General features: G+C 47.8%; 1 protein-coding gene and 1 long non-coding RNA gene across 2 annotated transcripts in view; both read right to left on the bottom strand.

Moving 5' to 3' along the window:
* Positions 1-12,976, bottom strand: part of PHB1 (prohibitin 1) — a 16,755-nt gene extending 3,779 nt beyond the window's left edge. Inside the window, exons 1-5 of the mRNA XM_084804813.1 lie at positions 12,920-12,976; positions 11,445-11,578; positions 7,958-8,119; positions 5,600-5,742; positions 1,524-1,640 (exon numbers count right to left, since the gene is read on the bottom strand). Of these exons, the coding sequence (XP_084660939.1) occupies positions 1,524-1,640; positions 5,600-5,742; positions 7,958-8,119; positions 11,445-11,532 (510 nt within the window). The 5' untranslated portion in view covers positions 11,533-11,578; positions 12,920-12,976. The remainder of the gene's footprint in view (positions 1-1,523; positions 1,641-5,599; positions 5,743-7,957; positions 8,120-11,444; positions 11,579-12,919) is intronic.
* Positions 12,977-30,919: 17,943 nt separating this feature from the next.
* On the bottom strand, positions 30,920-53,780 carry LOC146341126 (uncharacterized). The gene is made up of 3 exons (XR_014783839.1): positions 53,669-53,780; positions 46,163-46,229; positions 30,920-31,897 (listed from the first exon to the last, which is right to left on the bottom strand). It is a non-coding gene; the product is annotated as an uncharacterized LOC146341126 (long non-coding RNA).
* Between the last annotated feature and the right edge of the window lie 18,309 nt (positions 53,781-72,089).

Genomic DNA, 72,089 nt, shown 5'->3' with positions numbered 1-72,089 from the left:
CCTGGGAGCTGTAGTTTTACGAGTATGCCAAACATTCTTTGAGAGCGATTCCTAGTCTTGCATGGTTCCCTGCAGGGTGACAGTCATGACAGTTAAACTGGTTTATCTGTAATAAAGACTGGTATCCATCCAGCAACCCATTTTATTCTCAGCACAATCAGGCAACAAACAACTAAAGTCTTGAAATACATATGAATTTTAAAAAATCCACCCTATTTTATTATACTAAGCAACTATCCAGAACCACCATGCATCACCCAAAAGCTTGCTGGATATTTTCAGAAAGATATCATCCATTCAGTGAAAAAAGTAAGCATTTTATACTTCTATAGGGACTGGGTCCAAATTAATTTAGTTGAACTCAGTGCTACATTCTGAAGAATTCCTTTAGGATGCAACCAAAGATCAACATTTCTGTGGTGCAATCTTTGGGTTGGATGCAGACTAAGTTAGTTTTAGTGACTAAGGGTGCAATCCTAGGCATGTTTAGACAAAAAAAAGTCCTACAACTCCCAGCATTCCCTGGCTGGGGAATGCTGGGAATTGTAGGACTTTTTTTCTGCATAGGATTGTGTCCTTAATGTCATATTCCGGACTTTAGAACAACCAGTGAACTGCTGTACTTCTTCTCCATGATGGAAACAGAAATGAAAACAACAACCCAGCATTCAAGTGTCCAGCTCCCCCCCACCCCCACTGATGTTGTCGACTCTGGAGCTCTGACAAAGGTGTCACCTACAGATTTGAGAATTGTGTGCAGCCTTAGATGGAACCTTAATCTCCACCCAAACATTTCACTGTAACCAGCAGAGGGAGCCCTTGAGCTTACTCACCCCTGCCAATTGTATCTGAAGTGTCCCTTCAAAAAAAAAATAATAATCACAATCTCAGTAGAGATCAGCTTTCCCCAACTTAGCACCCTCCAGATGTGTTGGACTGCAATTCCCACAATTCCATAATAGGAATTGCAGTCCAACACATTTAGAGGGTGCTAGGTTGGGGAAGGCTGGTATAGATCATGCAGGCTGACAACAATGCCCAACTGCATTCAAGAGTTAAAATCCTACTACTACGTTTGCAGCGGGAAGAGCTCTTTGAAAGCTTCCCACGACCTTAAGCTTTGCACTTTCGGTAGATTAAAAGACAAAACATTCACCTTATTAATTGTTTGGGGGAAAATAAAACAGGAATCTGTCAGCTTCTGAATTGAGACACGGAGCCTTTCCAGCACTAAAGTATTCCTGATACAGATCTTCTTGCTGTACCTGGACTCTCTCACTGAAGACCTCTGGGTGCTGGGTGTGAAACTTAAGGGCCCCTTTCCTCTAGCCCTGGAGTGGGCAACCTGTGACCCTCCACATGTTGTGGGACTCCAATACTCATCAGCCCCAGCCAGCCATGATGTGGGATGGTGGGAGGTGTAGTCCAACAACAACTGGGGGGCCACAGATTCTCCCTACCCCTGGTTTAGACCCGAATCCATCTTCTATCGGCAAAGCTTCTGGACACAGAAGGTCTCTTACCAAGGAAACATCGTCTAGGATGAGTCCAAATGTCGCTGCTCTTTCTGTGAGGTCTTCGCTCACTTGCCTGGAAACCAGCTCTCTCTGCGTGATCAACTCGCCAGCATCAAAACGAGCCTGAAACAAGATGTGCAAAAGGCTTGAAGTACAGCTGCAAGCCCAAGCGCTCCTGCAAGTTTGCCTGCAAGGGCTGCTGTTGGAGCAGGACAAAGGGTCACCTAGTCCATATCCTCCAATGTTGGCTATGGGTGTTGGCCTCTGAAAGTCACTTTTTCACATTAGCATTCTTTTTTCCTCCCATTTGGGAAAGTGGAAGAGTTCAGCCCCATTTGCATGGATAAGATTGAGCTCTGTAGTACCACCTCCTTGCCCTCCTGCCCCAGTCATACACCTGATCCTTCCCAGCTGGATACCAACTGGCCTGTGTATGGCCTGGTGGTGGGGGGGCAGAATCCAGTCCTCCACTGAAAATATATTCTGCACCCCTGATCTAGTCACTAGACCACATGGAACTTCAGTTCAATCCAGCAGGGTTCTTATGTTAATTGGAATTGTTGTGCCAAACTAACAGCCTGCTTTTCTGGACCAAGGCAACGCCATGTCTTTCGGTATTCTACAGGACTTTGCAACTGAACCTGTATTGTTTTTTTACTTGCACCTTTGCAGAAAACCCCCAGGACTGATTTTTATTTTCTTTTATTACTTAAATTTCTTAGACGCCTTGCTCAAAAAACAAAACCCACATCAAAGTGGCTCACAATAGAATTAAAACACGCAAAATTTAAAACAGCTACAACAGTTATCCATTAAAATACAACACTAGCTTTTAAGTAAAAGAGTTTATGGATGAGAAGTCAAATACTATTCAGCTTTTACAGCCAATTTCTTTGCCTATTTCCTCCCTACCAAAAAAACAATACAATGTATTTCATATTCTGGTATTTTTCCAATAGTGAACATTATTGGCTTCATGGCACTTCAGCCAAATGCTGTAATGGCCGGGGGGGGGGGGGGGGAGCTACGCAAACCAAGAGGAAAATGACCATATGGGTAAGCTGAAACTTGGAAGTTGCTTCCTTCTTTCCCAATGGATTTCTCATCGAATAAGGATTAAAAAACTGACAGATGAGGAGGTCCCCCATGCACCAGTGATAAAAAACAGGATGGAAGGCACCCCACTGATTCTGGGGCCTGAAACGGCGGCAGGGGGGGGGAGATGCTTCAGCAGATCAAAGTTGACAGCAATGAGAAATGCTCCCCCAGTTCGCACAATGCCCAGAGTAGCGTGGGTGGATTGTGCACAGTGAAACGCAGCCTTCCCCACCCTGATGCCCTCCAGATGTGTTGGGCTGCCTGAACTGCAGGGGGAAAAGCAGATTTGCTCCTCCTTGCTGTTGGTTCTTGCCCCAAGGGGCCCTTGGCTCTATCTTACCCCACTGGTTCCAGGAGAACACAGCTGCTGATCAGCAACACAGCTGCTGGGATGCTTAGGAGGCTGGGGAAGAGGACTTGCCTTCCTCACTTTTCCCCAGCTCTTCCCTTTTACTGCTGCCAGCCTCCTCTGGAGGAGAGATCAGTGACCCAGCTGTGGAACATCTAGAGTGGTGAGAAGTCCGACCTGCAGCAAGAGCAGCATCAGGAGTGTGGATTGTCTTCGTTATTATTATTTTTTGGTCTGTTAATTCTGCTTTTGCTTCATACTTGTTATTTCACTGTAATACTGGATTTGTTCTATGCTTATTGAATTGTGGTGGTGGGGTTTTTTGGTCTCAGTTGAATTTATTATTATTACATTTCCATACCACCCCATAGCTGAAGATCTCTGGGCAGTCTACAGAAGTTAAAGCATCAAATGCAATATAAAAAGTTTAAAAGCCATTTACAGGAAAGCACACAGACAATATGCACAAACAACATATAACTAAAAGCAACTTTGAACAGGTAGTCCTAACTAAAGACACATCCAGGACCGATTAAACTCATCATATGCTGCCAAATACCCGGGAAAAGAGGTGGGCCTTAACCTGGGGCCAAAAAGATAACAATGTTGGTGCTAGGCGGACCTTACTGGGGAGCTCGTTCCAAACATGGGGGGCCACCACAGAGAAGGCCCTCTCCCTCGTTGCCGCCTTCTGAGCTTCATTGATATGTTCTATTGAATTCACTGATATATTCTCTAACAAACTGGGGCATCTCCCCCCCCCCCCCTTGTGTATTTTGACAAGTCAGTGTTTATTATGAGTTGCTTTGGGCACAGTCTGTTGTGGAAAAATGGCAAACTAAACCTAAACTGCCAGATCATGGCCAAGGCCGCAATAATGACAGTTGAGCAGGTGGTGGTGGGAAGAAGAACCAGAAGTGGGGGAGATGGGCACCATAGCCTGAGAGCAGCAGGACAGATTGGGACAAAGAGAGGAGACCTTAAGGGGGTACATGAAGAGTTAACTATTGGCTCAAGTCAAACAGCTCTTTGTCAGGGGCAACTGCTTGGGTCCACTTTAACACTAACTAAATAAAGCAGTCCTGGATGTTACCTCAGCGTAACCCTTCCTCATTACTCCAAGGCACCATCCAAGACCACCTTAATTTAAGGCCCAACTAGATACTCTTCACACCATTAGCAACTGCATGGATTTTTTCCCCCATGCAGGGGCTATCCAGAGCCAGACTGCTGCAGGGGCAAAGGGTTAAAGTGGTTTGCAATTTGGTGGGATTAGGATTTTAAAATGTCAAGAATGCCTCAAAGGAACAGAAACAGATGGAATAGTATGACAGGCTGCAGTCTAATATTCACTAATGCGCAGCTATTAAACTCGGATTATTTAAAAACAACGTCCCCAGCTCTTATAAAACTGCCAGAAGTTTGTTTCTCTAAGAAACAATGTGTGTGTGTGTGTGGGGGGGGGGGGACGACACCCCATCTAGTGGGTTGTCCTCCCTTCTTTACCTGAGTGGGGTGCCTTGTATTTGTAGTCCCAGTTCTAGCAGTGGAATTAAGGTTGCTCACAGGTGTTGGGACGTAGTCCTGAGACAGAACTCCTGAAAACCTCCCCTGCCTCCCACATCTGAGTCAGGCCCTTCCACACCTGCTAGTTTGGTCCTCTGAAACAGGGGTGCAGAACCTCTCTCAGCTTGAGGGCCGCATTCCATTTTGGAAAAGATCCTGGGGGCTGCATTCCAGTGGTGGGCAGGGCCAAAGGCAAAAGGGGCGAGGCCAAAAATTAAAGAATACCAGCACATTTCAGCTTACTGCCAGTAAGTCAGCCTTCAGGAAGGCATTTCAGCCTTTCAGAATGGGGAAAATACTGTAGAGATGCTGGGAAACCACCAAACAATTAGTGGTTACGCAAAAGGGGGTGGAACCAGGGGAAGGGGGCCTGGCCCTCTGGGGACACCAGGAGGGCTGGATTTGGCCACTAGACCTCAGGTTCTCCACCCCACCTTTGAAAGAACCAAACCAGTTTCCCCTGATAAAGAGCTGCATGACCTGAGACACACTGGGCCTAAGGCTTTATACCCCATTCAAGATCTCCTCTTCCTTTGTCGTGTACTGTTGCTTTCCCTTTCTCCAAGAAAGACAAACATAAGACCCGAAGGAAACTGGGAGGGAGATAGTCAGGGAAGAGCTCACATCTGTTTTGTCCAACTCACCTCCAGAGCCAGGGCGAACCCGTTCACCAGTAACTCCCATCTGTAGAGCAAAGAGCCACGAACGCGAAGCCACTTCATAGGACGGGGTGGGAAACCTGTGGCCCTCCAGATGTTGCTGGACCACAGCTCCCATCAGTCCTAGCCAGCATAGCCAATAGTGAAGGATAATGGGAGGTGTAGACCAACAACATCTGGCAGGCCGGATGTTCCCCATCCTTGTCATAGGAGCACCTGACAGGAGCACCTGTCACAGAGAATGACAGGTACAAAGGGCCCGGTGGGGACAAGGATAAATAACCTTCTTCCTTTCCAGTGGCCCCCTAAATTAAGTACCCAGGCCAAGACAGATGCCTGCAAAAAGGTTAGACACGCTCAAGTCCCACAAGATGGCTGGTTTATCCATTCGCCCCACCACTAGCACTTACCACCACAGATTTGAGAATCTCAGTTGTGATGGAAGGCAACACTCGCTCATCATAGTCCTCGCCGATCGTGGTGAAGATCCGGGGAAGCTGTACAGTCACCGGCCTGAACAGGATTCGCAGAGTGATGTTCACATTCTGTAGATCTACCGGGCAGAGAGGAAGAGGGTTAGAGTAGATACGCACTTCGGCAAGTCAAAATGTCTTCCTCCCTCAACTGTCACCACCTGCACACATTCCAGCAGGCTGTAACAGAGAGGGATGAGAGGGGAAGCAAAGCCATTCCACCAGCCCTGCTGGGAGACGACTATTCTCCTCTCCTTCCCTCCCCATCTCCTTTTCTTTGCACGTTGTGTAGTTTTAGATAGTAAGCCAGCAGGCAGGGGGTGTCTTGTACTTATTTTATGTAAACCACCCCAGAGCCTTTTTGGCTGAGGAGCGGGATAAAAATAGTTTAAATAAATAAATAAGCAGTAAGCTCTTCTGAGCCTACCCAAGTGCCACCAAGCCAAAACAGAGGAGGGTGATTTTGCCAACATATCCATGTGTGTGGTGTGTTGGGGGGGTGGGGTGGGGGATGTCTATGTATGACCACTTCCCAGGCTCAGCCTTCCGATCCTTACTGAGGCTGGAGAAAGGAAAGACAGACTGCACACAGCTTTCTTTAGGAGTCAATGCTATCTGGTAAAGTTTAGGTTTTGTTCCCTTGTCACAGAGAAGTCTGACCCCAGCAGGATTTAGGAGCCAGGAGAGGAAAACAGAACACTAGTGAAACCTGGGTAATAATTCCCTATGCCAGTGGGCTTGGCTTGTTTTGCCTTGACAGAAGTGTTTCTAGGCTGACTTCTCTGGTGAAGAATCCCTACAATGGAATCCCAGTGCATTGCAGAGGATTCTGGGACATTCTAGGGGGCAATAGCCAGGCCTGTTAGGCCTCACACCTGTGTGAGTGCACCCACCACTCCCCTGTGGCGTTATTGCCACGGTGGGCCAGTAAACTTCCTGGGAAATTTGTCTGCCATTACTGACCTTGTCATCGAGGAACCCCTGATAAAATTCCTGAGGAACCTCAATGTTCCCTGGGACACTTTGCAAACCACTGCCCCATGCAACAAGGTAAAAACATCTAGCCCTTAAAAAACACACACCATCCTCTACCTTTGACTACACCACTTTTCCTTCTGGGGAGCTCTGCCACACAGGAGGCTGTCTACTCTCAATTCCCTAAAGGCACAATCTTATGCATGTTTCAAAAAATGGCCCCGAACTCCCAACATGCTGAGAGTTGTAGCCCTTTTTTCTGTCTAAACATGCATAGGATTACATCTGGAGGGAGCAATCCTATGGCAGCTAGTCAGTGGCTAGACGGCCATAGGATATCTGGTTCCCAGAGAACTGACCTTCCTCATCTTCAGCGCTGCCTCGCAGGCAGCACAGAACAGCCCCGTGCTCCCAAGAAGAGTGCGGAGTGGCCAAAATGGGGCTTTCCTGGGAGGGGAGGGCAGAAATACTGGTACGACACATCCTATGTGCCGTCCAGCAGCCTCCTTCTCCGCTCCACCCTCCCACGGCTAGACAGGTGAAATCAGCCGTCTAGCCGCAAATGCAGAGCAGGAGAAGCGTGGAGGGAACAATCCCCACCGTGCTTCTCCTGCCCTGCATTGGATAGGCGGTTGCCTCCGAGTTCGGAGGCGGCTGCCTATCCCCACAGGATTGCACCCTTAGTCTCATTCTCCCACTTCAAGCCAGGAAGACACTCTTCTCCACTGCTAATTGCTTGCACCGCTTTAGGGTTGCCTGCCTGCCTGCCCGCTTCACACTTTGAGCGCTCCTTAAGCACAGAGGTGGGGAACCAAATATGGACCACAAGGGCTTTGAGCCCAGACCACAAGACTCCCTTCAAGCCATGCCCCTCCAATACCCTGCCATGGTCCCAGCTGCTCTGCTCAGGACAGGGAGGTGATGAGCAGCAGCTCACCAAATGTGGAGGTGACAAAGTAGCAGAGAGCCTTGTAGCTCCCCAAAGAGCCATGAATAACTTCTAACAAAAAGGACTGTCAGGGGGAAAGTGGGCAGCAACAATTGATGGATAGAACCTTGCACACATGAAAAAAGAAGAAAAGGTCTTGCTTGACATTGTGGCTTTCTGTCACCTTGCGAAAAGACTACAGGAGCTCCAAGAGCCGCTGCAAAAAATCGCATGTGTGCAGAGAGCTGTTCGAATGCTGTTATATTTTTAACTGTTATTTCCGTAGCAGAACTGCAATGGGATGGCTTGCCTCTGTGTTTTAGTTTCACATTACCCAGCCTTGACTTTTAACTCCTTTAAATATAAAGGATAAAAAAAATTAATTGGCTCACCTTTGCTTCCAGTGATTACAGGAACGTTGCGCGGGCGAGAGCGGCAGTCAAAGATGATTGGCTTCTGCACCCAAGGGATGAGAAAATGGGTCCCTTCTCCCACCACTATGTCCTGAACGCCTCGGAATCGGTCAAAGATGACAGCCCTGTGGCCCGCGTCCACTAGGGGAGGAGCAAAAACCAATCAGACACACACCAGCAGCAGCATCACACTCAGAACACAAGGAAAGCTAGAAATATTGAACTGTTATGCCACCATCATTATGTCAACTCCGATTCATATACACGTACAGTCATAGAATCACAGGGTTGGAAGGGGCCTACAAGACCATCAAGTCCAACCCCCTGCTCAATGCAGGAAGCCTGATGCTTGTGGCCACATACATTTTATTACAAATGTAACCATAATCAAAATGACAACCTGTCCTATGAGGCAGGCTGGAGAGACAGGCAGAGGCATCACCTTTGTGCCCATTATTGAATTATCTGGGACTGAGCACTCAATGACCTGGTTTGCACATAATGCTAAGCCATGGTTTATTTAACCCATGGTTTGTTGCCCTACCCAGGATTTATCTGGCACACAATTGAACAAACTGTGGGTATTTTCCCTCCTCCACAACTGAACTCCCTGGGTTGTTCATTTCCCTCCTCCAGCTTCCCCCTGTATCCCAAATGCCTTTGAGGTGCTGTAGTTATGGCATGGAGAATGGCTGGCTTTTTTGACTGCTCACACCTGCCGCATCTGTAGGCTGGAGAAACAACCTGTGTTTCTGAGTTCACAAGTAATGACAACTCACGGTTTGAACAACCAAGGGTTCATAACCCAACAACAAACCACGGGTTCTCTTTCTGGGCTGTTTGTGGTTAACAAACCATAGATCCTTAGCATGCCTGTGTTCGCACAGCACAGCAACCCAGAATTCAGCAACCCAAACCATGGGTTAGCATTATGTGTGAGTCAGGTCATAGGAAGCTGCCTTAAATCTGGTCAGACTATCTGTCCATCTAGCCTAGTGTGGTCCATTCCAACTGGTAGCCATTTTGCAGAGGGGCAAGAGTCTTTCCCATCATCTGAGTTAATTGGAGATGTTGGGGACTGAACCCGGGAACTTCTGCATGGAAAACACATGTTCAGCCATTGATCTGTGGCCCCTCCCCACATCAGATTGCATTAAAAAAAACAGCTGAGCTGCTGTAGCACAAAGGCCAAGAGGCTCCGGTTCCAGTCCCTGGCACTAACTTATACATTCTTTTTAGACTGTTCCCATTCCTTGGTGACTTGGTAACTCACTGGTGTATCCATTAAGAGACGCCAGCCATTTTGTATTCTTGAGCAAAATGTTGCAGTATGGAGGGCTCCTTTTCAGGTTTCCAGCCAGCCAGCCACTGTTCTCACAGGATTTATTTATTTATTTATGTTTTAATATCTTTACAATTTTAATATTGATGATTTAATTATATTTTTAACTTTTATACAGTTGTATTTATATTTCTATTTATAGGTTTTAATTGTAGCAGTTTTAACGTTGTAAGGCCGCCTTGAGTCCCAGTATTGGGAAAAAGGCAGGATAATAATAATAATAATAATAATAATAATAATAATAATAATTTATTTAATTTCTATTCCGCCCAATAGCCGAAGCTCTCTGGGTGGTTCACAAAAATTAATAAAATAAAATAAATACTCCGTTCCTTTCCATTCCCCCTGCCCACTCTGGTTTTCAGTTCCCCCTGCCACAATAGTAAACCAGCATTCTGTGACCACTGTCCCCACTGGGCTATTGGGGGGGCAAGGGTTCCCCCAAACCTGCTGATACCTCCCTCTTGTGTGTGGATGGTGCTGCTTTGGCTCACGTAAGGACAGAAATGCAGAGAACGAGTCTGCTGTTAGTAAACGCTTCCCCTCCCTTCCAGATTATTGCATGGGTTCAGATGGAGGTTTGCAACCAGATTTGGATGGGGTTGCACTCCCCCTGCAAGACCAAGTGTACAAGAGTTTGTTGCAGGGGGGATCTCCTGGACTCAACACTATCTATGGAGGTGCAGGTGGCTAGGAGTGCCTTTTCCCAGCGTAGGCTGGCTTGCCAGCTGCAACCCCATCTGGAGAAGGCAAATCTTGCCACAGTTAGACACACTCAGGGTAGGCCTAGAGTAGTCTACTGCAATGTGCTTTAAAGAGTTTGGAAACTCCAACTGGCACAGAATGCTTGCAGGTGCCAGGAGTTCAGTACATATTATGCCAATACTGTACCCATTACACAGGCTGCCCATTTGTTTCCATGCTCAATTTAAAGTGCTGGTTTTGACCTTTAAAGCCCTAAATGGTTTGGGACCAAGTTATTTGAAGGACCACCTGCCCAGGCCTTAAGATTGGCTCACAGGCCCACCATCAAGATTTATCAGAGACAGGGTCTTTTCAACAGTGACCTGAAATACATATGGCCCTCTGTGTTAGCTTTTAAAAAGGACCTGAAAAACTTTGTTTCAGTCTGTTTTACTGAAGTGTTATGCTGGGTTTTTAAACTGCTGCTGTTTTTCATTTCACAATGGGATTGTTTGGTGTACATTTTATGTTTGTAAGCTGCCTTGGGAGGGCTTTGCCCTGAAAAACAGTGTATACATTTCTTAAACTAAACAAACCAGGTGAAGACAACAGTATCAGTTGAATGAGCCCCTCTCAACAGCTAAAGAAGTGCAACTGGCCCATGAGAAAGGAAGGAAATGGCAACTGCAACAACAGTACTGCCAATAGGCTTGCTACTGCCAAAACATCTAGGACCATATCCTCCCATCCCAATAGATCAGGGGCGCAGAACCAAAGGCCCAGGGGCCAAATTCAGCCCTCTAAGGGTCCCCAAAAGGCCACCTCCATTTCCCCCAAACACTGATCATTTGATCGTTTCCCAGCTCTTGTGCAGTCCCCCCCTCCATTTTCCTAAGGCTTAATTACTGGCCTTAAGCTAAAATATGCTGGTAGTTTGGCCTCACCCGTTTTGCCTTCGGACCTGCCCACCACTGGAATGTGGCCCCCCAGAGGTTCTCTGCGATGGAATTCAGCCTTCCGGCTGAAAGAGATTCTGCACCCCTACAGTAGATCACACTCAGAACCACAGTATATGTGTTCACTACTTCTCAGCAGTGTTTTGCTTTTGATCTCCAAATGTGGGCACTATTAAGGATAAGGACCCATCTATTTTATACGCAATCATTGCTACACAGTCTGAGCCTAAGGGATAGTTTGGGATTCTATTAGCTCCTAATGTAATCGTTATTCCAATTATTCTATGGGAAATGGAACCCGTATATTCCTGCTTGTCCCACAGAATATACAGGTTGTTTGTCTCTGCCACGCAGTCCTTTATCCTCTATTAAAGAATTCCAGGAACCACTAAATCAGGCACAGTCAGGAACCACTAAATCAGGCACAGTCAATCACAGTGTTCTATTCAATGAGTAAATGCTAGGGAAGAAAAGGCTTCCTCACCATTATAAAGAGCTGAGTTGACCACTCCACCAGCAACCGCCAGCCCCAGGCCAAGTTTGCCAACGGTCTCAAAGATCTTGGCTGCCATCAGGGTCTGCTGAAATCCTGCTCCTGCGTTTTCCAGAAAATCACACCTGCACAACCAGGAAAGGTACAGCAGCATTAGACAGTGGAGACAGTGAAACAGCTGGCCAGGAAGCACAGGAGTTGCAGTCCACCATATCTGGAGGGCACCAGGGGAAGCCTGTTGTAGCAGATACTTTTGTTCATCTTATTTTACTATGCGCTTAATGGGGGTGTTTTTTTTAAATCTGCTTCCTTTTTTTTTTTAGAAATGCAATCAACTTTTTATAAATAAGCTGTATCAGTTGTCACAAATGCATCCTTCACTTGAAGAAGGATTTCTGTTCTGCAGAATTTGGCATTATGTTTTTCTTTTTGGTTTTTACAATGAAAAAGGAAAAATAAATACACAGAAATGCCAACCACAACTGGAGTGGGAGGAAGAAAAGTAATCAGTTCATTTGGGCAAGATGTGAAATGCAGGCTCATACTTACCGATGCCATCTATATTAGTTACTACAACTACTACTCAAGCTATTTTCTACACCTAAAACTACATGGATGGTTTCAGCTTTCTATAGTCATGTGGGATGGAAACTTGATGTTTTAAAGGTTAAAATTTAAATGAATGCTGAAAGTGCTGGGACTGGCTAGGTTGCTGGACTCCACATCTGATGCCATTTTGCTCAGCATACAAGCTGTATTTCACAGATGCTTGTCCGCCATGGAAGCTTGTCTGCTGGAAACATGTAGACACACATACTCTAAGGAGCTTTGGCTCCTGGAACAGGGTTTCAGCAGGACTTTCCTATGCTCTTTTCTCTGCCTTATAGCTCTTCCCCTGGCCCCATTCATTTTCCTTCTCAGGGACCACTGCCCTTTCCCACCCCACTACCCCTGCAAACCTTTTCTCCGCTTTTCACTATCACCAATTACTACCGGCGCTGAGTATCTAGCTATACCAATCATGAAACAGGATGCACAGTACTTCACTCAAACCCTGGAAGATTGCATGAGGGTCTCCATCTCCTCCTTCCCCCTTCACTTCCAGAACTGGCCCATCCCCCAGGACCCTTCCCTATTTTTCCCACCCACACCATTCCACTCCGCATCGCCACACTTCCCTGCTGCTCTGCGGCAGCTATTGAGGGCTAGCATCGTGCTAGGCGCTGTACAAGTTTGTAACCTTCGCTCTTGACAGAACTGCGTGGAGGAGCCCAGGAACTCCTTCCAGCCACCTCCTTCCCCCCGCCTCCATCTTCCTCGACCCTTCCTCTATTTTCTCCACCTTTTCTGCTACTTCTCTGCAGCTGCTGAACACCCACAGTGCCGCCTCAGGCTCAGACGAGGGAGGGGGGAAAGAAACGGGGCGGCCGCGCCCAACGGCCGCCTGACCGACTTGCTGAACTCACCTCGCAGGGCAGCGCTGACCTCCACATGAATGCCCAGCCGAGCCACCTGGTCCCTCTGCGCTTACGCACAATCTACGCGCCCGAACCACCCGAGCATACTCTCTCTCTCTCTCGCGCGCGCGCGCGCCTTACGTACCGCAACGCCCGACGGGATTCGCAGTTCTTGCCGTCGCCGCGGGAAAAGGACGGCGAACAGCAGCGCGGTCTACCTCGCGCCGTAGACTGAGGCGGATAGAACTACCGATCCCGAAGGACATCGCGATGCTTTGCCCCCTCCTTTTGCCTATTGGTTCGCCGCCGCAGGGCTTCTTGGGAATTGCCCGCCGCCTGAGAGAAGCTGTGAGAGAAGTCGCGGGATGGGGGAAGTCAGGAGCTCCGCTCAGAGACGAAGGAAATAGGGCTTTTATTAATTAATTGATCGATCAATTAATTGATCGATTGATTAATTAAATGTATTAATCGCCCATCTGGCTGGTCACCCAACCACCCTGGGCGATGTACGAAGTATATAATAAAACAGTTTAAAACAATACAATTCTACAGTAAAAACATCCTCTAAAAACACTATAACCCACCCCAAATGCCCGCCTGAGCAACCACGTTTTTAAGGCGCGGTGGAAGCTCATTAAAGAGGGGTCATGGCAAAGTTCCCTAGGGAGGGAGTTCCACACAGTGGGGGCCACCGCAGAAAAGGCCCTTGGCCCAGGCACTGCTTTTAAACGCAATGGGTCAGTCCTGGAGCATACAAAGCAATACTAGAGATGAGGGGATCTCTGAGGGTATGCAGAGTGCTTTTCACTCACTGCTGGGAGTGCACGCTCATCTGGAATTAAAGGGCAGGGCTTCGGGAATGCCTTTCTGATGCTCCGACGCCCTTCTTAAAAAGTAGCCTCAGTTAAGACAGCCCCTCTCTCTCAGAACCAGTGCCTGTATCTGGGACAGTACTGCTTTACACGGTTGTGGGAACTCCTGAGATGAGATTTGTGAGGGCTTTGAGCATTTGGGGGAAATTGCTAAACAAACCAGATGGATCAAATGGCCAGCTAGTTTGGCACAGCATCCACCCTGATGTCTTTGAGAAGCCCACACAAGCAGGGCACGAAAGCAATATCCTCCTTGCTGTTCTTCCTCCCCTGACTCCCCGCAACTGGTGTTCACAGGTATTCTGCTTCTGTACCTGGATGCTCAGTTTAACTCTCATGAGTAATACCCATTGACAAACCTGTCTTCAATGAATATATTTTAGGGTGCAATCCTATGCATGTTTAGACAGAGAAAAGGCCTACAACTCCCAGCATTCCCCAGCCAGCTGTGTTGGCTGGGGAATGCTGGGAGTTGTAGGCCTTTTCTCTGTCTAAACATGCATAGACCTTTTCTCTGTCTAAACATGCATGGGATTGCATCCTAAGCTCCTTTTAAAGCCATCTAAGGTAAGGGTGAGCAGAAGGTCGATCCGGATCTCTGGTAGTTGTCTAGGTGATTTGCTGTAAATCGGCGAGGAGTTCTGACTCCTAATTATTAACAAAAGCTGCAACAAAGTGACTCCCCACCCGCTCCCAAATTGTACTCCTGAAATGGTGTAAGCTTGGGGTAACCAGGAGTGGGGTTATTTGTGGAAGGACTGTGAGCTGTTTTCAATTCTGGTACTCAAGACAAATTCAGAATTCTTTAATTTTGCACCTGGACTTGAGCACGCTCCGGGAGAGAGCGCAGGACAGGAAGGCCTGGTGTGCTATTGTCCATGGGGTCACGAAGAGTCGGGCACGACTGAACAACAACAACTTGTTGGTGGATCTCTGGGTTTAAGTAAAATAATAATTAAAATGCACATACATGCACAGAAAATAGACCCCACAAGTCTGAATTCTGCCCACCACTCATCTAAGGCAGTGCCTGTTGCCAAATCTTGTGACAGTAAATTATTTTGACTGTCCTGAATCTGTTGCCAATAAATTTCATTGGGTGGCCCCATTCACACACATTCTCTCTCTCTCACTCACTCTCTCTCTCTCTCTCTCTCTCTCTCTCACTCTCTCTCTCTCTCTCTCTCACTCACTCTCTCTCTCTCACTCACGCACACACACACACACACACACATAGATGCCCCTGCCCCTGTACAGCAATTAGACTGGGAAAAAGTTGTTGTTCAGTCGTTCAGTCGTGTCCGACTCTTCGTGACCCCATGGACCATAGCACGCCAGGCCTTCCTGTCCTCCGCTCTCTCCCGGAGTGTGCTCAAGTTCAAATTCATTGCATCGGTGATGCTATCTAGCCATCTCATCCCCTGCCGTCCCCTTCTCCTTTTGCCTTCAATCTTTCCCAGCATCAGGGTCTTTCCCAGTGACTTTTCTCTTTGCATTAGGTAGCCAAAATATTTGAGCTTCAGCTTCAGTATCTGTCCTTCCAATGAGCAGTCAGGGTTGATTTCCTTTAGGATGGACTGATCTGACCTTCTTGCAGTCCAGGGGACTCGTAAGGGTCTTCTCCAGCACCACAGTTCGAAAGCATCAATTCTTCGGCGCTCAGCCTTCCTTACAGTCCAGCTCTCACAGCCATATGTTGCTACTGGGAAAACCATAGCTTTGATTATACGAACCTTTGTCGGCAAGGTGATGTCTCTGCTTCTCACTATGCTCTCTAGGTTTGCCATAGCTTTCCTCCCAAGGAGCAAGCGTCTTTTAATTTCATGGCTACAGTCACCGTCTGCGGTGATCTTGGTGCCCAAGAAAATAAAATCTGTCACTGCTGCCATTTCTTCCCCTTCTATATGCCAGGAAGTGATGGGGCCAGATGCCATGATCTTCGTTTTTTTAATGTTGAGTTTCAAACCAGCTTTTGCACTGTCCACTTTCACCCTCAACAAGAGGCTCTTTAGATCCTCTTCGCCTTCTGCCATTAGGGGGGTATCATCTGCGTATTTGGGGTTGTTGATAATTCTCCCGGCAATCTTAATTCCGACCTGTGATTCATCCAACCCGGCGTTTCTCATGATGTTCTCTGCATATAAATTAAATAAGCAGGGTGACAATATGCAGCCTTGTCGTACTCCTTTCCCAATTTTGAACCAATTGGTTGTTCCATGTCCGGTTCTTACTGCTGCTTCTTGACCCTCATACAGGTTTCTCAGGAGACAGGTAAGGTGGTCTGGTTCTCCCACCTCTTTAAGAATTTGCCACAATTTGTTGCAATCCACACAATCAAAGGCTTTAGTTTAGTCAATGAAGCAGAAATAGACGTTTTTCTGGAATCCTCTTGCTTTCTCCATGATCCAGCGAATGTTGGTGATTTGATCTCTAGTTCCTCTGCCTCTTTGGATCCCAGCTTGTACTTCCGGTAGATCTCGGTTCGCATACTGCTGAAGCCTAGCTTGTAGGATTTTGAGCATAACCTTGCTGGCATGTGAAATGAGCACAATTGTACGGTAGTTTGAACACTCTTTGGCATTGCCCTTCTTTGGAATTGGAATGTAAACTGACCTTTTCCAGTCTTGTGGCCACTGAGTTCCAAATTCGTTGGCATATTGAGTGCAGTACATTAACAGCATCATCTTTTAGGATTTGAAATAGCTCAGCTGGAATACTGTCATCTCTGCTAGCTTTGTTGTTAGTAATGCTTCCTAAGGCCCACTTGACTTCACTCTCTAGGATGTCCGGCTCAAGTTCAGTGACCACACTATCCTGGCTATCAGGGACATTAAGATCTTTCCTGTATAGTTCTTCTGTGTACTCTTTCCACCTCTTCTTAATCTCATCTGCTTCTGTTAGGTCCCTGCCTTCTTTGTCCTTTATCATGCCCGTCTTTGCACAAAACGTTCCCTTGAGATCTCCGATTTTCTTGAAAAGATCTCTAGTCTTTCCCATTCTATAGTTTTCCTCGATTTCTTTGCATTGTTCATTTAAGAAGGCCTTCTTGTCTCTCCTTGCTATTCTCTGGAACTCTGCATTCAGTTGGATATATCTTCCCCTTTCTCCCTTGCTTTTCGCTTCCCTTTTCTTTCCTCAGCTACTTGTAATGCCTCATCAGACAGCCACTTGGCTTTCTTGCATTTCTTTTTCTTTGGGATGGATTGAGTTGCTGCCTCCTGAACAATGTTACGGACCTCCGTCCATAGTTCCTCAGGCACTCTGTCTATCAGGTCTAATCCCTTAAATCTATTCCTCACCTCCACTGTATATTCATAAGGGATATGATTTAGGTCATACCTGAATGGTTTAGTGGTTTTCCTTATGTTCTTCAATTTAAGCTGAAATTTTGCAAGAAGCAGCTCATGATCTGAGCCACAGTCAGCTCCAGGTCTTGTTTTTACTTACTGTATAGAGCTTCTCCATCTTTGGCTGCAAAGGACATAATCTGATTTCGATATTGACCATCTGGTGATGTCCATGTGTAGAGTCGCCTTTTGTGCTGTTGGAAAGAGTGTTTGCTATGATCAGCGTGATCTCTTGGCAAAACTCTATTAGCCTTTGTCCTGCTTCATTTTGTACACCAAGGCCATGCTTGCCTGTTATCCTGGTGATTTCTTGACTTCCTACTTTAGCATTCCAATCCGCTGTGATGAAGAGGACATCTTTTTTTGGTGTTAGTTCTAGAAGGTGTTGTAGGTCTTCATAGAACCGATCAACCTCAGCTTCTTCGGCCTCAGTGGTTGGGGCATAGACTTGAATTACTGTGATGTTGAATGGTTTTGCCTTGGATTCGTACTGAGATCATTCTATCGTTTTTGAGATTGTACCCCAGTACTGCTTTTCCCAACCTTTTGTTGACTATGAGTGCTACTCCATTTCTTCTAAGGGATTCTTGCCCACAGTAGTAGATATGATGGTCACCTGAACTAAATTCGCTCATGCTTGTCCATTTTAGTTCGCTGATTCCCAAGATGTCGATGTTCAATCTTGCCATCTCATGTTTGACCACCTCCAGCTTACCTTGATTCATTGATCTGACATTCCAGGTTCCTAAACAATATTGTTCTTTACAGCATCAGATTTTCTTTTCACCACCAGACACATCCACAGCTGAGTGTCCTTTCGGCTTTGGCCCAGCCGCTTCACTCTTTCTGGCACTACTTGGAAATTCCCTCTGCTCTTCCCCAGTAGTATATTGGACACCTTCCGACCTGAGGGGCTCATCTTCCAGTGTCATCTCTTTTAGCCTTGTGATACGTTCCATGGGTTTTTCTTGGCAAGAATACTGGAGTGGATTGCCATTTCCTTCTCCAGTGGACCACATTTTGTCAGGACTCTTCGCCATGACCTGTCCGTCTTGGGTGGCCCTGCATGGCATAGCTTATGGCTTCACTGAGTTACGCAAGCCCCTTCGCCACAACAAGGCAGTGATCCATGAAGGGGTGGGAAAAAGTACCTCTTTTTAAAAAAGCCTAAGTGTGTGTGTGTGTGTGTGTGTGTGTGAGAGAGAGAGAGAGAGAGAGAGAGAGAGGATGGGGGGGGAGGTTTAATCCCCTTCTTCCCTGTTGTGACCCCCACCAAATTGCTCCCCCTATGCTGCAATTAGGCTTGAAAAAAGCCAGTTAGCTTCACTGGGATGCTTTTAAAATGCCGAAGTACTGCGCAGGGTAGGGGACTCTTCATATGCACTCCACTTCTTTAATTCCCTGCTCCCCATCAGTCTGGCTCCATTATTTATTTATTCAATTTTTATACTGCCCAATAGCCTAAGCTTTCTGGGCAGTTCACAAAATTAAAACCACAAAATACAACAGAAAATGTAATACAAAATATAATTGATTAAGGGAGCAATCCTATAGTTGCTAGTCAGTGGCTACATGGCCATAAGATATCTGGCTTTCTGGGAACTGACCTCAGAGCCCGTGCTCTGAGGTCGGTTCCCAGGCCCCATACTCCACACTCACAAGAGGAGAGTGGAGCGGCCGAAACAGGGCATTCCAGGGCGGGGAGGGCGGAAATGCCGGTACAAAACATCCTATGTGTCATTCAGCAGCCTCCTCCCTGGCTCTGCCCTCCCACAGCTAGACAGCTGAAATCAGCTGTCTAGCCGCAAATGCAGGGCAGGAGAAGCACGGAGGGTACGATCCCCTCCGTGCTTCTCCTGCCCTGCATTGGATAGGTGGTCGCCTCCGAGTTCAGGGGAGGCCACCTATCTGCATAGGGTTGCACTCTAAAACTACAGAATAAAGACAACCAGAGTAAAACTAGCAGCAGTGCAGATCTTTAAAACGCAGCAGCAGATCTAAGACAGCAGAGCTAAAAAACTGGAATGCTAAAAACGCCTGGGAAAACAAAAAGGTCTTCACCTGGCACCAGAATGAGTACAACGTAGGCTCCAGGCAAACCATTCTAGGGAGTTCATTCCACAACCGGGGGGCCACAACAGAAAATGCCCTTTTACTGGTAGCCACCTGCCTTACTGGAAGTGAGGTGGCTGAGGGAGGGGGGGGGATGTTTGCAAGCAATAGAACACAAGGGAATATGGGTGGGTAGGTGGGCTCTGCTCCCCCCCATGCTCCATTAGTGATAAACATAGACACACACACCCCGCCCCCACCACACACACCCCTACTTTATAGCCAGACAGGCAAGTGCATGCTTGGCAAACACACACGTCTGCTGTGGCCCTCATGGGAGATACTCACTACCCAACTGCAAGTTACAAAGTATTCTTATGACCCAAGAATATTGAGTCCTTTGTCTTTTGTGTTCAGCAGGTTATGAACTTTAAAACTGTGAGCTAGAAGGGAAGGTCTTCTAAAAGTTGCCTTTAAGGATGAGTCCCAGGACATCAGAGGCTGCCAAAGTGAATGAAATGCTCCACTTAGGTGAAAAAGGGGTTCCCTTAGGTCTGGTATGAATCCCAAAACCTGTTCACATTTTCAGTACGAGGACTCAACAGCACTGGACTTTGCAGTGTGGTAATAAAGAAGAGGGTGCCTCTGAGCACGGACAGAATGTCATGGGACTGTTCTCTGTGTGTTCTCTCCTTGTAGCCCACGAAACCTTGTAGCCTTGTAGCCCTGAGACTCTTGACCACATTTCTCTCCCCCTTTCGTTCACCCTTTTTGGCTCTTTTCCCAGCCGGCTATAGCATCAAACCCCATTAAGCACTAACTAAGCAGAATCAGAGCAATCGGTCATTACTTTTTTAAATAGTTTCCATTAAACATGTGAGAAAGAGGCACAAAATTGCCTTTCTTTCATCCAATGCAGTGCTGAGCAAGCAACATTTCTAGGAGTAGAGGTATATCGAGCAGAGACAGATAGACCAAGCAATCTGCTGATGATGCACCTTCGGAGGGCATAATACACTCACCTGTCTAGTCATTGAACAAGATTGATTGGTTCAGGGGCAATATCCATAGTGATAGGTTTTCTGTTCACTGCAGTGTTTGATGACTAAAAGGAGAGGTGCCTGGGCTCCATTTTGCCTTTAAGTGATGAACATAAGAAGAGCCCTGCTGGATCAGACCCAAGACCCAGCGAGTCATAAGAACATAAGAAAACCCATGCTGCCCGGATCAGAACAAGGTGTTCTATTCACACAGTAGCCAACCAGCAGCCCATGGGAAACCCACAAGCAGGACATGAGTGCAACAGCACCCTGCAGTCTGTCTTCCCCAGCAACGGGTGTGCATAGACATTCTGCCCCTGAGTCTGGAAGTGATATATAGCCATTGTGGCTAGTAGCCATTTATAGCCTTCTGTCCACGTTTACAGTTCAATAAACAAAGCTATCAGATGCTGTTGGAATGCAAATCTGTCATCTTCTTCATTCCCTATTACAGTATCATGTGAAAACCAAAATACCCCCTAAGAATAAATTGGTGTGCTACCCCATCAAACAAAATTTACCTTCTGCAAGGAATCAGTTAAAACTTTGGTTGATTCCATCTGCCAAATCATTCAATTAAAATCATGCAGACATGACTAAAACTAATAATAATAACAACAATAAAAAAGTGGACAGACTTGTCTCTTTCCCACTCCTTTGTGGAAGCTGATATGCTCACTTTTGCCCCGAATATTGATACTGACACACATAATGGCTAATTAAGATGCAGACATGTTAATTAATTAGCCATAATGGCTAAAGAACATGCAGACATGTTAACTGATTCAATCTGCCAAATCAATCAATTAAAAACATGCAGACATGACAAAAAAGTAAGAATGGCTAATTAACCCACGATTTGCCGGGAGCGAACGAGCATGCTGCCTTCGTCTCGCTTTTCGCTTCCACTTTCTGTAAACAACCTACGATCACCCTGTTTGTAAGTTGTGACTGTGACTTGCGAACCCAGCACAGTGGGTTGTTCAGGGGCTAAACAACCCAGTGGATAAGCCATAGGGTTAACTGCTGCATTGTTTAGCCCCAGCCACAGGGCCAAGCCACATGTGACGTGGAACATTTGTCATCAAATCTCCTGGCGCTTTTTTTTTTTTTAAAGACTTTTTAAGTTGCTGCAGGGTGCCAATTTGGAGCAGAGCAGCGACGCTTGGAGAGGGGCTGTTCTTAACCCTCTTCCTCCACACCTTGCTTTATCTAAGGCTGCAATCCTGTGCACTGGGGGAGGGCAACTTGTGGCCTTCCAGATGTTTTGGCCTACAACTCCCATCAGCCATAGTCAGCATAGCTAATGGTGAGGGATGATGGGAGTTGTAGGCAAAAAACCCAGGAGGTCTACAAGTTGCCCACCCCCACTATACACAGTCACCTGTGAGTAAGCCCCATTGAATGAAATACTCCTGAGTAAATAAGCCTATGATTGCACTGCCCATTACACATGAACACACACAGAGCTATTAGCTTGTGATTTTTTTCCACCGTGGGGCTAACATTAGCTAAGCTGGGGGAGGATGGGATTTTGAGAAGGAAAATGGTACAGGCCAGGGAAAGGATGAAGTACCCCCTCTTCCAGAGCTGCTGCTTCAATCAATATCAAAACCCACTGCAGCGTCTTCTATAATAATAAAAAGAGGATGTCTGTTTGTCTGTCTGTCACCACCATAGTGCCAAGATCATGAAACCTAGCCACCTGAAACTTAGTGTGCATACTAAAGGGATTTTCGGGGTGTGCACCTCAGTGTTATTTTGTTTTTAAAATGCACCAATTAATTGCATTTTAATGTGTCTGTGTGATTGACACCTGCAATAACATCTTCAGCCACTAGGAGCAGACTTCCCTAGTCAGCAAACAGCTTTGCAGCCCATACTACAGTCTGAAGCCAGGGCAGATTAGCAGGCCGAAGAACAGAGTTATGCACCTGCCCCTTGCCCCCGGCTGTGGGACATCCCCCTTCATAGAAATGGAGTGGACAGACGCCCCCCTCCTGGGGGTATAGGGGTGCACCGTGGCAGGGGCCCCACCTAGGGGTGACAGCAGACATGGCTTCACTCAGATCGGATGGGCACAATGTGACCAATTCTGACAGCTGTGTAACTTTGCTTGTATCATGCTAAGGGCTATTCTAACCTAAGCAAAGCCAAGTCCATTTGCTAGTTAAAGAATAGGAAAAAAGTTGGCACCAGGAGATCCAGCCAAGGAACTCCCACATCACGTCATGCAGCTGGACCCACAAGTCACCAAGGTGCGCGTGGCCTTCCGCTGCTCCCACAGTTCCTTGGATTGGGGCGATTATGTGCTGTCCCAATGCCTTGCTTTTCTAAGCCCTTCCAAGCTTCGTATGGAGCCGACGCAAAGCTCTTCTCGGGGAGCCGAAAATAAGAACAGTCATGTGCTTGCCATCCCTGGTGGGTTTGGCAAGCGCCGTGTTTGTGGGAAAGGATGTTCATTGCTACATGTGCAACACATGCAGATTAGCGGTAGCCCTTCTGTTTGTCAAATGTTTTCCAGCGGGGCCCTCAGTGATGAACAAGTCGCCCACCCATGAGACGCAAGGAAGGGAGACTTCCATCCCGTCTTGGCTCCGTTTTCATGCAAGCGCTATTCTTGAGGGCCACTGGGAGGCGCTATTGCCCGCCTCTCATCAGACTTTGGTGATTAGGAAAAACCATCAAGCTTGCTGAAGAAGATCTGAGGCAAACCTTTCGGCCCCTTTGATTGTGTCCAGGAAGGACGAAACGATAGCTTACACATCCATCCAGCTCAATGCGTGCCAGCGAAAGCTTGGCCAAGCCCCTTCCTTGGTCCCCCGCTGTAGCGAGCTCATCTGAGGCGCCTGCAGGTTTTTTTTCTTGTCCTGCCTTCAACTTGATACCCCAAAGCATAGGGTCTTCATTAAGACACAGTGCTGATGATTTGCGAGAAAGCAGCTTGGATCTTGACATCCATCACGTATCAGATAAACATAAGAGGGACAAGAGGCGAGCGGGGGCGGGGGGGCAGTCCGGGAGAATCGGCCGCTAATGGAGGGCTCTCCTCGCTCAATGGCGCAGGGCTGATTTACGAGCAACTAAATAAATCATTTTTATTGCCGTCTCTTTGTCTTGCTGTCTTACATTTAACCCAAAACATCAGTCAGCGACTGAGGAGGGTCTCTGCTTGCGTCAAGCACCCAAGGTTGCATCCCTGTAGTGCAAGCTATTCTTGGAATGAATCCTCACCTCCCATATGCCCCTTCCTGGCCTACACAGGCATGGACTCAGAGGGCCAAAGTTATGTCGACAGCTGCTAAATTTAATTTGAACACCCCTCCCCCTCACTTATATACCACTTGCATTACTATGTCTTGTTATTTGCAATCTACTTCCAGATTTTTATTTTTTTTTGCAATTGGAAAATGGTACCTCAGAAAACAGGTGTCACCCTTAGTGCTATATTCCATATTGTAGATACAATACGTACTACATAGGGATGTCAGAGAAATCCACAACAGAATCAAATGAGTTCAGATTTCTATGAATCCGACCCACAGATTCCACAGCAGACAGGCTTTTCCTGAATCGCACAGATTCCCCAGACTTGCAGACTGGGTTTTTTATTTTCTGGAATTGTACGTAACTTTATCCTTAGATAAATACTTAAACAAAAACAAAAACTCCAGCCAAAAATGTACATTTCCCCTATAAGCTAAAGCATCAAAATGCACGTGGGGGTGGGGGTGGTGTGCATTTTTGCAAGCGCAAATTTGCACACATTCAGGAAATGGGAAAAAATCTGATTCCATCAATGATCAGATGGTGGAACGAAAGGCACCTGACACTCCACGAGGCGCTGATGGAATGGATTTTACAAAATCCCTACATATATATATATATATACACACACACACACACACACACACACGTACAATGAAACCAAGGCCAGCTGGGTTATTTTGGTGCCTGAGGAAGAAAAGCCCACAAGCATCTCTCCCTCTCAGTGAAAGTACAACACTAAGCTGAAGAGCTAATAATTTGCTACCCCTTCATGACATCTCCAAATCAGTTGCCTGAGGCAGCCGCCTCACTTGGCCTAATGGTAGGACTGCCCTATACATATATATGGAGAGCCAGCATGGTGTAATGGTGAGAATGTTGGACTGGGAGCTGGGAGATCTGGGTTCTGGTCCCCACTCGGCCATGGAAGCTCACTGGGTGACTTTGGTCCAGTCACAGACTCTCAGCCCAACCTACCTCACTGGGTTGTTGTTGCAACGATAAAATGGAGAGGAGGAGGATCATGTAAGCCACCTTGGGTTCCTTGCAAGAGGAAAAACGGTGGGGTATAAATGCAATAAACAAACAAACAAACAAACAAACAAATAAATGAATATGGCACAATCCAGCAGGAAGTTCCCCTGCACAAGCCCCAATCGACATGAGTGGGATGTGTGCAAGTACAGATGTCATGGGCATCCAGTGAGAAATCGCTGGCTCAGCCACCCAGATGCCAGTCCGCAGATCCTTGTGCTTTCCCAACTTGGCACTGCAAAATTGTGGCTCAGCCTTTTTCGTAAAGGCCGTTTTTACACAAATGGCAGCTGTAAAGTGACCATTTATGCAAGATTACAGGCGTAAATGGCCACTTACACCTGTAATCTTGCGTAAATGGCTGCTTTATGACCCCCAGTTGCATAAAATCGCTGAGCAGACATTTTTATGCAAAATGGCGTTTCAGTGAGGGATTAGGTGGCTGCGCACCACTCTCCCGGCGCTGTGAGCAGGGGCGGTTGGTTGGTGGGGGTCTGACGAGGAGCGCATGACCCGGACTGCAGTGAGTTCACCCATCCTTATGTGCTGGACTTAATTCAATGTGACTTTGCATGTGACAAAGCCAGACGGTCGCTTCCGTGTTGCAAAATATCACTGGTAGGGGGCAATATTCAGTGACAGCTGCGTTCTTGACCCTGCCCCTCCTGTTGTTTTGCCCCTGAAACATTTGTTCTCCAGCTGTTTTGAGCCCTAACAGGTTTCCAGATCCCTGTTTACCTCATAAGACATAACTTCATCACAGGTATGGACTCCAATGGGGAGAAAAGTGGTTGTGGTGGGTGTGGGGAAGGATTTGTGGGGAAAATGGCATGAGGGGGAACGGTCACACACCTCTCCCTGTGCTGCTTCTTCATTGTCAATCACTCCCTCCTGGAGTGGAGAAGCAGCCATCAGGCTAATATCACAGATGGCTAGAGTGTAACCTATCGTTTGGTCCTGGGGGCATAGCAATCCTGTTGACACTTGCCTTCTGAAGAAACACATTTTGGGGATGAAAAGAAATCTTCAGGAGCAGGGTGCAAATACAAGCTTTTCAACACGAGGCTGTTAATCTGCTGCATCTACTTTTGGTGTCTTCGCAGAATTGAGATCTGCGCACTACACAAAAGAGCCGTCCAAGTTGTGGTAGTCGATTCTGAGTTTTTCTACACGAGGCTGTTAATCGCTGTATGTACTTTCAGTTTCATCGAAGAACTGAGCTCTACACAAAGAGCTTTTCCTTTCCTGCTTTTCTGCTACATAACCTCTAGGCGGCACAGTGGTATAGCAGAATATCACAAATACACAAGTGAAAAAAGTGGTTTCTTTCGCTTTTACAATTAAATACCACATTTTCCCTGCTCTTAAAAAACTTGCCGAAAGTGCTGTTTAGACATAGAACTGAAACTGGAGGGTCATGATGTTGTCTAAAGAACACATAAACAACCGTGAGTAGGGAATGATGAGTGCACAATAAATGCCTCGTGTAGAAAAGCCGTATAACAGGAGATGGGACAACCACTGTATTATTAGTGCAAACTGGTGGTGGTATATGCAGATTGTAATCCTGCAAATGGGGTTGGATCCAGACTTAGTCATGCTTAGGGTAGACCCATTGAAATCAACATGACGGGTTAGTCAGGTCTAACTTAAGTCCTTAATCAACTTAAGTTGATTTCAATGGGGGTATTTTAAGCATTACTAAGTCTGGATCCAACCCAACACCCTATCCTCCTTTTATTACTGCGCTATGTGTGTGTACACATTATTATTAATACTACTACTATTACAATGGAAAATATCTATGCAGCAATTAGCTGGTGCATCAGAGCTGACCTCAGCAGACATTCACTTGTCTGTTCTCTCTCTCAGAGGGGAGTAAAGTATGGAATTCTTGTTCCAACCTCTCGTTTCTTCACACTACGTAGGTTGAGGAATGCGAGGGAAGCACAACTGAAAGCTGGTCTTGGAGGCCATTAGTCAGAGAGGCATTTTCCTGCCTTGAGAAGCATAACAAAAGTTCCTTAGTTGGTGCTGAGTAGAAGGCGGCAGAAGAGAGGAGCTGAGGGTTTGGAAGGACAAATGTCATGGGAGCATTGGAGTGGAGTGGAGAGAATAAGTTGTCATGAGTAACCGTGAATTAATGGTAAAAGGCAAATGCGAATCTCCATTGGGAGACGAAAAAAGGCACCCCACCTCCAGGGTATGATCCTCCTTGTGGGGAATTCTCGCTGCCACTCTCAAGATCACGAGCCTACTTATGTGTGTATGGGGCTCGGGGAAGGATGCCCAATCCACTTGTTTGTTTTCCTTCCAGGACACACACATTGAAAACCAAGAAGCTGGGATGAATGGGCCATGTGTGTGCATGGAAGAGAATCTGAAGGGGAGGGTATGACCAGCAGGCTGAGTCATCTTTCCACGTGATTGTGCTGGTCAAGTTCAATCTCAAATGGTTACACAAAAATGAATTTGAAACCAAACAACAGTTCTGCATGGAACTAATGTATCATTTCACGTTTCCAAATGCCTCTTGGTGAGGAATGCCGCTCCTGATCGAGCTTCAGAATCTTGATGGCACAAATAGGGAACAGGTAGTTGCCAAGCACCTCAAAATGTTAGTTTGGCCACCAAATTCGACATGGATGTCGAATTTCATCTGTGCTGGGTCTTATGACAGGCTCATTGAACCAAAGCTGGCCTGCCTGGAGTCCCAATCCAGGGGACCCCAAGCAGCCCAATCTTGGGTTCTCCAGATGGCCACGCCCCCTTCCCGTGATCCCACCCCCTTTTCCCCAACTGTCGGTGGTGTCAGGAATGAATCTGAGCATGTGGAGATGTCTGGCAGTTCAGATTCGGAATCAGAATGGGAACAGCCAGAACAGGGAGAGGCACCCTCGCTAGTGAGCCCAGATATGGTGAGACTTTCTTCCCAAGACCTTGACACACAGATGGCCCAGCCTGAATGCCCCCCTTTCTTCCACCATGAGAACTCAGGTTTCGGAGGAGGAGGGCAAGGGGCGTGACCTGAGGGACGCTAGGGTCCGTCGCAGAACAAAGTGGGGAATGTTGGGGGCAGGGCTCAGATGCTCTGCCAAGTTGGCCATTCGTGGAAGCCAATGTAGGAGGGAGCCACCCTAAGGGAGGGGCATCCCTGAGAAGCCAGTCTGGCTGAGAAGTTCTTGCCCAGACTGCTGACAACTTCTCTAACTTCCACTTCGGCTCCTCTATTGGTATTCGTAGATGTGTGGATTAGCTGTTTCATTGCAGTCTGAGAGTTTCCTAGAATCTGCATTTGTAAAGAAGCTAGTCTTAACTAATAGTGTTGGCCTGAGGCCTTGTTTCCTGGAGGGTGCTGACTGCAGAGGGAGAGGATAAAGGAACGTGACAGGTGATTTGGTGGTTTCTCAGCTTTTGCACAGTTTTTTCCTCATTCTAAAAGGTTGAAATGCCTCCCCAAAGGCTCAGTTACTGGCAGTAAGAGGTGCTTTAAGCTACAATATGCTGGTATTTTTGGTATTTTGGCCCTGTCCATTTTCCCTCTTGCCCCACCCACCACTGGAATGAGGCCCTCGAGAGCTTCTCTGAAATTGACCGGCTCTTCGACTGAAAGAGGTTTGACACCCTAGTCTTGTGAGACCCGGGTTTGAATTAACCCCCCTATGGTTGCAACCCTGTGTACACTTACCTGGGACTAACCCCCCACCAAACACAACAGGACTCCCTTTCAAGTGAATATGCTGTTAATACACATTTCATGCATGAAACCGGACTGATTTTTACAGCCATAGCCTGAATTTTGTGGGATTCAAAGACATCTGATTTTATCTGAATCTGAGAATTACAGATATAGGAAATTCATTGAGTGCTTTTAATTTTTCATGTTACAAGAGCAGCAAATTGCTTGGTGGTAAAGGGAGAGGACTTGGGATTAGAAGTACCTGTTTATGCAGCTCAATTCATTGCTATGCACTTGCTCTCATGACAGTGAAAAATACCTGCCATATAAAAAGGCAGGTATCCTTTTTGCTCCATCTTGTTTTGAAGATGTAAGTCTGCAACGGACCAAACCTTGGGGATAAGATGCAGGATCCTACAGCCTTATTATGTAGACAACACTTGTGAGTGCCACCTGTTAACAGCTAAAGAAATAAGCACACAATGCACGTCAATGCACATTGATTGTGTTCATTGTGTTCTAGTGCAGGAGTGGGCAGACTTTAGGCCTGCAGGATATACTTCGTTTTTTGCTAGAACCCTCAGGTCTACCAACCAGAGCCAGGTGCAAAATAGGGGCTCAGAAAGACGGACACTGAATTGAAGAACAAGGTGCTTCTGAGCACACATGCAGCCCAGGAATTGTTCAGTAGCAGAACTGGAACACACACAAAAATCCTTTCACACACCATCAAATCTCTCCCTGTCCCTCCCCCTTGCCACCTTGATTTCAATAAGGATTTTACAAGAAAAATAAGGATGTTTGTTGTCCCTACTGTTAAGCCATTGGGAATCAGAAACCCATGCTGAGCTACTAATCACCCAGAAATCTACCAGTAGATGCCAATCTACTTTCTGCCCACCTTTGCTCTAGTGAACTTTGAATGAAGTTGGCTGATACAGAGCCTTGTAGAGTGAAATGGAAAGTACAAAGAGATCAAGCAAAGGTGAAGGTTACACTGCACATCTCTGTACTGCAAACAGAGGTCAGGGCATGGCATAGCCCAGCACACTAATGTTATCACTGCCCCAAGGTTCTCTGCCAACTAAGTCTGGTTCTCAATAGGGATGTTGGAGAAATCCTCAATGGAATGAAATCAGTTCAGATTTCTGTGGATCCAACCTGTGGATCCAACAGCAGACCAGCTTTTCCTGAGCTGCATGGATTCTGCGGACTTCCGAACATTTTTTTTTTTAATTTCCAGAATTTTATGCAAATTTAATTGTAGAAAAATACATAAAATTAAAAAAACACCAGCTGGAAATGCGCATTTTCCTCATAGGCTAAAGTACAAAAATATGCATTGGGGAAGGGATGTGTGCATTTGCATGGGATTTGCGCATTCTCGCCAACACAAATTTACACAAATGTGAATTTGCGCAAAATCGGGAAATTGGAAAAAATCCAATTCCGTCAATGAGCGGACGACAGAACAAAAAGCACCCGACAATCCACGAAACATGAATGGAATGAATTTTATGAAATCTGTACATCCCTAGTTCTGATAACCACATCCACAACTTGCAGATCCTGTAAGAGTCCCTTGAGACGCATGACCTGTTTTCCCCCCCTAGGGAAGGGCTTGGTGGGGGGAAACAAACAGCTGCGGTTATTTACAAACAGCCAGCGAGATGGTGGGTGGCCTCAAAAGCAGCTGGAGCGAACATGCGTGTCTTCAACCCGCACCATATCCAGAGAAAGCTTACCCAGATGTAGAGGATCTTGAACCATTGGGGGTCTTTCTCCATCCAACATCCAAGAAATGACCTCCATGTTCCACTCTGTATGAAACTCCCTGTGCACTGAAGACAAGTTCATGGCTGATCTTACTTCTGGCTACAAACATGTTCCTGTTTTGTTAAAAAGAAAAAAAGAATGCATATACACCCAAGTCCCCCATTGCACTGGGGACCAGCTGCATGAAACAGATGTGTGTCAGCGTGGTTGGAAATGGAGTTTGTTTTCTGGCAAATCCTTTTCCCGCGTTCACAAAAGATCTTTTATGTTTTGACAGCTCTGGGAAGCAGAAACGTAAGAGGGAAAAGGAAGAGAAGGGGAAGGTGTTTACAGGTGTGTGGGGTTGTTCTAGTGTCTTGTCTCCTGGGATGGAGGAAGGGAAGGAGACTTTGACGTCATGAACGGAGGTTCTGCAAACGTTTCTAATAATCCATTTACCGGAAGAAGGGGGAAGCGGTTGAGGGGATAGGGAATCCTTGAGGGGACCGATCTGGGGTGGAAGAAAGGGAGAGAAAGCTGGGGATGCCAGAGTTTGTTCTCATAAAAAGAGAAACTATGATTCACAGGGGGCTCTTGACTGAATTGTTCTGGTGATGGTTGAAGATTGTAATGCCCCCCCCCCCCACGCCTCCAGGGATGAGCTGTTGGCTGCCAAAGCCATGGTGGAATTGAGCTCATCCAAATCAATGACACATGGGGGACAAAAGATAAACCTGAACAGCGGAAATAGGATGGATATTGGTTAGAAATTTAGAACATTTGAGCACATGACCAACCAACCAACTCCCTCAGGAGGAACAGAGAAGTACTTTACTGGGAGAGCAGGCCTTGCCATCCAAACTGACATTGTGCCAAGCATACAACTGTGTATTTTCTGATGTCTCAGTGTTGAGCGATACCGCCATGGACAGACAATTTTTCTTTTTCTTTTTGTTTTATTTAGATCCTGCCTTCCTGCCAGAAAAAAATGGCACTCAAGACAGTTAACAATACAATAGATTAAAAACAAAATCTTAATGAAAACATAACATAAAAACAAATAAATTAAAAACACAATTAAAAACTTAACGGTAAAAGAAATAAACAGCAAACAACGAATTAAAAACTCCTTCAACAACAGATCAGTTTATATGCCAAAGGCTTTCCTGAATAAAAAAAAGTCTTTGCCTGTTGGCAGCAACAAAGACAGAGCCAAGCCCCTTTGTTAGAGCCTGGGAGCAGCCACCAAGAAGGCCCTGTCTTGTGTTTCCACCAAACGTGTCTCTGAGGGCAGCAGGACCGAGAGGAGGTTCTCCCCCAAGGCCCTTCTCTCTTAAAGCCCGGGCTGGCTCATATTTTTAAGGTTATACAACCAGGGTGTTTAGGTCCTTGTTAAGAAATTTATATTTGTTCCTTTTCTGTCAGTTGGGACTGCAGACCAGGAGCTGAACTAGGTGGCCTTTTTGGTTCCTTCTGGACCTCTGATTCTTAGAATGTGTGAACAGTACAAAATAAAAAAAAATAAAAATGCAGACCTGCTTCCAGTGCCGGTTCCACATTTTGGAGCCCTTGCTTAGGACACCCTCAGTGTGGGCCCCATCTTGGGCAGTGTGCCCTCCACCTCCTCACCGCCATTGCCACGGATGGTTTTGCTGGCCAGGGAGAGAGACAGTGAGCAAGCTGGTGGCAGCAGCTGCCTCTCCTCCTCCTCACACAGCTGCCACTTTCTTGCTTAGCCCCTCTGGGCCATAGACTGGGTGAGCAAACTGGGCCCAGCAGTGAGGAGGAACTGTGGCTGGGCCAGAGGTTCTCAGCAGTGGGCCCCCTGCTGCCTGAGTGTGGGCCTTGGCAATTGTCCAAACATGTCGACCTCCTGACGCCAGCCGTGCTTGTTCCCGAATTTCCCCTGCAGCACACACTATCACTGTTTGGTGTCGTTCCTGTGAAAATAAACACGATAGATGCAATTGGCACCCATCTGCTAGCCCAGCCAGATTAGGAGACAGGATACCTTGCCAACTGAGGAAAAGGAAATGGCTATTTTGAAATGAAAAATATGTGGAAGAAGCTCAAAGATGTGTTGCTTCAAAGCCAGCTTATTAAGAGTCCACCAGACTGTTGACATCCTCAGTCCAATTCCTCAGCTGAAACTTCCTGCTGCACATTGACGCACTGACCACTGTGGGAATCATCATGTGCTCTCCCAGTCACCAGCCGGTCACCAGCTGGTGACACATCCCAGAGGGTGAGACCGTTATGATTTCTGCGCTGGCTGGGGAAGGAGGCCCGGCGAACCAAAAAACGGCCCCTTTGTCTGAGGCGTATCTCAAGGGTGAGTTCAGCCAAGACTGACGCCTGACTGACACATTTTTTCTTCGTCTTCTCCTTCATGATTGTGGGGCCTGGACACTGTGTTTGTGTGTTAGCCTGGAGACCTTGTATCTCTCCCCCATGAGCTGCACACATTTCTGCAAATTAGGTAGCACTGGGAGGATTCCTAACGGCAGAACGTTTTGGTTGAATTCTGGGTCAGCATTCCCTTTGCCCTTCTGAGTAACAGAGCCACATGCCGACGGGCAGTCCAAGATATCTGGAAGGCCTGGGGCAGAAAATGGTGCCCTCCTTCCCACTCCATTAGTATGGCACACAACACACTGGGAAGGGCTCTTGCACAAGCCCTGTGGAAACGAACGGGAGCTGTGTGAGAGCATTGCTCAGGTCAGCGGAGGCTGGAGGCTCCAATGTCAGTGGGGCGGTGAACCCACTCTGGGTTTCAGTCAGAACCAGTCAGAATGCTAAAGGAGCTATCCGAGGTGCTGAACCCAGTTTGTGGATAAGGTTCAGCACTTTGGATAGCTCCTTTGGAGTTCTGATAGGTTCTGACTGAAACCCAGAGCGGATGTACTGCCTCACTGACATTGGAGCCTCCCGCCTCCGCTGGCTCAGGTACAGTCCTGCTGTCCATACATTATATGTGGCCATTGTTCTGCAGGTTTATTTATTGATTCAAACCACTTATATCTGCTTGATATCATAAGATCTCTAAGTGGTTTATGCAAGACCACACTTAAGAACCTTACACAAAGTTGGCTGCTTGCACTGCATTTATTTATTTATTTATTGCATTTATACCCCGCCTTTTTTCCTCTTGCAAGGACCCCAAGGCGGCTTACGTTATCCTCCTCCTCTCCATTTTTTCCTCACAACAACAACCCTGTGAGGTGGGTTGGGCTGAGAGTCTTTGACTGGCCCAAAGTCATCCAGTGAGCTTCCATGGCCGAGTGGGGACTAGAACCCGGATCTCCCGGCTCCCAGTCCAACACTCTTGCCACTACACCACACTGGCTCTCACAGATGGGCTGAAGGCAGATAAGGTTCTATTGCAGGGGTGGGGAACCTCAGCCCCAGGGGCCAAATCTGGCACCCCTGGGGTCCCCCAGAAGGCCCCACCCCCTTTCCCCCAACCACCAATCATTTTGTGCAGTTTCTTCCCCCCATTCTAAAAGGGTGAAATGCCTCTCCTAGAAGTTCATTAATGGCAGTAAGAGCTTTCAGCAACAATATGCTGGGTTTTTTTTTGTATTTTGGCCTCACCCCTTTTGCCTGTGGCTCTGCCCCCTTAGCCTTCAGCCTGCCCACCACTGGAATGCAGCCCGATAGCTTCTCCAAAACTGAATTTGGCCCTCAGGCCAAAAGATGATCCTCACCCCTGATCTATTGGAGATCTCTGGGAGACTTGCAACAGATTGGCAAGGGGTTCTGACTAGGGATGGCGTGGGCGCCTGTTTCAGTCTGCAAATCCGTCGGACCGCCCACACCCAGACCCACCAAGTCCCGCCCGCCGAGACCTCCCCCCAGCTCAAGCCCCTCCCGCGCTCGGTGAGCAGCCTGCAACTTACCTGGACCTGTCCACCTCTGTGGTGATTGGTAGGCGATCACCATGTTTAAAAAACATGGCGATGGAAGTCTGTGTCCATAGACTTATATGCAAAAAGTGCTGTGAATCTTGCATATATGGGTGATTCACAGCGCCTTTTGCGTATAAGTCTATGTGCGCACATGAGTAAGACTTCCGATTTTAAAAACATGGTGATCACTGCAGAGGCGGACGGGTCCGGGTAAGTTGCTGGCCGCTTGCTGAGTGCAGGAGGGGCTCAAGCGCAGTCCAGGGACCAGTGAGTGGGGGCAGGGGCTGGGTGGGTGCCCAGAATACCTGGATGGGGGGGCACCTGTCCATCCCTAGTTCTGACTCCCAGTTGTTTAACAGGTACATGCAGTTTAATGATGAAATGGGCACAATTCAGAAAATGTTTGGACAAAGCTGTAAGGAAAATAAAACTGTGAAATGTGGTGATAAAAATGAAACATTTAAAACTTGATTTTAATTCTGTTCATTGGAGACATATTGGCCCTGACCCACCCATTCCAACAATTTCCACCACTCAAAATACCTTCTGAAATAATTGTCTATAATTGTGATAAAATGAAGTAGCAACGTTTCTCCTTCTCTCTCTCTCCAAGGATGAAGAATTGAGTAGTGATATGCAACAGACACTCACACAAAGACACCCACCTGGCTCACACCAAAAAACACATTTTTAAAAAAGTCTTCCTGATGACTGTTGCTGAAATGACGCTTAGGAGGAAAACAGGGAATGGATTTTGGAGGAAAGCACTGTGAATTCAGTTCTGCAACTGAAAACCAGTTCTTAGGCTGAGTATGTGCTGTCTCTTAATTATATGGCTTGGAGCCAATGTCATAATTCCAACAGTGGAATAGATCCCCCTGGCAGAATGGGACTTCCCTGTCCTCTCCTCACTCACATGCACACACCCTCCATATCTGCTCCAGAAGGTTGAGGGACCGTCCAGAGCAGATTTGCAAAGGATGCAGGGAGGAGGAGAGGACAGGGAAGACCTATTCCACTGACAGAATGACATTGGATCCAACCCTTAGTGTACATCCACTCCCCTGATAGACGATTTTCCACCCAGCTCCCGTTGGTAGACCTCGGAGTTCTAGTAAAAAATAACTTAGATCTCGTATAGATCTGTATACAGTGTGTTTGGTTCAGAGCTGGCCCTACCATTGGGCGGAGCGAGGCAGCCCTGGTTTGGTTACGGGGAAAACCTGCTAAGCAGGCAGGTTTTGGACTGTATATGGAGTAAGCACATATGGACAGTGACGTTCTGCTGTTCCAGGACTCAGTTTCCATGCAGGCTGGGATTGAGAATAACCAAGTCAAAGAACTGGGCCACTTCTGGGGCTGACCATAAAGCACACAGTAGCAGTGATCTGTAATACCCAGCGTAAAGCCTGTGTCCACCACAGGCACTAGCAGTCTGAGAATGAGTTGATGAAAAGATGTCTGGCCATTTCCCTTGGGACTGGAACAACTTCCAGTGGGCATTTCCTTCTTTCCCTCCCTCTCAACTTTCCAATTATTTCCCGCATCAGCTTCCCTTCAATGAGCACCCAATAATACGACCTCTTCCCACTACATTAAAGCAAGCCTCCCCCCGCCATAGCAAACGGGGTCTTCCAACCCACCTCCCTTCCTCTCCTTCACCCACACTATTAGCCTCCCACCTTCCAATAAGAACCCCCTCCCATTACATGAAAGCATAGACAGACCCACCCCTCCTTGGTTGCAGGGAAAGGGGGTGGTCCAAGCCCCCACCCAAGAAGCCCCACCTGCACCCCCACCTTCACCTGGGTCTGAAAAGCGAACCGTTTTCAGAAGGGCGGGGGGAGAAGAAAAAAATGCTGCCTTTCTCTCACCTGCCCTGAGCCACAGCCATCCAATATGGCGCCGGTCTTGTACTCCACCCACTCCTGCCGTGTCACCCTACCCATTACCCCCCTCTCTCACACACACAAATACACAACTCCCATCCACACATAGGGCATCATGGGAGGAGCAGCAACAGCAGCCCCTCCCTTCTCGCTCTCTGATTCATCCCATTCGAAACAATACAATGGGGGGGGGGGAAGCATGGCCGTTGCCCCTAGCAACTGCCCTGAGGCCTAGCAGTGCCCTGTGAAACCTGCCTGTGAAGGAAAATGAATAAAAACAAATCCAAGCTGAAACAGAAAAAAGGAAAGCAGGAGGATGCTGGTAATGGAGGTCAAAAACACATGATGTCAGATCTGGCTCTGTTTGGTGCATTCTTTTTAAAAAAGATCATTTAGCAGTTCTTTAAGCTCAACCTCTGCGGTTTATTGGTAGTAGATTTATTTTAAAATTTTATTTTAAGGTTAATAAGTCAGTTTAGTTAAAAAGTTACATCGGTGGATTTTGCGTAAAGTTGATCTAGTTGCAAGGGAAATTGCCAAACATATTTTCATCCTCCCCCCTTTGCCTCTTGGGAAATGTAGTTCCTCTGTGGTCAACAATGACTCCTCTGAATACACAGAGTGGATGGGTGGAGTGGGTTGAAGTCTCATGGTGTCATCTAAGCAAGTCTTGTGAAAATAGCTGCTCCCTCTCCCTTCTTGCGCAGTGCATGATGGGAATTGTAGTCCTTTCCCTCTCCTTTCTCCCTTCCCAAGCTGCCCAAAGCTTGAACTTTTTCCAAAGTTTCAGAATTTTCTGCACGTCTACACTGCTCAAGCTTCACTTTTTTAAAAAACAGACAAATCAGTCCGGTAGATCTCTAGTAATAAGTGTCACACAAACATATTCCTATATAGATAAAAACCATCTGTCCCTCTGTCCGTCAACACCATAGCACCTAGGGATGGCGGATAATTCCTCCACGGACTCCAATGAAGCTGGATTCTAAGAATCTGGCCCCCCGGAGTCCGCGGTGGAACGAAAGACTCACCTCCGCCACCTGGGGGAATCCACGCCAGCTGGATCCTACCTGCCACCGGCCATCCGCTGCCGTCCGCTGCTGCCTGTCTTCGGAAGCAAGTGGTGTCCGGTGTAGTGGACGCCATTTGTGTCCCTGCCCTTTGCTGTGATAGGCTACGTAAAGACTTACGTAGCCTATCATGGCAAAGAGCAGGGACGCAAATAGCGTCCGCTACACCATTTGCATCCCTGCCTTTGTGATAGGTTACGTAAATCTTTTTTACGCCATTTGTGTGGCAGCGGCCAGAGGTCCGGCTGTGGACGGGCCCGGCCAGCGGCTCCGTGGACTTGCCGCAGAGCGGAGCTGCCCGGGGAGAATTCCGGGGGGAGGGACGGATCGCCTTCCCCCCCGCAGACCCCCCCAGCGGACTGGTGAGTGTTTTTCGTACACCCCTAATAGCACCAAGACCATGAAACCTAGACACCTGACACTTGGCATGCATACTAAAGAAACCCTAGGAGTGTGCACCTCGGGGGTTATTTTGTTTTTGAAATGCATTAATTAATTTAATTAAATTTAAATGTATCCATGTGGTTCAAGCTTGCAGTAGTATCTTCAGCCAAAAGGGGGAGACTTCCCTAACTAGCGCATAGCTTTGCAGTGCATACAGATTGAAGCCAGTAGTAAGCCAAGGGACAAAGTTATACGCCTGCCACTCCCCCCTGCTCTGGGGCACCCCCTTCAGGTAACGGAGTGGACAAACCCCTCCCTCAGGGGGACATGTGCCATAGCAGGGGCCATGCCTAGGGGTGCCGGCATGCATGGCTTCACTCAGACAGGGCAGGCACAATGTGTCCAATTCTGACAACTTTGTAAATTTGCTTGAATGCTTCACTATACCAAACTAAGGGCTATTCCAACTGGTGCAAAGCTGGGTCTGTCCAGTAGTGCCTTTGTAAAAGCCACTTTTTAAAGGTAACACACTGTTGAGTGTTGGGACTCTTTGAGCGCAAGGAGGAGGCTCAAGCTCGATGGGTTTTTCGCTTTTTTCATGATCTCCCACAGGCCACACAAGAAGCAGTGCTGCTGAGGACAACTGCAACTGAGGGCACTTCCCAGCCCACCTTGCGTCCTCCAGGGGACAGACAGCACAGGCCACTTGGATCACAGCAGAGAGTTCCAATTACAGACAGCGGCACCCCCCTGGTGCACTCAGATCTGGGCTGCCTGAGCGGCTTGATGTTCCTGAGAGCAGATTCCCCGTGGAAGTTGCTAATTAGCTGCTCTTGAACAATTGATGAGCTGCTAATTGCCGCAGGTCTTGGGGCGAACTCTGGAGGTTTATTGCAAGGCTTTCTGCAAGGACCCAGTAAGCGTGCCATGCGCCGTGAGGAGAGCATCACTGCTTGCTGTGCTTGCAGATTTCCATTTTCCCACCTTTTTTGAAGAAAAAGAAGACAAAGGAGTAAAGCTGCCAGGGGCCAGGAAAAGAATTGTGGGGGCTGATGCATCAAAGGGTAATCCACGTGCAGAGTATTCCCCCCGCCCCTTTTGTGGGGCTTTAGCCCCAAACCAGGAAAAACAACAACACAGGAGAATGCTATGACAAATCTAGGGTTTAGCATGAACTCAACACAGCTTGTACTGGGATATTTTTTCTATGCCTGTCCTGGTGCAGTTGAAAAGAAGAGAGTCAGCTTCTGAGTATATGCAGAGGACTCTGCTGTTGAGTCATCAGAGACTATTCTGCCCAGGTTAGACTAAGGGACAGGGGTTTGGAGTCAGGGGGAGATTGTCTAGCCAGACTGGAGCCCAAGCTTTAGGGATGGATGGACTTACCCCAACTCGCCTCGCACATTACTCACCGGACCCCTGCTGGTTGCCCGACCCTGCTCGCAGTGCGCAGCGAGTCGCCGGGCCATCCGCAGGCACCTGATGAGTGGCGCACAACCTCCCAGTCCCTCACCGAGCTGACATTTTATGCAAAAATGGCATCTCTGCCTTTTTCATAAAGGGCCATTTTACACAAAGGGCAGCCATAAAGCAGCCCCTTTACACAAGACTACAGGCATAAATGGTCCATTTAGACTATTTACAGCTGTAATTTTGCATAAATGGGCTGTTTTATGGCTGCCATTTGCATAAAATGGCCGTTTACCAAAAAAAGGCCAAGCTGCCATTTTGTAGCTTGGTGAGGAAGCAGGCATTCTCATGCTTGCGGCTTGCCTGGACTGGCGTGCACTGAGTTGGGCAAGGGTGGGGATCTGTGGACTGGTGTCTGCAGGGCCGAGCCAGGGAGAAATCGCTGGGCCTCAAGCCCAGACCGGACGCCCTCAACATCCCCACCTAGCTTCCAACTCCCAGCCTTCCTGGCCATTGTCTTTGCTGGTTGGGGCTGATGGGAGTTGAAGTCCAAAGCATTTGGAGGGCGCTAGATTGAGGAAGGCTGCCTTAATAAATAAACTATTGTCTGTGGACTTTGCTTAGGTAGAAGAGGCGGGGGCCATTCATGTGCGCATGTGCGCAGTGTGGTACATTCATATTGTGGAGTCAGGGCTGGCCCTGCCGTTAGGGAGAGTGAGGCAATTACCTCAGGCAGCAGATGATGGGGGGGGCAGCAGCGACAGCCCCATAGCTGTTCCTTCTAAGCCCCCCCCCCACTGCCATTCCCCTCTGCTCTAGGAAAGAGCTGTGTGTGCCAAACGGCCTGTCCCACACCCCTTAAACTTCCCTGCTGCACCCATTAAACTAGCCTGCATATGCGGTGGTGGTCATCATCCCATTGCCAGTGTTGAAGTAAAATTTAGCTGCAAGTCAGGTCAGCTTCTCTATGTGGGATGGGGGCCGGGGCACCATCTTGTCCTTTTCCTGAGGCAGCAGAATCCCTTGGGCCAGCCCTGTGTGGAGTTCAGCCTTCATCCCACGAGGCAGCTCCAGATCCAGATCCATGAGATTGCACTGTATCAACACAACCAAATTCCATGTTTTGGTACTGTGTCAATTAAACCAAAGTAATGACCACCACCTGGTTGACACCTGTTGGAATGGCCTTGTCACCCATAAGCAACACCCCCCCCCCCGTTTCATTGTTGCAGCCAGGGCTAGCTCCAAGGTTGAGGGGCCGTGGCTCAGTGGCAGAGCGCGTGCTTTGCGTGCCGAAGGTCCCAGGTTCGATCTCCGGCATCTCCAGCAAGGGCTGGAAAAATCTCCTGCCTGAAACCCTGGAGAGTGTTGACAATACTGAGCTAGATGGACTAAGGGTCTGACTCGGTATAAGGCAGCTTTCTAGGTTCCTGCATGCTGTCTGGTGGGCCCCTGACACAGGAGGGGCAGTGGATCTACCTGACAGCAACAGCGAATGGCTGGGAACCAACCACCAACTTAAATTTCCTGGAATGTCCTAAAGCACCTGATGTAAAGTTGCACTGGGCACTATGGAAAATGTACAATGTGGGCTTCCCTGACTCAGCAGTCTGGCACAGGAGATCTAGGGCAGTCGGGGCTCTGGGACCCGACAGGTGCCCAAGGGTGCTGGGCGCCGATGCCGGGCCTGACTCTAACCATCTAGACTGTGAGGCTCGAGTTACGCATTACACACAGCCTCTTAAGCCCCTCCCTGCTCACTCCTTTCCTTCCCTACCCTACTGGGTTTCAAGTATACATCAGTAATGGCACCACCGAAAACAGGGAGGCGGTTCCCTCCACATGCAAGATGCCACAGTAGTACAGCCCCGCTATCTGAGTCCCTGGTTTGATGCCCTTGGTACATGACAGGGAGGAGCCATCACTGTGTTGTATGACATGAGCAACTGGCACATTTATCTCCACTCTCATCTCACACCTATTTGCATGTCTAGCAACCAACACACTTTAATCTAAGGAAAGCAGTGGTCATAGTGGGGAAAAGGCTGCCATGCTTAACAGGTGGGTAAGCAAAGGTTCAAGAATGAAGGTGGACACACAGAGGTGAGCAACAACGAGCACAGCTATTCTACTCTGTGCAAATTCGTATCCTATGGTAGGGATGTCAGAGAAATCCTCAACAGGATCAAATTAGTCCAGATTCCATGAATCTGACCTGTGGATTCCTCAGTGGACCGGCTTTTCCTAAATTGCATGGATTCCACGGACTTGTGGATTTTTGTTTGTTTGTTTTCTGGAATGTTACACAAATTTAGTCATAGAAAAATGTGTGATTTTTTTTTTAAAGTCCAAAAATGTGCATTTCCCCATAGGCTAAACATGAAAATGCATTTAATATTGAAATGCATTTTGGGGGGAATTTGTGCAAGGGGGTGTGTGGATTTGAGCATTTTTGCAAGTTTGAATTTGCACAAATTCAAGAAATTGGAAAAAAATCCAATTCTGTCAATGAGTAGATGATGGAACGAAAGGCACCTGACAATCTGTGAAACTCAGACGGAACATATTTACAAAATCCATACACCCCTACCCTTTTGGTGGCTATTTTGCTAGTCTGCCCTAGAAGCGAGCTTGAGTTCACACCCCCAAATTTCCCTTGCTTGTCAGTTTCATTGCTGCCCTGATGTTCAAAACATTGAGACAACCTTGTGCAGCAAACTATTAGGATTCCAGTTTTACATTGAGTGAAGGAGCTGAAGCCAAGAGGCTGCAGAGTACGTCTGTGGCTGATCTAGATTTGAACTCAGGCCTCATGGCTGCAGGTCCAAAACTCCTTCCTGAAATGTTGCATTTTGCACTGAGTAGTTCTGTAGATGGAAGCAGCTGCCTAGGAGACAAAGTGCTGGGTCCTGTGCTGAGTTAGGACTTCAGAATAGCAGTGGTGCCGATTCGGAACACAGAAAAAACTCGCTATCAGCTTCCACGGACACACGCCTGAGCAGAGCAGCCTCTGAGGTTGAATTGTCACTGGGAGTTTTGATTCCATTTAATGAGGCTGAAGGAACACTTACGAAGGGCTCTCAAAGGATCACATTAGTTGGATTTCATTTTCAAATCAAGCTGCTCAGACATTTACTTGTTCAGCAAAATTGTTTACGCAAAATAATAAAAGGTTTAAAAATCATTTTTGCAGTAAACTGTCAACTAGACAACATTTTTCTTCCTTTCCTTTTTTTTTTTTTTTTAAATGGCTTTCTGGAGATAATCAGTTCCCACTTGTATCCTCTTCCCTAAAATGGCTATGCAGCAGAAGGCAAAAGCTGTTACTTGAGGGAGTACATTAAGAAGTCATAGAATCATAGAATAGTAGGGTTGGAAGGTCAGTATGGATGCGTGTGTGACTGCACAAGACAAAATTGTAGAGTTTAAAAGGGAACTTACAGAAGAACAGAAGAGCCCTGCTGGATCAGACCAAGGGTCCATCTAGTCCAGCATTCTGTTCACACAGTGGCCAACCAGCTGTCAACCAGGAACCCACAAGCAGGACACAGGTGTAACAGCACCCTCCCACCCATGTTGCCCAGAAACTGGTGTACCTGCCTCTGATACTGGAAGTAGCATACAGCCATTAGGATTAGTAGCCACTGATAGCCTTGATCACCTGCACCACTGGCTAGCATACTTTCTATCCACAGGGAACACTTCCTACATTGATTGACTGACCTTCCGTGACACTCCTGCTCTTTGCGGTAGGGATGGCGGAGAATTCTGCCACGGACTCCAATGAGGTCGGATTCTTAGAATCCGCCCCCCCCCCGAGTCCATGGCGGAACGGACCACCCCACCCCTGCCACCCCGCGAAGTCTGACCCGGCTGGATCCTACCTGGCAGGCTGGCACCGCCGGCTCCGGATCTGTCCGGGTCCGTCCACTGCCCCGTGTGGATGCAAAATGGCATCCAGCATAGCGGTCGCCATTTGCATCCTTCCCTTTTTGCCATGATAGGCTATGTAAATCTTTATGTAGCCTATCACAGCCAAGGGAGGCACGCAAATGGTGTCCGCTACGCTGGACGCCATTTGCGTGGCAGCGGCTGGAAGGCCGGCTGCGGATGGGCCCGGCTGGCGGCTCTGTGGACTTGCCGCAGAGCGGAGCCAGCCAGGAAGGATTCTGGGAGGAGGGATAGATCGCCTCCCCCCCCCCAGTGGATGCCCCGGACCAGAGGGGTGAGTGCGGTTCGTACACCCCTACTTTGCGGAAGAATCTGAAGCACATGCTTAGGGTACATACTTGGATTCCTGCATTGAGCAGGGGGTTGGCTCGATGGCCTTGTAGGCCCCTTCCAACCCTACTATTTTATGATTCATACACAAAGAATCATAGATGTTTGGGTTTGGGAGGGTCCCTAGAGATCATCTAGTCCAGCTTTCCCCGATCCTGGGGGGGGGCCTCCAGATGTTTTGGACTACAGTCCTGACCATTGGCCATTTGAGCTGGGGCGAATGGGAGTTGAACTTCAAAACAGCTGGAGAGGGCACCAGGGTGGGGAAGGCTGATCTAATGCAACCAGCCCAGGCCCAAGACACGTTGCTGCCCCTGGCACTGCCGGCATCACCCCGCTTCTTCTGGGCACTGGTGGCATTGGCACCCCTCGCCACCTCCCTCCCTTCTTCCAGCCAACCAGCCAGCCAACAGCTTGTACCCAGGAGGTAGTTGCAGCAGCTTCCCCCTGCCCCCGCTTGCCAGCCGCTCCCACCTTCTGCCCCAGCCGTGGGGCTCCTGGGAGACTCATCTGAAATATTGCAGGAGGTCCCAGGTGCTCCCATGAAAGTTCGGGACCGCTTGTGATATTTTGGATAGGTCTCCCAGGAGCCTCGTGGCTGGGGCAGAAGGTGGGAGCAGCCAGCAAGCAGGGAGGGAGAGCCGGGAGGAGCTGGCCCCACGTCCTGGGGGCAAGCTGCTGGTTGGCTGGCTGGCCCAGCAGGGAGGGAGGGAGGTTGGTAGCCGGTGGCAGCAGCGATGGTGGGAGTGGTTGGCTGGCCAGTCACCCAGCCAGCTAAGCAGGTGGCAGGCCCTTTGGGTGGGAAGAGTGGCGCCATTCGCCACTCCTCCCATTCTGCGGTGCCTGATGCTCCCACATCAGGCTGCATCGTTGTGGGGCCAGCCCTGAGTGCAACCCCCTGAACAGTGCAGTTTGGGTGGGAACTGGCCAGGCCTGTTGGGCCTCACTGGGAGGCCAGTACTGCTGTCAGGCAAGCTGTCTTCCTAGGAAGCTTGTGCACTTGTACAACTACAATTCCCAGGGAGGGAAAATTATCGCTGAAGCAGCTTTAGGCCCAAAGTAGTTGTGTCATGCTAAAGAACAGAAGCATATATCTTTCTGTTACCCCCGCCCGCACCCCACCATGCTGCTTGCCAAAAGCAGCCACGGGAGGCTGTGAGTTCGAATGGAGGAATAGCAAAGGGAGAAAGAGGAGCTGCTCAATCCTCCCCCCGCCCCCGCGCCCTGACATCCCCCCCCCCCTCAAAACCTTTTTCCTAGCTGCTTTTTGATTAGCGGTTGGAAAAATACAAGTTCCTTTTGGAGGAAGCATGTAGCTGGATGCATGCGACGTCTGTCTTGAGCTTCGGTCTGAAGTACAGATATGCCTTTATAATAAGAAGCAGAAGGGAGTGTAAGAAGAAGCAACAGAGGAGAACCAGAGTCAGAACCAGAAACAGAGATATTCTAAATTAATTAAAGAGCAGAGATACTGTGGCAGAAAAAGCTAGGATGGAGAAGATTAAAGTACCGTAGACAAGAAGATTACAAAAATTGCAGGTAGCTGTACTGGTCCATTAGGGGGAAAAAAATCCAAAAGTAATTGTATGATAATGTCTTTATTAGGTCCAGATAAAATGTCACAAAGTAGCAAGCAAGCTTGCTCACTACCTTGTGACATTTTACTTGGTCCTAATAAAGCTATTTCCTTATTAGTCCTAATAACGCTATTACCCTAATCATCCTAATATTACCCTATTAGGTGTTACTTTTAGTTCAGAAGCAATTTTTCAGTAGATAAATAGAAGAAAGAGCAAAGAAGATCTTAGCTATGTTGAAAAGGAAGGAGTGGCAAGAGGTTGAAATAAAAAAAAACACAAGAAAATCTGCACTCTTGCAGACAGCAGTGTCATCTTTCATTACTGATGGCAGATAGTGACCTGATTTGCACATAGTGCCAACCCCTGGTTTATTTAGCCCATGATTAACCCATAGTTTGCTGCCCTACCCAGGGTTTGTCTGGCAGACAGTTGAACACACCGTGGCTTGTTTTCTCAATTCCTGGGTTGTTTGCTTCCCTCCTCCTTCACCTGCTCCCTCCCTGTATCCCAATTGCCTTTTCAGCGCTGTAGTACTGGCATGTAGAGTGGTTGGTTGTTTTTTAACCATTCACACCCGCACTGGTAGCCTGGAGAAACAACCCATGAACAACTCACGGTTCTGGGTTCATATGTAACAACAATCCATGGTTTAAACAACCGAGAGTTGACCACCCAACAACAAACCACGGGTTCTCTTTCTGGGTTAATAAACCATGGTTTCTTAGCATAGCTGGGTTGGTACATCACAGCCCAGAATTTAACAACCTATGGGTTAAATAAACCATGGGTTAACATTATGCGCAAACTAGGTCACTGTATCTACGTAGCATCCATATTTTGCCAGCAATGACACCATTGCTTGTGACGTGCTGGTGTCGCATTCCTCCTCCTGCCCCCTTCTTAAACTTCTAGCAGCTTGCAAGGCCAGGCCATCAAGCTTTTCAGGAATCCCAAAGGATATATCTTTTCACCCTTCCCTGACTGCTAACAATGGGATTTCCAACAGATGACGACTTGCAGAAACAAAGATAAAAGTCTGAATCGGGGCTCTGTGTGGGAATCTGGTATACTTTAGAAGATCCATTCCACGAGGGGGGCAGAGACTCAAACGGGCAAAGCCACGGCCTCTGAGCCAAGAAGCGCCCCATTGTATTTCTCTGCTGGGAGTCTAGGGCAGCCCAGACTCCTTGCTCTGAGTGGAGCAAGCAGGCCAAGACGAACAAGAGAGACCCTTCTTCCTCCACCCTCCCCAATCCATCACCCCAAGACAATGGCATCCAAAGTCCACCCCAGGGAAAATTTATGGCATGAAATTTGCAAACTCTGGAGAATTTGAAGTGCTTGTCACTGAGTGACCCCGGAGATCTTGTCAGCTATAAAGACGGCCATTGATCTCTTCCCATCTTGCTCAGGAAATCCTTGCAGTCACAGTAAGTGCCGTGTTTAGAGTTGGCTGGGTGTGATGGGGGTGGTGGGTGGTGACCAAGATGTCTCAAAATGGCTGAACATCTAGAAAATGTTGAGCACTGAGGAGAGCCTCAGGGGCCTGCATGGAAGCTGCCTGGCTTCACCCCACCCCTTTGGGGATGGGAGATCAACGGGAGTCAGGGGAGGAGGCCAGGAAGGTGGTGAGAAGACAAGAGTGAAGACTACAAGGGGAGGAAACATTCAAGAGGCACTTACCTGTGAGATGACTGAGACTCCAATTCATGCAGCTGATGAGAACATGTGTCTCCTTTAGGGAGGCCACCTACGAATTTCCAAAAAAGATGAAATATATCACCAAAAAGAGGACACTAATTTGCATAAGGGTTGCACATGCTAATTTATATGTATAGATGGAAATTTAGAAATAATTATTATACTTTGAAGGGCACAATCCTATGCATGTTTAGAGAGAGAGAAAAGTCCTACAACTCCCAGCATGCACAGAATTGCGTCCTAAATAGAAATACAGCACATCTCACTATAGTGTGGATGACTGTGACCAGGTGACCTGTGTGCTTTGCTCAGTCTGCTGTCCAGGTGCTGTTGATGGACACCTTCAAGGACCAGCTCTTCCTTCTGATAGTTATCTTTAAACAGGATTTGGACTGGACAACCTATCAAATAAAGGACACCTTCGAAATAGAGATCTGTCTTCTGACAGTCCTTGAAATAGAGGCCTGTCCTCTGTAAAAGGATATATGGCCACCTTATTGAATGTTCAGTTGGAGCGTTAGGGGAAAGCTCATGAACACCAGAGGTTGGTGCTACGTCCTCTGAAGCCCCGCAAGAAGAAAAACAGGCAAGCGTGAGCCTCTCAGTGGAAGGAACGGGCATTTCTGGACAAGCACACAAATACGACCCAAAGATATATGATTTGGCTCACGTGCAGGGCTGTCTCAAGACATTTTGCTGCCTGAGGTGAAGGACCCACCCCCCATACTTCATACAGAAGCCAACCAGACTAGCAGTTGATTCTTGCTTTGACCTGGGTGACAGGACAGCATCCTCCACTCTAGCTGAGGGCAGCAGGCTAGCTTAGGGGCACAGGGCCGGCTGCACCTCACCACCACTCCCCCACTGCCACCCCGCAGTATCAGTCATCTGAGACTCTGCCTAACATGAGGGCCAGCCCTGAAGACATGTACACATGATTTTCTGGAGTAACAGAAGCCCCATAATTCTCTGGAATTCAGGCACGGTCAAGGTCACTAGTGCCTTTCCAGGACCTCTCAGGGCACACCCGTGTCTTCCAATCCTATCACTTTGGTGATTGGCTTTGAAGCACTCACACTCTCATAGCTCTACATATTTGCTGATGCAATGGCTGGGTAATGTCAAGAGAAGGTGAAAGTACTGGTAGCTGTCCTTGGCCCTAACCCAGCCCACATGTAAAGGAGGGCAGCTTGGGTTTCGAAGGAGTTGTGCGCTTGCTGTCCGTAAAACTCATGAGCACTGGGGGGGACCCTCAGTTAGCTCTCACAAATGGCTTAGCTCTCACAAATGCCAAATAAGGTCAACCTGTTTCTGGATTGTCCCGCTTCAGACTGCAGGTAGGGGTTCACATAACTGAACATTCCTCCATGCAGTAATAGTAACAACAGCGGTTTTAATATGTTTTTTTTTAATTGAATTGTTGTATGACACGTTGGTGATATTTATGGAAAAGTGATATCTGAAGATTATATAATAATAATAATAATAATAATAATAATGAATCCCTTCACCTAGAAAATTAGTGGTCAGTGAGAAGGCTAGGCTAGAACTGTTCTCCTTGGCAAGCTCCTTTTTATGCACAGAGACTTATTTAATATGGAGGAGGATTCAGTCATGTGAACTCTTACAATTTGAAGTGGTACCATCCGGAATACTCATTGGTTATTTATGAGAACTAAGAGCATCACTACACCAGCCTAAAATCCTGCATTTAAAATGGGGCTTTCTGCTTCCATTTTAAATGCAGGATCACGACAACTCCCTCTTTCCCCCTCTTCCTTTTCCCCCTCCTTCTCCCTGTATCTGAGTCTTCCATATCTTTCATTGATCTCGTTCCTCTTCTTACCGATTTTCCTCTTTTCATGGAGGGAACTCAAGCAGAACACAACAGGGTAATTTGATAGCTCATGATCTGCGATCTCTTTAAAAATGGAACAAAGGGCATTTGGTGCAGGAGACACCCTGGAGGTTCACAACATCAGGTAAAGAGCCCGCAAACTTCTATGGGAGAGCCATCTCAACAGCAGGATAAAAGCTCCGTGTGAAGAAAGCCTAAGACTTAAAGGTGTGTGTGTGTTCAGAAACACAATCAAGGCATGCATCTGAATAGTGGACAGCAGGGCTCTTGAACAGCCTCCCATTCATTTCAGTGGTGCTTGAGCAATCAAACTTCACGTTAGATGATGCCCCAGAGGTCAGATCTCTCCATGTCCTGCTCTGCCACCTTTAATGGTGCACCAATGCACCACTCCAGATGGCTGCTTCACCTTGCCTCACGGCTGAGCCAACCTCTGCATGGTAGACAATGTGGAGCTCTGTGGCCTGTGTCTCTGAGCCAACATGGCTGTCCTCCTTATATTCCTAAGAAGAAGGCATCCCTGGTGAGGCGCTGAAGCCTTGAAGACCCAAAGCCTCCTCAAGAGCAAACAGAGGCGGCATTCAGACCCAGCCTGCCCTCCGTTCCCCCCCCACACACACACTCTCCAGAAGGGCTTTGGCAGCATCTGTTGTTCAGCGCCAGTTAAAAATAGCTTCCTGGCAGTGGCAGTGGTGGTGTGTGGGGCTTGAATCATTCCTATTCACGAGGCCTGCTGTGATTCAAGCTGTCACTCGCAATGCAATTACATGAAGCTGTTAATTTAAGAATGGGAACAGCACAGTTGCGGCAGGGAAGTTGATAGTAATCACAGCGAGAGAGAGGCCCAACAGCCGGCGTCTGCACCCATGTATGTTTTATTTATTTTTTAAATGTTGGTTGGAACCCACCCTGAGCCATGGGGGGCTGGGGGCGACATAGCAAGGGCTGAAAATCCAGATGGGGCCGTCCAGCACAATTGGTGACCTACATGCAGCTCACCAGCTACACACTGAGAATTGCCAAATGCTAGACGGTCCTTCTGGTTTTGCAAAATATCAGGCAGGTTCATCAAGCTCCTGGTGAATAGTCTGCCATTGGCTTGGTGGGTCACACATTTATTTATTATATTTCCTTCAGGGAGGGGCTCAGAGGAATGTACAGTCCCCATCTCCACCCCGCCATCCATACAGCAGCCCCATCATGTATGTTCGAGTGAGTGTTCCCCAAGTCACCCAGTGATTTTTGCGTCTGAACAGGGATTGGAATCCAGGGCTTCCCGATACTAGTCTGACATAATAACCGCTACACCATATTGGCTCTCAGGCCCTGTGTGCACCTGAGGCAGAGAAACAGACAGCAAAGTGGATTCTTTCACCATGCCCTCTTCTCCTAGGGTGGCCACTTATTGCCAAAAAAGAGGAACTGCATCACCAAAAAGGCAGAAACGCATCATCAAAAAGGGGACAAAAGAGGCAGCTGATCTGCATACAATTTGCATATGCTAATTTACATGTATAGATACAAATTTAGAAATAATTACTGTAATTGAAATAGAAATACAGCATGCATCACCGTAAAGTGAAAGACTTATTAGGTGACCTGTGTGCCTCGCTCAGTCTGCTGTCCAGGTGCTATCGCTGGGCAGCTTCAAGGCTCATCTCTTCCTTGTGATGGTTCCCCCCCTCCCATCTTTAAACCAGACTTGGACAGGACAGCCCCTCAAACAGAGGATGCTTTCAAAATAGAGAACAGTCCTCTAGCAGCCTTTCAAATAGAGGACTGTAAAAGAGGACCCATGGCCACCCTCTCTTCTCCCGACATGCCACTCCTTCAGTAGGGTGCCCATGGGTCCTCTTTTACACAGGACTGTCCTCTGTTTTGAAGGAGTCCTCGATTTGAAGGCTTGTCCGGTCCAGGTCTGGTATAACGATAAAGAACCATAAGAAGGGAGACAAGGGCCTTGAAGTTGCCCATCAACAGCACCTGGACAGCAGACTAAGCAAGGCACACATTCACCTGGTCACATTCTTCCACACTATGGTGAAATGTACTCTGTTTCTATTTGAAGTGTAGTAATTATTTCTAAATATGCACCTATGCATACATATTAGGATATGCAAATTTTATGCAAATTGGCACCCTTTGGGGGGTGATGCACGTCCTCTTTTGGGGCAATTCACAAGCGGCCACCCTATCCTTAAGCCTAGCTACAAACAGGGTTGGTCCAAGACATTTTGTAGCTCAGGGTGATGGGCAAGATGGCGCCCATCCTCCCATTCCCCCATTCAGAAGCTGACTGGACTGGCAGTTGAATGTAACACTTGTGATGGGACAGTGTCCTTCACCACTGCACCTGAGGGCAGCAGCCTAGCTTAGGGGGCGCAGCACAGGTCATGTGGCACACACAGCTCTGCCGTCCTGAGGGGGCTCAGTTGGAATGCCCAGGGGGTCTGCTGCCGCAGCCCGTCCACATGCCCAAGGATCCGCCACCAGCAGCAACCACCTCACTTTGCCTCACAGCCAGGCCAGCCCGAACCTCAGTGTTCTCAACCTCAGGATTCCGTTCCTCACTTGTGAAGCTCTGTCCTCCTGCACTCTGGACTGGTCTGCCTCATATTTCTCTACTGCCCTCAGTCACCTTTATCTCTTCCTCCCTCCTCAGCCCCCCTGACTTCTGATTTCTTTAAAGATTTGCTTTTAAAATCCAAACAGATCTACTACCTGAGGTGGCTGCTTTGCTTTGCCTTGAGGAAAAATAGTGAGCCTGGTCAGACATCACGCTAAGATGGTTAGCGTTTTTGAGCTAACCATGGTGGCGTAGCATAATGTCTGAATAGGGGTCAGATCCAACCATGGTGGTTTATTAACCATGCATAAACCACGCTCACTAACCACCTGCTGCAAGATGGTTAGCGGTGCTAAACATGGCTTAGCGTGACATCTGAACAGGCCCCGTGGTTAACAGAGTGCTTCCATAGAGCTCTGGAGCAAGAGCAGCCAAAAATGGCAATTACAGGAGCAGGGCTGCTGATGGTGGCCCTTTCTGATTCTGTTACAAAGATAAGTAAAAAATAAATTGAAACGTTGAAAAATTGCGCAAAAATTGCCATATTGCTAAAATGTGCCTTATTCCCGTATATCACTAAAACATGCACTTGCACATAAGTGCATGTGTGCGAAACGGCTATATTGCTATCCTGCCTGGAACCCCAGATCTACTACCTGAGGTGGCTGCTTTGCTTTGCTTTGCTTTGCCTTGAGGAAAAATAGCTGCTCAACAGTAGTAGCAGCAGATAGAGCAAAGTGCCTTGTGCCCGTGCCTACATTTACATTCACTTGAGACAGGGAGACGGGTAGAAGCCTCAATGGATGGAACCTTTAGCACTGACATTAACCTGCAGGGAATTTATAGTCAGTAATCCCTGTCATGATCCCCCCAATCCTGACTGACTTGCTTTCTGGTTTTTGGGTGGGTTTTTTGGTTGTTTTCAACCTGGAGTTAACAACCATTTTCCTATTTAACAGTCGGGGGCAGAGCAATTAATGAGCGAAGCCCACTGGTTGTTAAACGCAGTAATGACTAATTTCCAGACCCTGCAGACATAGAAAAAGCCCCAGTTTACAACTGCAATAACATACAGTGTATTTTAGAAAATTGATAGTTACCATCACTTCGGTGGAGATATTTTTTCCTGATGCTGCGCAGAAATGGGTTTAAGGCTGCAATCCTAAAATGCACTTAATAGAGATTAAGTGCCATTGATCACAGTGGGACTTCTGAGTAAACATGGACAGGACTGCAATGTTAGTAGCCAACTGAAAGCACAGTGAAATGGCTGCCTCTAAGGGAAGCTCTTTATTACACCGCTTGGCATCTGATGCTTAAGATATGCAGCCATCTTTTTTTTTTAATTGCTCTAGCAACATCATGAGGTTTAGAAACTTGTTACCTCTGTAGAAAAGTGCATGAAGCAGATGTAACAATACGAAAGAACTGGGGGATTTGGCCTGGATGGGGTGTGCTTCCTGGGAGAATCCAGAAAGCAGAAGCCAAATACAGGGAGTCTCCATTTAAAAAATGGCGACTCCTTGGAACAGGAAGAGGGCTGCTGGCGCACATCATGAGGGCCCAGGAGGTCATGGTGGCAGTAGCGGCAACGACTCCCTGGAAAAGGAAGACAGCTGCTGGTGTGTGTCCTGAGGGCCCAGGTAAGGAGCTGGGGGCTGGCGTGGCGGGGGCAGCAGGAGGGGGAGGGGAGAAGGATTTGGCCATCTGAATCCCACTTCGGTTCTGGAGGCCGAAGTGGGTTGGGGCTCCCCTGAAGCAGCCTGAAGTGAAGTGGGCCTGCCTCAGAAGCTGCCATCGAGGTGGAGGGGGGCTGCACAGTGCTAGTTATAACCTACAGGACCGGGTTACCTGAAAGACTGTATTCTCCCATTGAGAGCTTGACTGAGTTTTAAGACCTTTGGGAAAGGCCCTTCTTTCCATCCTGTCTTCATCTCAAGCTTATTTGGTGGGACCTCAAGAAAGGGCCTTCTCTGTGGCTGCTCCCAGACTCTAGAATCCTTGCCAAGGGAGACCAGTCTATCCCCTTCTCTGATGGCCTTACCCAAAACCTCTATTAAGGAGAAAAAGATGGAATAGACTCAGAGATGGAGTTCTCATTATTGCAGGGGTAAAAGAAGCCATTGTGGCTTCTCCTACCACCCCTGTGCGTACTGCACTGCAGCAGGGGTTGGAGTGTCATTTGAACCTGGCACAGCAATGGTGGCTTCATACCCACCCTACAACTCCTACTGCACATCGTGGGCTGTAGCTTGGGTATGAAGTCACCCCCGCTGCGCTGCGCACTGGGTTCAAATGACACGCCAACCTGTGCTGCAGCACAGGTAAATATGTAAATACCGGGAGCACACATGGGGTGGGGGAAGCTACGATGGCTTCTTTGACCCCTGTGATCGTGCGAACCTGGCCATAATGTCTTTTGATTAGTAGCACTAGCAGCCTTTAGCCTCGAGGCATCCTAAGTGGTTTTGTTTGTTTTCTTGTTGGTTTTGAATGTCCGTTTTTAATTTTTATTATGGAGTTTTTAACCAGAGTCTTAGCTGCTTTGAGTATAAATAATAGCAAGGCAGGAGATTCTCTCTCTCTCTCTCTCTCCCCAGGACGTGACTATGGATTCCGTTTAGGGGCGTGGCTATAGACAATATGGACAATGGGGTTGTCATTATGAGTTTCTGTACTTCAAAATTTTACCGCTTGACTTCGGCTTGTTTTTTCTCGAGCTGTCATTCACCTGTTCCCTTGGGATGAAGCACGTTAGAAATATAGTACAACACGTTGCATCATGCCAGTTTTGGGTCATATATTGTCCACTGATCCATAATCTGTGAGCCCCATTAAGGTGTCCTTTTAAAAAGAAAAAGGTGTCCTTAAATCTTGTATCTTTATTTCCCTAGCTCACAAGAGCAATTGCTTTTTGGCAGCAAGGGCCTACCATTCAAACTTCCATGGTTTGCTCAGCTCGATTTTCATTCAGCAATCAAGGAAGGGATAAATATTAATGAGAGGCACAAAGAACTCCAGTCCCAAAACTATGGGGCAAGGAGCAGATCCTGGAAACACTCACCATGGACTTTTCTAGGCCTCAAATGTTGATGGAACCATGACCTATGTGAGCCTCAAAGAAGGACATGTGGTTGACCGAAGTACTAGAATTCTGATTGGTGCCATTTCATACTGCAGGGGTGTGTGTGTGTGTGTGGTATATTTTTTAATACTTGTTCCCCCCAAGTAAAAAGCTTCCTGCATGTAATAAACAGCACATCAAGAAGAGGGCTATGCTAAGTCTTTCTCTTTGATGTGCTAATTCACTCCATGAAGGATGTTGGTGTTTGATTTTAATGTGGGGATCGTGCAAAAATAGAATCCCCCACCTGTGGTGTGAAGTGGTACAATCCAGAATTCTGTCCTTAGTTCACTGTAGGACTGTTCATATGTTACACTGAATGTGCATTCATGCTGTATCCGTACACATTCAGATGGTTGTAAGAATCTAGCCCTATTCAGCCATTCTGCAAGTGGTTAAACTAGATGCGTGCGGAGAGGGCACATGCCCCATCCCCTCCTCACATGTTTCCATTGCCCTCTACTTGTCAAGGGCAACTTTCTGGAGAGCCTCCTGTATCCATGGAGACACTCCACAGAACGTAGAAAAATCAAAGTTCTTTAGCGCTGGAAAATCACAGATACAGGAGGCTCTCCTCTTCAGAAAGTCAACCTGGAGGGGCTGCTGTGGGGAAGAGTAGGTGGGGAAGTCCACTTCCACCAGTGCAGTTGATCCGGTGTAAATCTGGATTCAGCCTCAGTACTAGAATCCTACTTAATCCATGGTACAGATCATGTTTACAGCTGTACATGTATCGAATGAATACATATATAGTTGTGTGAACACATGATCACAGTAGAGGGGTTCACACAGCCACCTCAGTGCTGGCTCCAGGTTTTTAAGGGCCCTTGGGCAAGACACCCTCAATGATCTCCCTCCCTCAGTGAATCGACTTTCTCATTACCATTGTCACCAGCTGCTATTGCTCCTCATTCTCTTTCTCATCACTGCTACCGCTGACTTGCTTGACGGGCAGAGAGCTGGTGGTATCTCCCGCTCCTGCTCCTCAACACCACGATTGTCTGGGACGGAGCGAGAGGCAGGTGAACAAGCAGGCTGCAATGGTGAAAAGGAGGAGCAAGTCTAGGGGACTCTTGTCAGTGGGCCCCTCCTGGGTATTGGCCAGAGAGCTTTCAGATGAAGCTTTCAGAGCTTCATCTGGGAAAGGGAATGGATGCTAAAGCACTTCACATTTGTAGCATGGAAGTTTCTTGAATTGGGAATCTAAGCCCAACCTGGTGCCCTCTGGATGTGTTGGACTGCAACTCCCATTATTCTCAACCAGCATGCTGGGTGGGAATGATGGAAGTTGCAGTCCAACACATCTGGAGAGCACCAGGTTTGGGAAAGCTGATCTAAGCTATATCCCCCTTCCTTATTCCATGTGTATTTTTACTCTCAAACCCTTTCAAGCCCATCTGCAGACCTTCTCCTGGAATTGTAGTGTTCTGCGATGAACACAGAACTCAGACAGGGTTACCTTATGTGTCCTAACTCAGGACAGATAAAAGGAAGGACTTCTTCACACAGTGCATAAAGTACGGAATTAGCTACCACAGGATGTAGTGATGGCCACCAACTTGGATGGCTTTCAAAGGGGGTTGGACAAATTCCTGGAGGAAAAGGCTATCAATGGCTACCAGTCTTGATGGCTATGTGCTACCTCCAGTACCAGAGACAGTGAGCCTATGTACACCAGTTGCTGGGGAACATGGGTGAGAGGGTGCTGTTGCACTTGTGTCCTGCTTGTGGGTTCCTGGTCAACAGCTGGTTGGCCACTGTGTGAACAGAATGCTGGACTAGATGGACCCTTGGTCTGATCCAGCAGGGCTCTTCTTATTCTTACCTGCTGACTTCCCCAGCAAAAAGCTTGACTCAGAAAAGCTAGAGACAGAAATCTTCATGCTCTGTCCTGTGCAGCTCATGGTTGTTTCAACAAAGGCCAGGAGAAACTTCCCAGTTCATGGTGCCCATGGATCAGATCTATCTGTTGCTAAGGTGGGCCATGTGCCCTGCTTTACAGAGGGCAGTCCACTATTTGAAGGGCTGTCAGAGGACAGTACTCTTTTTGAAAGCATACTCTCTTGGAAGGGCTGCAGTCCAAGACAGGTGTAAAGGTAAAGAACCCTAAGAAAGGAGAGCATCCAGGGGCCTTGAAGCTGGCCAACAACAGTGAGCAACTGGACAGCAGACTGAACAGGCAGGCCACTATGACGAGATGTATTGTATTTCTATTTAAATAACAGTCATTATTTCTAAATTTGCATCAATACATATACATTAGCACATGAAAATTTTATGCAGATCTTTGTCTCATTTGCCCCCCTTTTTGGTGATGCATTTCCACCCTATCCATTGCCCGGTCTGTCCCTGACGCAATTGCCACAGCTTGCCTCACATGGCGGATCCACTTCTTATTTATTTATTTATTTATTTATTCATTCATTCATTTCATTTCTATACCGCCCAATAGCCGAAGCTCTCTGGGCGGTTCACAAAAACTAAAACCAAACAACACACAATAAAACAATTTAAAATATATAGAACATTAAAACCACAATATAACAATACAACCACAATAAAACCTAGCAGCAGTACAGGAGTTTAAAATTCAGATTTAAAACAGCAAAGATAAAAATTTAGAAAGCTAAAATGCCTGGGAAAATAAAAAGGTCTTCACCTGGCGCCGAAAGGAGTACAATGTAGGCGCCAGGCGAACCTCACTAGGGAGCTCATTCCAGAGCCGGGGTGCCACAACAGAAAAAGCCCTCCTCCTAGTAGCCACCCGCCTCACTTCCTTTGGCAGGGGCTCACGGAGAAGGGCCGCTGATGATGATCTTAAGGTCCGGGCAGGCACATATGGGAGGAGGCGATCCTTCAGGTAACCTGGCCCCAAGCCGTTAAGGGCTCTGAATGTTAACACCAGCACTTTGAATCGGGCCCGGAAATGGACTGGCAGCCAGTGCAGCTGGAAAAGTACTGGCGTAATATGAGCTCGCAGGCCAGTCCCTGTTAACAATCTTGCTGCCCTATTTTGGACCAGCTGAAGTTTCCGGACCGTTTTCAAAGGCAGCCCCACATATAACGCATTGCAGTAATCCAGACGAGAAGTTATCAGAGCATGGATAACTGTAGCTAGGCTATCTCTGTCCAGATAAGGGCGTAGTTGGTATACCAGCCGAAGCTGATAAAAAGTGCTCTGTGCCACTGAGTTCACCTGTGCCTCAAGTGACAGTTCTGGATCCAAGAGCACCCCCAAACTACGAACCTGATCCTTTAGGGGGAGTGCAACCCCCTCCAGAACAGGTTGAATATCACCTAGCCGGGCAGACGAACCACCCACTAACAGTACCTCCGTCTTGTCTGGATTGAGTTTCAGTTTATTAGCCCTCATCCAGTCCATTACCGTGCCCAGGCACTGGTTCAGAACAGCCACTGCCTCACCTGGTTTTGATGAGAAAGAGAGGTAGAGCTGGGTGTCATCCGCATATTGATGGCACCTCAGCCCACACCTCCGGATAACCTCCCCCAGCAGTTTCATGTAGATGTTAAACAGCATGGGGGATAAAATAGAGCCCTGTGGAACCCCATGGCACAATTGCCATGGCACAGAGCAATAATCCAGCACCACCTTCTGGAATCGGCCATCCAAGTAGGAGCGGAACCACTGTAGTGCAGTGCCTCCAACTCCCAACCCAGACAACCTATCCAGAAGGATGGTATCGAAAGCCGCTGAGAGGTCCAGGAGAATCAACAGGGTGGCACTCCCCCTGTCCCTCTCCCGGCAGAGGTCATCCCACAGGGCGACCAAGGCAGTTTCCGTTCCAAAACCAGGCCTGAAGCCCGATTGAAATGGATCTAGATAATCCGTTTCATTCAGGAGTGCCTGGAGCTGTCCTACAACCACCCGCTCAAGCACCTTGCCCAGGAAGGGGATGTTGGCCACTGGCCTATAATTGTTAACATCCTCTGGGTCCAGGTTAGGCTTTTTCAGGAGTGGTCTAATTACTGCCTCTTTTAAAGCAGCAGGCACCACTCCCTCTCTCAAGGAGGAATTTACAACCTCCTGGACCCAGCCGGACAACCCCTCCTTGTTTGATTTAATAAGCCATGAAGGGCAAGGGTCAAGCACACAAGTGGTCGATCGGACTTGGCCAAGCACCTTGTCCGCATCCTCAGGCCTCAGTAACTGAAACTCATCCAATGAAACTGGACCAGACGGTGCTCTGAACACCTCTACCAATGGAACTGCATTAATGGTGTGATGCACTTCTTCCGTCTTCTGTCTTGTATGGCAATTCTGCATGACCTTCCAACTCCTATTAACACCCTTCTTTTACAGGGAGATCCAACGTGGCCTGTGGTCCCCAGGTGGAAAAGACATCGCTGCTGAGGGAGGGAGGCCTGAGCCATGTGGCGGAAAGGAAGATGGTGCAGAGAACAGCTTCCACATCTGGACAGTGTCCTGCTTTTCTCTCTCCTTTCCTTTAATGCCACTTCCAGACCCCTGTTGTCATTTTAACAGAGTTGCCTCCTCCACAGACCTGGCCTGCGGTCTGAAATGTGCTGCACTTGAGGCCGGTTCTGCTCCAGGGAAGGCTGTAATGGCCGGTAATTGCCTGCCGACAGTAGTATGGAGGCCAAGAATTGGAAAGCCAAACTGCAGGTGTCTGCCCTCCGCATCACATCACACCCTCTCTTGGTCCCCCTCCCTCCACACACACTCTCTCTCTCTCTTCTCCATTTCAGGGTTCTCCCACTCCATTATCTCCTCTCTCCATTCAGCTGCTAATCGCTCTCCCATTCAAAGAGCTGTTTCTCATTTAGGAGCAATTATTGCCTGCATCTGAGCCCCCATTATGGCCCTCCCTGGGCCTTGGTGAACTGAGTTGGGAATGAAGCATGCTGAATGTGCTTCTGGGACAGAGCACGGTTTCTGCGTGCTTGATAGAAAGATCTAAAACAGTACAAGGCCCAAGAGGATGGATGCCCAAATATCTTGGTTTTGGAAACATTGTCCAGAAAAATCAGGAGTTCAGCTCTGCCACCTATTAACTACCAGAAACAAGCCAGGCTTTGGAGGAGAAGGCTATCAATGGCTAGTAGTCCTGATGGCTGTATACTACCTCCAGCATCAGAGGCAGTGTGCCTATGTGCACCAGTTGCTGGGGAACATGGGCAGGAGGGTGCTGGCGCACTTGTGCCCTACTTGTGGGTTCCTGGTCAACAGCTGGTTGGCCACTGTGTGAATAGAATGCTGGACTAGATGGACCCTTGGTCTGATCCAGCAGGGCTCTTCTTATGTTCTTATGTGGTCAGCAGCAAGTCAATGACAGGTATGTGTGGTTTTGTTATAATGATCTGAAATAGTGATGGAGGAAGATTGTCACATATTGTGATCCCTACCTCTAGAAACTGAAGAGCCAGCGCTGGCCCAAGAAATTTTGCTGACTGGTCCAAATGCCCTGCCCCCTTTCACTAGAGCAAACACTGTACCACTCAAACACCAATTCCAGCTTTATTCTATTTGCATGGCCTCCCTCCCACCCCATGGTGCCAACTGAAGCAGGTTGCTTCACCCTGCTGTACCGCAGGACTGGCCCTGGAAAAAGCTCAGTTCTGCCACATATTAACTTTGCAGGAGATGAACTGCACATCAGTTGAGGATGTGTGCATCAAAACAGGATTTGAAACAGTGGAAGAAGGGTAGAGGAAGGGAAGTCATAGGCTGGGTTCAAGCAACATGCCAAACCAGAGTATGGGTTGAGTGTGGGTTGAGTATGGGTTGTTGCTGAATCGTGGGTTGTTGCCGAATCGTGGGTTGTGTTGTATGAACCCAGACACTAACAAACCATGGATCATCCAAAGTAGGTTGCTTTGGAGGGGGAGGGAAGGAGGCTGGCAGAGGCTCAGGATAACTTCTTTCCTGACCCCTCCAGTCTCTTCCCCTTTCCACCCACTAGAACGCCCCCTTTTCCCCTTTCTCCAAGGTCGCATTTCCAACCTTGGAGAGGCAGCTGGCGCAGTTCTCTCTGCACTGGCTGCAAGGGGGTGGGGGAGGGAGTCGGATCTCCAACTCCCCCTTCTAAGGTCGGAGCACTGTCTCTGGCCTTGGAAGGATTTTACAAGCAGTCCTATGGTCCCTGGGATGCTCCCCCATGAACCATAAGATTGCTTTCCAATTGCTCCTCTCAAAAAATGGCTATTTATTACCCATGTGATACCTATATGTTTGCCCCACAGGGGAAAATAGCGCTTTACTGGGGGTGTGTGTGTTAGCTTAGGAAGATTTTGCAGAGGGAAAGATTTAAAAACCCTCCCCCAGCAACGCAGCCCCAAATGATGGGGGAACGGCTGCTTTTAACTTAAAAAGAAAACAAAAACACTAGTGAGAGATTTTTTTTATCATGGACCTCCTGCATATCATCTAGGTTGAGTGTGTGTAACAGAGAGGAGAAAGAGAGAAGAACGGAGGACAGAAGTAAGCAGACAAGGAGAGAAAAGCGAGCGAGGCTGAAATGAATGAGGGAAGGGAAAGGTAATGTGTGTGTGTGTGTACATATATACGCAAGAAGCAATGGCCCACTGCAAAAACAATCTGTTGGTTTCTGTTTGGCACACATGTTTTAAAGAGAGCTGGTTATCACATTGAGACTTTTCTGGGATTTATTAACGTTAACATCACAGTCGCCTGGAGGCAAGCAGTGCGGCCCTTCCGTCATTAGCTGCCTTAGCAATTAAGAAAGCCGCTGCTGGATGCAGCTGTGACTTCGTCAGAGGTCTTGCAGGAAGCACCTCTACTGTCTATGCAGGAAACAACCGACCAGGCAAAAAGGTGACTTAGCAGACAGGTACACACTTTCATGTTTGATAACTCTTGGTTTTGGAAGACTGGTCAATGTAATCCATGATGACCTTTGAGGCTTGTGCTGGCTCCATGTTTTTGAGGGCCCTTGGGCAAGACATCCTCAGTGGGCCCTCTCCATCAGCGAGTCGACCTTCTCACTGCCATTGTCACCAACCGCTCTGGCTCCTCATCATCTTTTCCATCGTTGCTGCTCCTTGTTGCTTGAAAGAGAGCCAGTGAACAAGTAGACAGTGGCATCTACTGTCAAATTCCTGGAGGAAAAGGCTATCAGTGGCTACTGGTCTTGATGGCGATGTGCTACCTCCAGAACCAGAGGCAGTGAGCTTATGTACACCAGTTGCTGGGGAACATGGGTGGGAGGGTGCTGTTGCGCTCATGTCCTGCTTCTGGGTGCCTCGTTGCCACTGTCAACCACTGTGACCACTGTGTGAACAGAATGCTGGACTAGATGAACCCTTGGTCTGATCCAGCAGGGCTCTTCTGATGTTCTTATGTTCTTAAGGCCCCTGCTTCTTACTACCACCATAGTCTGGGTCAGAGTGAAAGGAAAGTGAACAAGCAGGTTGCAATGGTGAAGAGGAGAAGTAACTCCAGGGGGCTCTTATCAGTGGGCCCCTGCTGGGGTGTGGGCCCTTGGCAGCTGCCCAACCATGTCTACCTTGATGCCAGCCCTCTACAGGCCTGGTACTACAGGTTCTCAAAGACACCCTTTAAAGAAGAGAGATGCACCCCCACATTTTTTCAGACGGCATATGCCATGCTGGCTGAGAATGATGGGAGTTGCAATCCAACACGTCAGGAGGGTGCGAGGTTGGGGAAGGCTGCTGTAAAAGTAATGCAAGCTTCAAGCCTTTAAAGATTTTAAAAACCAAAAACCATTATGAAGGAAAAACACCAAGAAGCCAGGGAAAATGCTGGAGCTCTGGAAAAATGTGCACTTGGCAAAAGGAGGCAAGCCACAGTTTTCTATAGCAGCGGGAGTGTTATTATTATTACTCCTACTACTACATTCATATCCCACCTTTTTTCCTCCAAGGAACCCAAGGCGGCATACATAATCCTCCTCCTCCTCCATTTTATCCTCACAACATCAACCCTGTGAGGTAGGCTGGGCTGAGAGTCTGTGACTGGCCCAAAGTCACCCAGTGAGCTTCCATGGCCGAGTGGGGACTGGAACCCGGATCTCCCAGTTCCCAGTCCAACACTCTCACCACTACACCACACTGGCTCTCTTTTTGTGTGTGCTGAGGTGCTGGAGGTCTCAGAATTGGCAGGGAAAGTGAAGGGGGGGGCACAGACTCCTAAGGCAGTTTCCCCCACCTGGTGCCCTGCGGATGTTGTGCACTACAACTCCTATCAGCCCCAGCCTGCATGGCCAGTGGTCAGGTCCAACGGGAGTTGTAGTACAAAACACCTGGAGGGCACCAGGTTGGGGAAGACTACCCGAAGGACATGAGTGCGTAGTGGGGGAGGGAGGTGCGCATATGTCCATATGCAGATCCTGGCCATGTTCCAACATGCCTACATGTCTAGCATCAGCCCTGCATCGCTCACATCTGCAATGAAGTTTAATGGCTGTTTATATTACCGCTTTTCTTGCCCGAGATTTGACATTCTCTCTGAAATGTGGCAGGGGAAAACCCTCACAAGCAAACGTAATTAAATAAGAAACAAAAAGCAAACGAATAAATGTGCTTTAATCGAAGCTGGTGTACTGGTGTTTTCATTGTGGCGTCTTGCTTTTTGGTCCACTATTATTCTTTTTGGGCCTTTCAAACAGAAGGATATAAATAAATCTGGCTTTTATTATTGGAGGGGATCTAACTCAAGCATTGCTCTACTCTACTGTCAGGCACAGTCTGAGGTGAAGAGGCTGCTACTGCAATAAAACCGTGAGACCCAAATCATAGAGACTGAGGGCTGCGAGGCACCAAACAGTCACCATCACCAAATCGCTTCCTTGTGGTGTGCTCCACTGGTCCTTCATATACCCACCCTGCAGAGATCCAATGACTCATCCCTAAAGGCCTATGTCCTATTCCAGCAAGGATCCTAAACACGTGGAAGCCCTCTGGGCGGGGCCCCCTTCTGTCCTTGACTTGCATGCTCAAAAGAGCGTAAGTGGAGAAAGTCTCTTACATTCATTAGCGCAGGGGTGGGCAACTTGCAGCCCTCCAGATGTTTAGGGCTACTACTCCCATCAGCCCTAGCCAGCATAGCCAATGCTGAGGGATCATGGTAGTTGTAGACCAAAACATTTGGAAAGCTACAAAGTGCTCACCCCTGCATTAGCTAGAGTGGGGCACATGGGATCCTTCGCCATATAAACCAGGGGTGGGGAACCTCAGGTTGATGGGCCAAATCCAGCCCTCCTGGGGACCCAATCTGGCCTTCCAGTGTACCCCAGATGGCCACACCCCTTCCTCCAGCCCCACCCCTTCCCCCGACCGCCAAGTGTTCACTGATTGTTTGACCGTTTCCTGGCCAAAAAAACCTTTTGCACAGTTTTTACTCTATTCTAAAAGGTTGAAATGCCTCTACAGATGCTTAATTACTAGAAGTAAGAGCTTTAAGCTAAAAGATGCTGGTATTTTGTGAGTGTGCATGTGCGTGTGTGTGTGTGTTGGGGGGGGTTGTGTATGTTTTTAACCCCACCCCTTTTGTCTTTGGCCTTGCCCATTACTGGAATGCAACCCTCGAGGGTTTCTCTGAAACTGAATCCTCCACCCCTAATATGTACATGGCCAAACAGATGGTTGGTGCCATTACCATTGTTGGTTCTGATCACCTGGAGGGGATGGAGGAGAGAACCTAATTCTCCTTTACCCAGAACAAGACTCTGGCTGCTGCATGTATGGATTTTTGCAGGCCCAACCTCCAGGTTTGAGGGAGACCCTCGTCTTCTTGTGGGCCCTGCTCTACATCAATTTTTAGGGGTGGCCACTAGTGAATTCCCGCAAAAGAGGACACGAATCACAAAAAAGAGGACAAAAGAAAAGACTGATTTGCATAAAATGTGCATATGCTAATTTATATGTATTGATGAACCTTAGACATAATAATTATAATTTAAATAGAAATACGGCACATCTCACCGTGTGTGTGGAAAACTTTGACCAGGTGACCTGTGTGTGTCTTGCTTGGTCTACTGCCTAGTTGCTGTTGATGGGCAACTTCAAGGCACAGCTATCCCTTCTGATAGATCTTTCTCTTTATTCCAGACTTGGGCTGGACAGGCCTTCAGATAGAGGGAGCCTTCAAAACAGAGGATAGTCTTCAGTAAAAGAAGAGATAGGCCACCAGTCCCCTCCCAAGTGAGCAAATCTAGGCAGGCATACCTGGTGGCAGTGGGCAACAACAGCACTCCTCCTATCAGCACCAGGCAGCAGAGAGTTGCCATTTAATTTTCCCACAATGCCCTGGAGTGATGCTTCATTGGGGGCTTTGTGGGAAATTAAAACAGTGGCTCTCAGACCCATTCATCTGGCACCAGTTGGAGGGCTGGAAAAATAATTTCTACAGGGCAAGCATCACCAGGGGGCCCTGCTGGGTCTCTGAGACCTAGGATGGCCACAGGCAGATGCTGGGCCTGAACTTCTGCAGAGAGGCCAAAGAGTCTACTAGTGTCAGGAGCTCCTTGGCGGCCTCTCTCAGTAGATTCCAATAGCCAACTCAAGACACAGACGAAAGGATTTCTTTTCAAAGCTTTAATCCTTTTACAACTTAATGACTCTTTCAGATGCTAATCACCAGCGACTAAAGCAAGGAACAGCAGAGTGGCCTAAGCTTCAAGAAGGTAGTTGATCCCCGTTTGAAAGGGATCCCTTGAAGACCCAGAACTTATGGGCTAGGGAGAGATCCTCCATCTTTCCCTTGGGTCCATGGGAGGCGGCCATTGCTTGCGCACCAAACGGGCACTACGCCTCCTTTCCACACCCTCCATCGCTCGTCACTCTTTGCGTCTGCGTCGAGCATCTAAGAAGCCCCCCTCTCGCACTCCCTCACTGCCAGGGTCATTATCTATCTTAGGAATGCTGGCAGGAGAAATCTCTGCCAGGTGCTGAGACTGTGAGGGATGAGCTGTCTCCTCTCCCACGGCTTGCTGTTTCTTCTCAGAATCAGAACTGCTCTGGGGCTCTCTGGGCTCAGTTTCCACCCTGACATCTAGCACCTTTAAGACTTACTCATAGCCCACGCTCCAAGAGGTAAGATTTGGTTCCTAGTAGGGATGGATGAAAGGGACTTACCTTGTCCCTCAGCTTGCTTCGCGGTGGGCGGGAGGCGCTTCGGTTCTCCCCCCGAAGTTCAGGCGAGGGGGGGAGGCGCCCCACCTCGCCCGGCCGAAATTCAGGCCGGGAGGGGAGGTGCCCCATCCCTCGCCGGCGAAATTCAGGCCGGGGAGGAGTGGCCCGTCTCCCCGGCCGCGAAAAGAAAAAGTAAAACAAAAACAAAAACACACACCCGTGATAGGCTACGTAATGATTTGCGTAGCCTATCACGGCTAGATTTCCAAAGTCAGCCGTGATAGGCTACGTAAATCGTCACGTAGCCTATCATGGGTGACTTTGGGGGGGGGGAAGCGCATACGCAAATGGCGACGCCATTTGCGTTCCTTATTTTGGCACGTCTAGTCTACGTAAAGATTTAGACTACGGCGAAAATAAGGGCAACGCAAATAGCGTTCCCTTATTTTCGCCGTAGTCTACGTAAATCTTTACGTAGACTACCCCTGTCCAAATAAGGAACGCAAATGGCGGCGCCCATGGGGTGCCGCCATTTGCATACACGCTTTCCCCCCCCCAAAGTCACCCGTGATAGGCTACGTGACGATTTACGTAGCCTATCACAGCTGACTTTGGAAATCTAGCCGTGATAGGCTACGTAAATCGTCACGTAGCCTATCACGGGTGTTTTTTTTTTTTTTTTACTGTAGTTTTTATTTTGTAATGGCGGTGGCGGCAGCCAGTCAGGAGACCAGCTGCCGCCCCCGCCCCCGCCGAAACGCCACCGGGACCCGCCGCCGGGAGGGACATTCGCCGAAGGTAAGTCCCATCCCGGGGGGGGGGGGCGGGGGGCCGGCGGAGAATTTCCCCAACACTTTCGGGGGGCCGAATGCGTCGGCACTCGTCCTCCCGAAGATTCGTGGAGAAATTCTCTGCCATCCCTAGCTAGACACATCAGGAGTTCATGTGTTTTGTCGATTTTTTTGAGAACACTGGAGCCAGTTTACATATAAGAACATAACAAGAGCTGTGCTGGATCAGACCAAGGGCCTATCTGTTCCAGCATCCTCTTCCCCACAATGGCCACCCAGTGCCTCTGGGAATCCCACAAGTAGGACATGAGTGCAACAGCACCCTCCTGCTGATGATCCCCAGCAAATGGTATTCAGAGACATTCTGCCTGTGATCCTGCAGGTAGCATATAGCCATCATGGCTAGTAGCTATCAGTGGCCTTATCCTCCATGAATTTGTCTAATCACCTTGTGAAGGTTTGAGGCCTACAGAGGCAAAAGGAAAAAGGGTCAGGCTTAAAGGCCTGGGGGTTTGGTTGGGACAAGGTATCCCTGAGAGGAGTAGTTTCATTTCCCTGATTAACTTTCAGTTTTAGTTCCCCAGTTGAGTTTCATTTCTTCAGGTTTCAAACAGTACTTTCAGTTTTGAGGGACAAGGATATATAAAGTGAGTAAGAGAGCCAGTAAGAGCAGAGTTGGGGAGACCAGAGCCTGAAAAGGGTGCAGGAAGAAGCAGCCTGGAGAAGTCTAAGTACATTTAGGGTAAAGGAACTTGCATTCTGCAGCTTTTATTTTCTTTTAAGGCCTTTTGTATCACTCAGCTCTACTGTTGTAATTTGCTTGCTTTACATTACCAGTAAACTGTTGTGGTTAAACCCTGTGTCTAGAGTGTCAATCACCCCACGTCGACAGCCTGAACCCCACGTTACTGGAAAGGGAATGGAAAAAAGGAAGGTGGGATTTTTAAGGAGGCAAGAGATCCTTAAGGAGTTACTCAGGGGGTCCAGGTCATAAGGGGAATCCTGACACCCCTTTTACAGCCATCCCAGTTGTGGTAGCGGATTCTGAGTTTTTCTACATGAGGCTGTCAATCGCTGTATCTACTTCTGGTTTCGTCAAAGAATTGAGCTCTACACAAGGAGTGTTCCTTTTCCTGCTTTTCTACTACATAACCTCTAGGTGGAGCTATGCTATAGCTGAATAGCACAAATACACAAGTAGTTCTTTTGCTTTCAAAAATAATACCCCATTTTCCCTGGTCTAAAAACCCCAGGCAAGCGCTCTTAAAAAACAGAAGCAAAACTGGAGGATCATGACATCATCCAAGGAACCCATAAACAACCATGAGTAAGGAATCATGAGCGCACAATAAATGCCTCGTGTAGAAAAGCTCTCCATAGTTGAACTATGCGCTGTGTGAAAAAGTCCTTCTTTTTATCTGTCCCGAATCTCCCCCCACTCAGCTTCATTGGATGGCCTGGGATAATCCCTATCCACTTTCTTTAAACCTTGAATAATTTTATATACCTCGATCACATCTCCCTTTACTCCCTTTTTTCCTATATGTTCATGCATTACTTGATGGTTGACAAATGCAGTGGTCACTTGGCATGTGTGGAAGTATTTATTTAAAACATTTATACTCTACTTCTCTACCAGGTTCAGACGACTTGCAAACCTTGGTGAGCCATCACAGATGGCTGACAGCCCTGCTGACAGAACCTTAAAATCACTTTGAATCGTCTCCAACACAATGTTTTTCAGTGGAGTCAGTTCACACATTCAACTGTGAGCCATTAAGTGTTGAGTGATCTATTGACCAGAACTGGCCACCTGGGACAGTCTCACTGGTATGATTCCCCCCCCCACTGTCTTCCGAGTTGTTTCTGGTCTGATTCACCTGCTGGGTTTTTTTGTTTTACCTATAAAGCCCTATACAGAACGCTGACTGGCTGTTGGAGGGGGGAAATGTGGGGCAGGGGAATGAAATGGAGTATTCAGGAAAAAGGCATGGCTGGCTGGAATCCTGAGCCAGAGCACAGTTTGTTGCAGGTCCTCAGTGAAAGTCTTCCAGAGACTTGCTGCTTCCTGAGGCACTATATACCACTGAGCACATGCAACATGCTAAAAAGCCAAAACACACACATACAGGCACGCACAAATGAGGGCGATATAATTTGTTTTTTGGCAAGAAAAACCTTTTCTGCTTCCTGTCTCCATGCTGGTGGGTCTCCGAATGAGAGGTGCAGCTCCCAGCCAACTCCTAACTTACTGTAATGCTCATGGAACAAATGGAATTGCCATTAGACGAGAGTCTCTCCAAGCAGAGGGCCAGCTAGCTCACTGAGTGAAGCGAGTAATAAATATAACATGAACAGCAGCGCAAACGCCATTGATCTGAAATCATCTTTGCCCGCCAAGTTCATTTGTGCTTGCTTTTTAATGGATCACTTTTTCTCCTCTCCTCACAGGCCACTTCAGCTGTCTCGGGGTGAGATAGAGAGAGAGACTCATTTAATAATTGGTTTCCGAACGTGCTACTACTTGGGGGGAATTGCGAGGGGAACAACAAAAGCCGTTGTTTACTTGGCAAATGAACTGGATGGCTGAATAGCTTCTGTACTCTAGACTGTCACCTGGGGCGGGGGGGAGAGGGAGAGGGAGATTATATGACTAGGAAATGTTGCGCCAGGGGAGAATGCTGAATGGCATTCAGACCCTGAGTTAGTGGCTTTTTAAAGAGCCATTGCCAGGAAGACTCTTTAAAAACACTAACATGGGGTCTAAATGCCATTCAGCACTGCTTCTACTCAGACAAGACCTGTAAAGAGACTCTTCAGTTTATGTAATTCCCCTTGGAAGGCTTTGCTTAGCAAAGCTTAGTCCTAGAATCTGGTTTTAAGTGTCTGCGTTCAGCTCCACGATAGATGAAATAAACCTGGCTACCGGGCCAAGTTTAATGGTTTGTTGTTAACATAAAAAGCCCCAAACAACTTGTGACTAGGTTACCTTAGGGGTCACCTCACCCCTTACATCCCTGCCCGGTCTTTGTGTTGCTGATAAGGAGCACTTTTGATGGTGCTGAATGGTCCTGAGATTCACTTAAGAATGCTAGTAACACAGATTTTAGTGTTGCAGCACCCACCCTCTGGAACACGCTCCCAATTGACATCAGACAGGCATCTATAGTTTCAACTTTTAGACAGCTCTTTAAGACCTATCTCTTTATACAAGCTTTCCCTGAGGTGTGACCCAGCCAGCTACAGTTCTAATTTTATTGTTGATCACTAGAATGATAATTGTATTGTCATTTTATTTTATTGTTATATTTGAGTGTCAAAGTTGTTGTTATGTTCACGGCTTTGATAGTTTTGTTGGGAAGTGTTACATTTGTGAAATAAATAAATGCATTGAAATCACAGTGAAGACAGGAGCATCTTTGAGCACGTGCAGAGTGCTTTCCCTCACACTAGAGTTACTATAAGAATCAAGGAACAGCTTCCCTTTCATAGAACATGACTCCCAGGTAAGCTTGCACCCTGACAGCACCTCTCACTTTGGAAATTATATAGCATTTGTACCTTGTTGGGGCACTGACCTTAAAGCTTCCGACTTTTGCTATTGGCCCTGGTCCTGTGGTTTCACCAACAGCCTGGCTGCTGAGTGCTGAGTAGACATTTAACAGGTGAAGCTTTTCCTGACATGAAGACAAAGTGCTCAGCAATACCTTAGCTGCTAATGTGCACATGTTGGGCTATTGTCAAAGGGCAAAATGGAAAATGGCTCTTCCCACTCATCTTGTTGTTTTATAACTCAGTGAAAAAGTTGGCAACCCTAACTGGTGTGCCAAGAAAATGCTAAAACCATCCTCCTTGAGGATCAGCACCATCTGAGATCTTGGATGGTACCTACCATCTGTAAAACAAAACTGCAGTTCCCATAGCCTTCCACTTCCTTCACACTATTCATACTTATTTTCAGCATTTGGTTATTGATCTTTCCTCTACAGAAGTTAGAATATTAATGAAGTTCTCTGACATCACATCAACTAAGCCAATGGCTGGGCAACTCTTGCAGACAGAAAAGATCCAATTTAAATACATATGTATTTATGATCTAAACCCAGAAAAACAAACTGAGGATGCAGTCTTATGGGTTGTGCCCTTGACGATCGTAAGCCCCTGAACCCGGAGGATTATGATCCTCCTATGCGGGGCGGAGGTGAACATTGTCTCCCTGTCCTCCTGCCCTGCGTTTTTTTTTGCTAGATAGGCTTTTTTTGCCCATCTAGCTGGGGTGCTTTGGAGGGTGGGAAGAAGGCTGGAGAGGTCTCAGTATCACTCGTATCCTGGCCTCTCAGATCTCCTGCCCTCCCTGCCCACTGGAATGTCCCCTTCTTCCTTTCCCCAAGGTCAAGTTCTTGCCCTTGGAGCGCAGCCAGCCTGGTACTTTCTGCACTGGATTTGAGGCAAAGAGGGACAGAGCTCCAATTCCCTGCTCCCCGACCTCGGAGCAGGGAATCTGAAATACCCTATCGCTGTCTAGGGGGCTAGAGGATTGCTGTCAAGGGGCTACAAGATTGCTCCCTCTGGTAATCAGCTTTGGAATCAGGATGAACATTTCTTGTTGTTGTCATCATCAGAAGCAGCAGAAGTAGTAGTATTTATCAACCAGTCAATTGATATCAGGACCTCAGCACAACTGTGTGACTAGGCCCTATCTATATCTGAGAAGCCATGCGTTAAGGCTCTACAGAAGAAGGCGAGTATTATGAACTCTGGTCCCCACATGAATGTGCATATTGGACTCATATGAAAAGCTATAAAAACTAAGTAAAGATATAAGCTAATAGTGGCAGTTTACTCCCACTCATTACAATGACAGGAGGGAGAGGGAAAAGTTATTCATACAGCACTATAAATGTGCATGGCTCTCAGTGGTGCAGTTAGGTAATTTTAAACTGTGGACTTAATGGCCTTACCAGGGGCAGGGGGGTGGGGGAGGTGGCCTTTAGATGGTCATGTGTATTACTGAAGTTGTGAAAAACACAATTAACATTTCTCTTCTCTCCCACCAACACCATTCCATGCTTTACAGGTGCTTCTACACTTCTGATATGTTACTGCCAAAAAGCAAAACAACTGTTTGCCAACCCTGATAAAAAAAAGAAATACTCTGAACATGAGCATTTTGCATTTTAAATGTGTATGTGCACTCTGACCATAACATGTTTAAAAAATAAGAATAAAGGTTCCCGCAGTGACCAGGGCCATGTTCCCATGACAACAGAAGGAGAAGCTAATGGAGGAGTACCGGATTTTTTTTAAGGAATCAGCTTTGCTGTGAGCTGGGCTCCACAAGCAGATTCTCTGGACCAGTAAAAATCGCTTCACAGAACATACTTCCTGGTGGGGGTGTGGGTTGGAGTGAACATCATCTGACTGGCAGGGGCTACTCAACCAATAAGAGAGGCTTTCCCCCTCTCCCCCCTTCTCCTTTCCCCTGAAAGTCCAGATGTACCTGCATTTCAGGAGAAAGCCTCACTGAGCACAATGGGAGTTACTTCTGAGGAGATACTAATGGGTTTGTTGTGGGAAAGAGAGCAGTAAACACAAAGATGGAAACCAGACCCCATTTTAACCCTCACGATCTCTGTAACGAAGGGTCGAAGTAGTTTCTTCCTAAGGCAATAAACTAAAAAAAGGAGAATTGGAGCCTCGAGATCGCGCTGTACCATGTCAATTGAGTGGGTTCTCTGTAATTTCTGTAGGCGTTCAGAGGGCAAGCCTCATTCAGCACAATGGGAGGAAACACCCCTTGACTGGGGTCACGGTGAAAGGCACGCCCCTGGGCAGGGCTAGCATACTGGAGATCAATGTGGGGGTTGGGGCATACAACAACTATACCAGGGAGAACCCGACTTAAGGAAAAGAATTGGACTTTAAGCAGTCTCAGGAAATCTGGTTTCTCCCTGATGAGCTCCGGGGAGGCTGCTGAATGGCCACAACGTCATCTATCCCTAACAACCTCAACACACAGCCAGCTCGGAGTAAATCGCTGGTGGAAACACCCCCCCAGCCCTCACCATGCCAAAGCCAGTCCATGTGCTGCTGTCAGGCCTTTTTGCATTTGCCTCCATCACCTACCACTCTCTGGGTTATTGTTTGGGAGCCTCTGGGCTGAGGGTCCCTGGACTTTAGCCCGAAGGTCCAGTCCTAGCTGTACTACTGATGTTTGGTAGGAAACAATCTCCACCCCCCCCAAAAAAAGGGAAACTGCCCCAAGAAGCTTACAGTCAGAATTATAATGTACATCCTCATCCTCATTATCATCCCAACTTCCCCTGAAGATCTGGGTGGCATATATAGCCCACCCCTTTTATCTTCAGAACAATTCGGTCAGTTAGGCTAGGTCAAGAGACAGTGACAGGTTCAAGGTCACCCAGCAAGATTTGTAGTTGAGTGGGACTCAAACCCAGTTCCCCCAGCCCAATCCAACA

This window comes from Heloderma suspectum, chromosome 6 (genome assembly GCF_057233095.1).
Source record: "Heloderma suspectum isolate Gila_16-S chromosome 6, 16-S_ref, whole genome shotgun sequence".
Classification (NCBI taxonomy): Eukaryota; Metazoa; Chordata; class Lepidosauria; order Squamata; family Helodermatidae; genus Heloderma; species Heloderma suspectum.
The sequence above is the reverse complement of the archived record's forward strand: the minus strand, read 5'-3'. Positions and strand labels throughout refer to the sequence as shown.